The sequence below is a fragment of the Crinia signifera genome, chromosome 5 (assembly GCF_055691185.1).
Source record: "Crinia signifera chromosome 5, ASM5569118v1, whole genome shotgun sequence".
Classification (NCBI taxonomy): Eukaryota; Metazoa; Chordata; class Amphibia; order Anura; family Myobatrachidae; genus Crinia; species Crinia signifera.
The window spans coordinates 39256449-39328537 of NC_139221.1; the positions used below are offsets into that span (position 1 = coordinate 39256449).

The window sequence follows — 72089 nt, forward strand, 5'->3', positions numbered from 1 at the left end:
AGAGAAGTTTGGGCTTTAGGATAGCGGGGGCAATTGTGTTAAATGCAGAGCTGAAGTCAATGACTAGGACCCTCGCATAGGCGCCTGGATGATCCAGGTGTTCCAGGATATAATGCAGCCCTAGGTTAACTGCATCCTCAATGCTTCTTTTTGCTCAGTAGGCAAACTGCAGGGGGTTGAGATGGGTGTTGGTCACCTCCCTCAGATGGTTCAGTACCAGTCTTTTGAATGCCTTCATGACCACTGATGTTAGTGCAACTGGCCTGTAGTCATTAGAATCCTTCACAGCCAATTTCTTGGGAATCGGAATAATAACTGAGCGTTTGAAGCAGGCGGGGACCCTTCTCGTTTCCAGTGAGGCGTTAAAGATCACAGTGAAGATGGGTGCAAGCTGCATTGCACAGGTCTTAAGGGTAGATGGCGACACTCCATAAGGACCTGCAGCCTTCCTAAGTCTGACCCTTTTGAACAAAGCTTCTACCTCCCCCTGGTCCACCTGCAAGACCTCGGAGTGTTGGTCAGCGTGGTGTTTTTTTTTTTTTAGGTGAAATGGCCATAAGATAATAGTCTCTGTTGTCAGGTTGTACTGTGTCTGAATCTGTTAGCAATCACGCTACGATAGCAGAGCTGTAGCTCTTATATCCCACACAAAAAACTGGGATAATATGCAAACTATCCTCAAGATCACCGAGCCCTATAAAACACCTCTTGGCTCCCTGACTGAACTAATCCACTTCAGCCCTTAAACAATGGGTTAAATTTGGACTATAAATACACAGACAAACTGTTATTTGCATTTATCTATTGAAAAAGTCACGTGAGCATGACGAAACACGTCTAGGAGCAGAATAGACATTGAACTTACACCACTGTACTCCAACGGCTCACCCATCTCCCTCTCCATTCTGTGTGACACTTGCCTCATGCTACAGCCAGCCGGACGCCACATCCTGCCCGGCTCTCATCTTCCCGCACAGGGTGCTTGAAAAAGTGGCCAGACACGGACTCTTCATTGGGACGCTGCAAGTCCCTGCCACACAGGCTCCAGCAGTGGTGCTCTGTCCATACGAGCCCGCCTGTGGTGGGATAACGGATAAGGAGCGGTACTGCACGCCTGCGGTGTCACCAGCTCTGGCCACATAGCCATAAGAAAAGCTGCAGGTATTCCATTTGCAAGCACCACCACCCCTCCAACATTTATGTGGGAACACCACTACCAAACTGACGGAGAATACGGAGATAAGTAAGCTCTATACCATGGGTCTTCAAATTGTGGCCCTCCAGATGTTCCAAACATGCATTGCCACTTTTTTTTCCCTATAAGAGCATGCCAAAACTGTCAGGGCATGCTGGGACATGTAGTTCCACAAGATCTGGAGGGCCACAGTTTGAAGACCCATGGTCTCTATACCCTTATTGGGTGTGGATCAGTTGGTCACCAGCAAGTTGTTAGACAGTCATTAGGTAGACATGCATTTAGGTCGACATGAGTGTAGGGTCATTAGGCCGACAGTGAAAAAGTCAACATTTAAAAAAATAAAAAAAATATTTATCGCAGTCAACATAAACACTAAATGACCTAATAACCCTATCGACCTAAAGTCTTGTTGACCTTACGACATGTCGATCGAAAGTCATGTCGACCTATCTGCATGTCGACCTAGTGGTGTTGACCTAATGCTTGCCTACTTGGTGGTGACCCAATGACCGTTTCCCCCCCCTAATTGTCAGGGACATCATATACACAGCGGACAACAGACCATTGCCTTGCTGGGATGCAAAGCATATCAGGTTTTTACACCAATTACTGATAGCATCAGTGTCAATTCTCTAACTTTTTCATTGAAACAAAAGGACTGTCTTAAGGAGCCCACACACGCACCGTTCCCGGCGTGCGTTGTGGGCTTAACTAGCACACATAGCATCGCATCGTATGCCTTGTGCATGCGATGCGATGCTAGAAAAAGCTAGTACAAAAAGTATGTGCAGCACATACTTTTTGTACTGTGCGATGAGGTGCCGCGGGAGCGCGCACCCCATCGCACCGCCAGCATCGGTGCGTGTTTGGGCTCCATTATTAAGATGGACTGACCAAGTTCAACTCTAACTGCAGAATTTTTAGAAAAACCACTGCCTATACCTACCTGTGTGTTTTCATATTACTATGCTTTAGTTTATTATATTGGCTATACTTTATTAAACCTATTTGAACTTTATTTTGTATTGTAATGAACTCTTCATAATCCACAAGCCCAGGGCACACATGCGCATTCTTCTTTCCACAAATTGCTCTCTCTCCAGTCATGGGAAACCCACACAGAGGCTCCCACAGACAGCTGCAGTGATATGATTAACTATATATACAGATTTCCATAAAAAAAAAAATGTATCTCCTACATATCCATAATTTGTAACCCTACTATTGGCAGCACAGCGTATGCACAATTACTGAGCCACACATTCTCAGCAATCACTGACATCAGACGCTGAATTAGGAGTTTTAATTTATACACTTTTTTCTATACTTATTTTTTAATATTTCACTGTATTAAACATTCATTTTAATGCATACAAATAAAAATTATGTTTTAGACATAATTGTGTCCTAGTGCACCTTCCTGAGGACTGGCTTGCTCTCTTGTATAACGGGTGCCGGACGGGATCCTGACAGTCATTTACCCGACGTCGGGATCCCACAGACAGACGGGTTCAGAGCGGCCACCGGCTATTCTCCCTTGTGGGGGTCCAGGACCCCCATAGAGGGAGAATAGAATAGGTGACGAGCGTAGAGAGCCACCGCAGTGAGCCCGCAAGGGGCTTTGTTGCGCTCGCCATGCTGTCTGAGTCCGGCCAGTCAGGATCCCGACGTCGAGCTAATGACTGTCGGAACCCTATACCACACCCTGTATAACTGTTCATTGCATTAGGCAGGGATAGGATGGTAGCCACGTCCAGCAGTGGTAAATAGGGACATGTTGCAGAATCAGTAGAGTCAGTGCGGCAGCTGCGGTCAGCATGGTAATAGTGACATGTGCACTTATTATATAGATGATTAATCAGCAGAGATAGAATGATAACTGTGGTCAGTGGTGGTACAGGGCTAATTACAGCTAATTAAGTTAGTCGTCCAGCATTACCTCGTTCGCCCCTAGGATATGCTGACATACTCTGCATTATTAACAAGGGGGAATATTTATGTATAATTAATCAGTGGGAACATATATATTATATGAGAAACTAGTTACCTGCTGATTAATCTGTGATAACCCCAACACGGATGGTTCAAGAATATAATGGATGACAAAGATCCTGGGCATAAAAATACCCGATTCAAAAACTACCCAAGATAGTGACCAATAGGTAGATTCTGGGCAGCTTATTAAAGAAACATCAAGATACCCTTATGAATGGGATAATACTGTGAAGTATTAAAAACATTTAAAAAAACAGTTTATGAACCAACTACACTTACATTGAATAAAATCCTGAGTGGTATTATTTGGATAATAAACCCAAGACAAACATTAATTATTCATAAACACATATATACTATTCTAAAGCTCAACGGAATCTGCTACGCTATTTAAGAAACTGTAAATAAATAAATAAAATATATATAAGGACTGTGCCAGTGTGCAAATCATTGAAATGTTGACTGGTGACTAAAGGTGCCCCATACACAGCACAATTATCGGGAATCTGAGCCTGAACATACCCTATTCGCGATGACAGCCGTAGTCCCCCTCTGCCTGTATGACAGACCGCAGCATCGGGGGGCTGCATTCCTAGAAACAGGCGGTATTGCCCATGTCCTGGACGAGCCAAGGGTTGCATGTGACCACACAGAATTGCTGGCCTTGCAACCTGTGCTTCTATTGGCCAATTTACTCAGCTAGCTGTCTATCTGCGGGGGAACAACACATCTACATGCAAGATGTGTCTCTTCTACTATTAAATCTACTGCAAGCCCCTCCCAGAGAGCAGATGGAAATCCAATGCTGCTTGCATGCAGTATTGAACTTCAGTCATCTCTGAACCGGGCCCAATGTACAAATAATAGTTTTATTTATATAGCGCTCTTTCTCCAATAGGACCCAAGGTGCTTAACCGACAGAATAAATGTAATACAGTACAGGAACAATGAAGCACATAAAAGCTTTTCATAAAAGATACTTAAGGGTATTTACTTGAGTAAACAGGAAAGTCTTGAGAGTTTTTGAAGGATTCTAGAGTGGGGCAAATGGTTATTTCTTAACATGTATGTGCTATTGGGTATTTGTTATCTCTGATTTGTTTTTAACAAATTGGGGGCAGACAGCTTTCTAATTATCATGTTCATTATGTTTATTAATTTTGCTGTGGAATAAAAATCAGTTGCAATCAATATACACCCATCTCAACATCACAAAATGTCTGTGTAGAATAAAAAGAAATACATGGATAATGTTATTTTTTTATTTATTTTATTTAAGGAAACATAAAGGCAGATACAGGAAAAAGCACAGATCAGAACACAACGTAGTTTCATAACCTGTGAGATTATTACTAATAGTTTAATGTGACAAAAAAAGCTCAAGATTTTCCAATTAGCTATATATATAATAAACTATTTACATAACAAAAAAAATCAATTTCATTTCAAGGGAGCAAAAATGTTTAAAGGATAACTTACATATAAAAAAACCCCAAACATTCAAATATTTAAGGAAGATTTTTTCGTCAATTAGTTCAGGCATGTCCAACCTTCAGCCCTCCAGCTGTTGTGAAACTACACATCCCAGCATGCCTTGCCATAGCATTCCCTAATAGCAAATCTATGGCAAGGCATGCTGGGATGTGTAGCTTCACAACAGCTGGAGGGCCCGCAGGTTGGACATGCCTGTATTCGATCTTTGCTTCAGAAAACGGAATCTATTTGATACTTGAGATACTCCGAGACCAGTTCAAGGATAGGCACGTCAGCTGCTGTAGAACTACACATCTTAGCATGTCCTGCTAAAGCTTTTCTGGCAAGGCATGCTAAAACTTTGGCAAATCATGCCGAGATGTGTGGTTCCACAGCAGCAGGAGTTTGTCTACCCATGGACAACTTTATTAGATCACGCTCTTTTTTCATCAGCTGGAAATCTTACCGATGCTTCCCCTAAGCATAGCACATTTCTATTAGAAAATCTGGAATGAATCCCTGCATGAAAACAAGGCTTATTGTGAAAGGTTCATTGTTCCTGATAACGACATACATGGTGGTCAAATTATATAAGACTAGCCCACGTGACATCTCGCGAATGCATCTGGTCCACTTCCATGGTGTATGGTAAGTAATGTTACAACCTCCCATCCCAGTACCAATAAATCTAATCTTGATCATCTTATTAGTAGACTTCATGGTTGTTTTGGGATCATACCGAGATCAAACCTACTCACCAATATCGCTTTTAGCTCAAAGGAGGAGTTCAATTAAGCCAAAGGTCTTGCTGGAACCTTGCATGATGTGTGGCAGGACACACAGCAGATTAGAGCGTGTGGGTACAAACGGCAATGTTTTCCAACTTTAACTATACGGGCAACCTTCAGACATACCTGCACCAATGTTTATACATTCTACAGATATTTCTCATGCACCCCTGATCTCTCTGGTCTTTAGGTGCAGGGCTTCAGTGACATGAGTACCCGATAAGTAAAGTGGGCATACCTTTTGTCTGTGTGCAATGGCCTCGTCTTTACTTGAGAACATTGTGATGCCTGCGGTGATTAATAAGAGCGGTGCACCTGTCATTAAATGTTGCATCAAGTCCTCCAGTGTAGCTGTCCCAAGTGCAGAGAAGTCCTAAATATTAGGGGCATCCTGAGCTTGAGAACTGTCCAGCAATGTCATTTACTACTATTCAGTTAAACACTGCAAATAAGCACAATATGGTTAGGAGTACTGTCATGTATAAAATGGCATTTTAGGAAGCAAAGATGTCATTTCTATTGTTTCGTATCAAATGGCATAAGCCGGTCAAAGAACTGATTGCTTCATGTGCAGTCGAGAGAGTGGCTCATACCTATCCCAAAAAATGCTTTTACATACACTCACTACCGACACACAGCTTCTTCATAACTTGGCAAAGTTTGAGACTTAAAGAAATCACTACAGAAACATGGAGGTGGATGAGGGGACAACTATGCTGCTGCATTTCCCATCTGAAGAGCAGGTTATGTGAAGGGACCTCCCTTGGGAGCCATACTGTCAATATCAACCCATGGCCACTGCGTGCATACATACAACTGTCCAGACATTGCTACGTAGATACTAACAGCAGGAAAATGCAAAACTACAGGTGTGCAGCAACCTAGGCAATCTTTATAGAACACGTCAGCAGTAGCAAGCAGCGGTGGTGTCAATGACTAGTGTAAGTCCCAAGGGAGTTCTAATCAAGGGAGACATAAGGCAAATCTTATTTAAACCACGTGAGAACAGGACACATTTGGTATTCCAAATCTTCTCATCTTCCATGTTTTTGTGTCACATGTGTAACTGTGCGTTTGACATCAATGAAACAATCCTGCATGGGTGTAAATGCCTTTGAAATATAAAAAAGAGTAAGCACAACCTATAGACTTCTGAAGGACAGTGACCTATTGCATGGCTTCATCATTGATCGTCTTGTTGCCCTGCGTGCTATTTGCCTTTGAAACACAGTCATCATGGGGTGCATCGCCTGCCTGGTTGACACAATTTTCCTCATGTTTAATATCTACAAGGGTATCCGACTCATGAGTGGGTGCATCGTCTGTCTGGGTGAGAGACTTATCCTCAGGTTTCATATCTGCGAGGGTATCAGACGCATCGTTTTGTGCATTGTCTGTCTGGGTGAGAGAATCATCCTCATGTTTAATATCAGCAAGGGTAACAGACCCATCAGCGGGAGCATCGTCTGTCTGGATGACAAATTTATCCTCATGTTTAATAACTGCAAGGGTATCAGAATCAGTGGGTGCATTGTCTGCCTGGATGCCACATTTATCAGACGCATCCTTGGGTGCATCGTCTGCCTCGATGACACATTTATCGTCAGGTTTAAGATCTGCAAGGATATCAGAAGCATCATTGGGTGCATCGTCCGCCTGGATGACACGATTATCGTCAGGTTTAATATCTGCATTGTTATCAGACTCGTCATTGGGTGCATCATCTGTCTGGATGAAATCTGTTTCCTCGTGTTGAATATCTGCATTGGTTTCGGAGTCATCATCAGGATGATCATCTATATCGTCTGCCTGAGTAACACACTCATGGTCTATCTGAGAAAAAACATCAGCTGAGCTGGCATCCTGGTTATCACACACAGCTGTATTGCCTTTATCTTCAGGTGAACCATCATCTTCAGATGTATCATCTTCCTGGGTGACACAGTCGTATGGATCTGTAGGTCCTGGGATTACAGAATAGTCACGCAAAATACTTTTCAACTTTTCCTCAGGGATACGTCTCAGTGGAACTTCTTTGCCTTTGAACTTTTTACGATTTAACTTATCAGCCTTGATTACTTCTTCTTTGGTTGAGAATCTTACCAATACTTCCCCTAATGGAACTCCTTTTTTGTCACATAGCAGATAAATATCTTCTTCCTTCAGGGAAAAGCCTGAAAAAAAATCCTTAATATCACTTTTGGAAACATCGGAAGGAAAGCTTCTCAAGTAGAAATATTGTCCGTTTGAAAAATCATTTGAGAACATTGCTTTCTTTTCTGCAAGCAACTTTTCCATGCGATATTTAGAAATTGAAGAGATGGACAGGTTACGTCCCTTATACATATATTTGTCAAACCGAAGAACTTTTTTTAGTTGTTCATCGCTTGTGAGCATAACAAAACATTCCCTTGTTCTATGGCCTTTTTCGTCACACACAAATGTAATGTTACTCTCATCCACGTAATTATGAAACAACTTCCTTATGTCCGCTTTATCCGCACTGTAGCTTAAGTTTAGCACACGCACATGAAACTCTTCTGAATTAGGACTTTCCCTATCTGATTGACTTCCTGGAGACCTAGAATGCCTAGATGAAGATCGAGAATGCGGTCTATCAGACCTGGAACGCCTCCCGGAAGACCTGGAACGTCTTCGTGGAGACCTGGAGCGCCTGACTGGAGACTTGGACTTTCGCAGAGATCTGGAACGTCTTCGTAGAGACCTAGAGCGCCTTCCTGAAGACTTGGAGCGCCTTCCTGAAGACTTGGAGCGCCTTCGTGGAGACCTAGAACGCCTTCGCGGAGACCTAGAACGCCTTCGCGGAGACCTAGTTCGTCTTAGTGGTGACCTGGACCGCTTTCGCGGAGACCTAGAGCGCCTTCGTGGAGACCTAGAGCGCCTACGCGGAGTCCTTGAGCGCTTACGCGGAGTCCTTGAGCGCCTACGCGGAGTCCGAGAACGAGTTCTTCTTCTTCCGTGTCTTGAATTTGAATCATCCTCATCTATGCCACCATATTTAAGCCAATCTCCTTCACTAGACCATGTCACACGTATTGACTTACTATCCCTATATCTACCGAAACCCTCCGTAGCATCTGCATTAGAGGCAAATTTAACTATTGCATCTCCGCTTCTAACTGATCGTTCATCTTTAAAGTACAATATATCTACAATCTGAAGTCTATAAAAGAACCTTTGTATATCTGTTAATGTTGCTTCAGTAGAACTAACTTTTATACGTAGATATAACTGTGTTCTGAGCGATAATGCATCATCTTTATTCTTTTCCTCATGTGTTCCATTGTTATCAGGTATGGAGGTTTTAGAAACAATTTCAGTGTATGCCAATGCACGTTCCATTTCTTCTCTATTGCTGAGTGAAACATGAATAGTAGAATCCTTTATGGGGCGCCCCGACAGCAGAATTGCTCGCCGTGCATCTTCCCATTTTATGAAGTTAACAAAAGCTTCGCCATGTTTTCCACCAATGACCGTCACCCCTCCAAGGGGTATTTCCAATCCAGAAAAATATTCTCGAATATCGCGTGAGCTTGCAGAACTTGAAAGACCCTCTAACCGGACAGTTAAAGACATTCTCAGAAATCTGTAGGGAAAAAAATAATAATAATATTATTATTTTTGGCTAACTTTCACACAAAATAGTCGTTCAGCATTTCAGTTAATCCTTTGAGTGCCAAGTGAATTTGTCAAAATAGGTGTGAAAATTGCCAAGCAAACATTACCTAATACAATATAATCTTTTTTTACTCAACATTTTTTATTTGAATTTATATAACAACTGTGAGCGACGCTGGCATTTTTAATGGATATTTTGTGCACATCTCACAGAGCTGTTGGCACTCAAAGGGTTAATAAAAACCCCACACATTTAGGGTTCGTATGCACTCAAAGCAACACACGCTACTAGTGTCTTCCTATTTTTGTTTTGGACATGTTCTTAATGAGATATGTAACCCTCATTGACGGCAGCAAACGCCTACAGGAGTCAAAGCAGATTTTTACTATAGCCTGTCAAAGTCAGATTAATATGTTGGGTGCAGAGGTGAATGGGACAGAAATGAGCAACATGAGGGAGGCGAAACAGACTAATGCGAAAGAAAAGGGACTAAGATGAGAAACAGAAATGGGGAGAGTGAGATACAGAGAGAGCTTAGAGACAGAAGGGGGTGGGACAAAGATGAAAGAGGGATAGATGGAGTGGGAGCAGATGGTAAAGAGAGAAAGGCAGGCTGAGGAGGGGGGGGGGGGGGGGGGGGGATATCAGAAGGTGGAGGAACAACTGATATGATAGCTAACCAACCTGGAGAATGATGGGTATAGCAAGATTAATGGTCAGTGCCACTGAAATGTGCTACATTTGTCATACAGAAAAAGCCAGAGTTGTCTCTGGATTCCTGGTAGTGGAAAGCTGATAATGAACCATGCATTTAGCTTCTCAGCCAAGAATAATCACACAGCGTTTTTTCTTTTAGCACAGAAGTGTATCTGGTTTCCACATTCACTAGTGTGTCCCGGGCAATGTAACAATAACAGATTGTGTGCAAACATGAACAGCACTGTCACCATACATAATACAAACAATGGATTTGTACTGGGTACAGAGAAATCCTACAGAAGTTCACAGAAAGGGATTAGAGTCCAAAACTTAATCCAGTCACTAAACCTATTTTGCCTTGAATACTGCAACCTTCTCCAGTTTGGCCTTCCCTGCTCCCATATTACTTGATCATAAACGCTTGACTTTATCTGCTCATCTGTCCACCAAGCCAAATAAGATCTCCCTCTTCCCATACAGAGTGCAAATCAAATTCCTCACACTCACCTATAATGCACCCACCCAATCTTCTCCCTCTACACAATCCACCCTCTTGGCTCTGACAATGACTGCAATCTCTCTTACTAATACCCCTTTCACACCAGAAGCAAATTACCGGGTTAAAGCTTTTCAACCCGGGAATTTGCTGAAAATCCCGGGGTTTTCGGTTTTGTGAAAGGGTTGACCCGGGTCTTTAATTCTGTCACTCTGACCCCACTCTTGCCCAGGGTCGGAGTGCCGGGATTTGAGCCCCTTTTTGACCCTTTCACACCACAGAAAAACTTGGGGTTTTCAGCAAATTCCCGGGTTGAAAAGCTTTAACCCCTTCCTGACAGAGCCAGTTTTTGCGTTCCTGACAGAGCCCTTTTTTTCAAATCTGACATGTCTCACTTAAGTGGGGATAACTTTTTTTTGCTTTTACTTATCCCAGTGATTTTGAGATTGTTTTTTCGTGACACATTGTACTTCAAATTAGTGGTAAATTTGGGTCGATACAGTCTGTGTTTTTTTGTGAAAAATACCAAAATATCGTGAAAAAATGGAAAATTTAGCGATTTGCAAAATGTTAAATTTTCTGCTTGTGAGACAAATAATCTTACCACTCAAAATAGTGAATAACTAACATAGGCCATATGTCTACTTTATGTTGACATCATTATTTCAACTTCCTTTTAATTTTTTGGGACACTAGGAGGCTTACAATATGAATAGCAAATTCTCAAATTTTCAAGAAAATTTCAAACACTGATTTTTTTAGGGACCAGTTCAGTTCTGATGTAACTTTGAGGGACTTGTATGTGAGACACCCCCATAAATGATGCCATTTCAAAAACTGCACCCCTCACAGTATTCAAAACAGCATTTTGGAAGTTTGTTAACCCTTTAGGTGTTTCACAGGAATTAAAACAAAGTGTAGGTGAAATTTCAAAATTTCTTTTTTTTTGCAGATTTGCAATTTTAATACATTTTTATAAGGAACACAGTACATTTTACTAGAGAAATGTGACTAAAAATTGATTCCCCCAATTCTTTTGTTTTCATAAATATCCTATATGTGGCCCTAGTGTGCACGGTGACCAAACCACAGGCTTCATAATAGAAGGAGCACCTACTTGATTTTGGAGCCTCCTTTTTATGAGATTATTTTTTAGGCACCATGTAGGTTTCAAGGCACCATAAGATGCTAAAAGTTAGGAACCCCCCCACAAGTGACCCCATTTTGCAAACTACACCCCTCAGGGAATTCATCTAGGGGTATAGTGTACATTTCAAACCCCCAGGGGTTTCACCAATTGTGGTACAACTGGGCAGTGAAAATGAAAAATTATTTTTTTTACACAAAAATGCAGTTCTGGCTCCAAATTTGTCATTTTCAGAAGGTATGAAGGAGACAAAGCACCCCAAAATCTGTGCCCCAATTTCTCCCGAGTACGGCAATGCCTCACATGTGACCAAAAAATACCAGTTGGGTGCATGGCAGGACTCAGAAGGGAAGGAGTGATTTTTGGATTTTGCAGCTCAGATTCTGGTGGAATTTTGGTGGGTGCTATGTCGCATTAGCAAGACCCCCCAAGCACCAATACAGTGGAACCCCCCCACAAGTCACCCCATTTTGCAAACTACACCCCTCAGGGAATTCATCTAGGGGTATAGTGTACATTTCAAACCCCCAGGGGTTTCACCAATTTTGATACAAGTGGGCAGTGAAAATGAAAAATTACATTTTTTTACACAAAAATGCAGTTCTGGCTCAAAATTTTTCATTTTCAGAAGGTATGAAGGAGAAAAAGCACCCCAAAATCTGTGCCCCAATTTCTCCCGAGTACGGCAATGCCTCACATGTGACCAAAAAATACCAGTTGGGTGCATGGCAGGACTCAGAAGGGAAGGAGTGATTTTTGGATTTTGCAGCACAGATTCTGGTGGAATGAATGGTGGGTGCTATGTTGCACCAATACAGTGGAACCCCCCCACAAGTCACCCCATTTTGCAAAGTACACCCCTCAGGGAATTCATCTAGGGGTATAGTGTACATTTCAAACCCCCAGGGGTTTCACCAATTTTGATACAAGTGGGCAGTGAAAATGAAAAATTACATTTTTTTACACAAAAATGCAGTTCTGGCTCAAAATTTTTCATTTTCAGAAGGTATGAAGGAGAAAAAGCACCCCAAAATATGTGCCCCAATTTCTCCCGAGTACGGAAATGCCTCACATGTGACCAAAAAATACCAGTTGGGTGCATGGCAGGACTCAGAACGGAAGGAGTGATTTTTGGATTTTGCGGCTCAGATTCTGGTGGAATTTTGGTGGGTGCTATGTCGCATTAGCAAGACCCCCCAAGCACCAATACAGTGGAACCCCCCCACAAGTGACCCCATTTTGCAAACTACACCCCTCAGGGAATTCATCTAGGGGTATAGTGTACATTTCAAACCCCCAGGGGTTTCACCAATTTTGATACAAGTGGGCAGTGAACATGAAAAATAACATTTTTTACACAAAAATGCAGTTCTGGCTCAAAATTTTTCATTTTCAGAAGGTATGAAGGAGAAAAAGCACCCCAAAATCTGTGCCCCAATTTCTCCCGAGTACGGCAATGCCTCACATGTGACCAAAAAATACCAGTTGGGTGCATGGCAGGACTCAAAAGGGAAGGAGTGATTTTTGGATTTTGCAGCTCAGATTCTGGTGGAATTTTGGTGGGTGCTATGTCGCATTAGCAAGACCCCCCAAGCACCAATACAGTGGAACCCCCCCACAAGTGACCCCATTTTGCAAACTACACCCCTCAGGGAATTCATCTAGGGGTATAGTGTACATTTCAAACCCCCAGGGGTTTCACCAATTTTGATACAAGTGGGCAGTGAAAAAGAAAAATTACATTTTTTACACAAAAATGCAGTTCTGGCTCAAAATTTTGCATTTTCAGAAGGTATGAAGGAGAAAAAGCACCCCAAAATCTGTGCCCCAATTTCTCCCGAGTACGGCAATGCCTCACATGTGACCAAAAAATACCAGTTGGGTGCATGGCAGGACTCAGAAGGGAAGGAGTGATTTTTGGATTTTGCAGCACATATTCTGGTGGAATGAATGGTGGGTGCTATGTTGCACCAATACAGTGGAACCCCCCCACAAGTCACCCCATTTTGCAAACTACACCCCTCAGGGAATTCATCTAGGGGTATAGTGTACATTTAAAACCCCCAGGGGTTTCACCAATTTTGATACAAGTGGGCAGTGAAAATGAAAAATTACATTTTTTTACACAAAAATGCAGTTCTGGCTCAAAATTTTTCATTTTCAGAAGGAATGAAGGAGACAAAGCACCCCAAAATCTGTGCCCCAATTTCTCCCGAGTACGGCAATGCCTCATGTGTGACCAAAAAGTGGCAGGACTCAGAAGGGAAGGAGTGATATTTGGATTTTGCAGCACAAATTCTGGTGGAATGATGGTGGGTGCTATGTCGCATTAGCAAGACCCCCAAAGCACCAATACAGTGGAACCCCCCCACAAGTGACCCCATTTTGCAAACTACACCCCTCAGGGAATTCATCTAGGGGTATAGTGTACATTTCAAACCCCCAGGGGTTTCACCAATTTTGATACAAGTGGGCAGTGAACATGAAAAATTACATTTTTTTACACAAAAATGCAGTTCTGGCTCAAAATTTTTCATTTTCACAAGGAATGAAGGAGACAAAGCACCCCAAAATATGTGCCCCAATTTCTCCCGAGTACGGCAATGCCTCACATGTGACCAAAAAATACCAGTTGGGTGCATGGCAGGACTCAGAAGGGAAGGAGTGATTTTTGGATTTTGCGGCTCAGATTCTGGTGGAATGAATGGTGGGTGCTATGTGGCATTAGCAAGACCCCCGAAGCACGGTGAAATTATGAACCTAATATTCCATAGATGTGTGGTATATTTTAAAACACTCCTTTATACATAGGCCGGGTTTGTCGGGGCAAGTGTCACACTGGAAAATAGTTTGCTTTCTTATTCCCTTTTTATAGCAAACTTTGCACCTTTTTTGTGTCCTGCCCTTTTTTCCAGTGGAGGGGATTTCATCAGGAAAATGCTGCCCTGGTACAATACGGGGGCCAGTACTAGAAGTACTGGGGCCCTCTGCCTGCTGGTTCCCAAATATTAGGCCCTTTATGACTTCCTCTTGAAAGTGCATAAATGTCCCCCTCTGGCCGGTAGAACGGAATAGCACGTAAGCGTTATACAGTGCCATCTGGATGATATACACGGCCACCTTCTTGTACCAGATTTTTGTTTTCCGCAGGGCACTGTACGGCTTCAGTACCTGATCTGAAAGATCCACTCCGCCCATGTACCTATTGTAATCCAGGATACAATTAGGTTTTGAGGTGTGGGTACTGGTACCTCGTACAGGGATGGAGGTGGTACTGTCTCCATGAATTGTTGTCAGTATAAGGACATCCCTCTTGTCCTTATATTTGACCAACAACATATTTTCGGTGCATATTCCCCTGCTTTCACCCCTTCTCATTACTTGGGCAATGTGCGTTTTTGGGAGGCCTCTTTGGTTCTTGCGCACAGTACCGCAAGCTGCTGTACCTCTTGAACCAAGGGCCTTAAACAGGGGGATGCTGGTGTAAAAGTTATCCACATAGAGGTGATAACCTTTATCCAGGAAGGGGTGCACTAAATCCCAGACAATTTTCCCACTAACACCTACGAGGGAGGGGGGGCATTCTGGCGGTTCAATTCTTGAATCCTTCCCTTCATAAACCCTAAACCTGTGGGTGTACCCTGAGGTGCTTTCACACAGTTTGTACATTTTTATGCCATACCTTGCCCTCTTACTGGGAAGGTACTGGCGGAATTTAACCCTTCCTTTAAAATGTATAAGGGACTCGTCGATACAAATAAATTTTTCAGGGATGTACACCTCTTCAAATTTGGCACTGAAATGATCAATGACCGGCCTGACTTTGAATAGCCGGTCAAAGGTGGGATCATCTCTGGGTGGGCACTGTGCATTATCGGTGTAATGTATAAATTTAAGAATTGTCTCAAATCGAGTCCGGGGCATGGCCATACGGTAAAATGGAGTACTGTACAGAACATCTGTACTCCAATATTGCCTAATTTCTGGCTTTTTTACTATGCCCATATGAAACACCAGACCCCAAAACGTCATCATCTCTACTGCATCTACAGGGGTCCACCTAGCAAATGATGACGTGGGGTTTTGAGCAATAAACTGCTGGGCATATAAATTAGTTTGGTCCACCATTAAATTTATAAAATCATCAGAGAAAAATAATTTGAAAAAGTCAATTTCTCTGAGACCTGTGGAATCAAATTGGATTCCTGGCATGGCCAAAAACTCAGGAACCTGGGGCTCAAAATTGTCTGGTGGTGGGGTCCATACGAGATCAATTATTGGGGGGGGGGTCTCAGCTGCTCTACGGGGGCGTCTTTGAGGGGGTCCCTCATCACCAGAGGAGGAAGAGGAGCTTAAGGCGAAACCTTCAAATTCCCCGCTTGCATCACTGGCTGTGTCAGAGTCAGAAGCAAGCAGGGCATATGCCTCCTCCGCTGAATACATTCTCCTGGATGACTGGGAGGACATTTGGGAGGACATTTGGGATGCCATTTTTATTTTTGTGTTACTGGTAGTGAAATGTTTCAACACGTGTATAGTGTAGGGGGGGGTACAAACTTTATTTCAATCCGGGGGGTATGTAGTGTGTAGTGTGTATGTGGTGCAGAAAAAAAAAAATACTTTATACCAATAAAAAAAAAAAAAATGAAGGGGTTAAAAATAAAAAATTTAAGGGGTTAAAAAAAAAAAAAAGGTCCTGCGCCAAAAATTGAGCACAGATGTTGGTCAGTAACGTCTGTCACTGAACAGCGCTCAAAGGCAACAGGAATTTGATCAAAAAAAAAAAATATAGATCAACCCTGTACCGAAAAAGATGATCAGTGATGTACGTCACTGATCAGCGCACAGCGGCCACAGGACACCCACAAAATCACAGTGTGTGTAAAAAAAAAATTAAAAAAAGACCCCACAGCACACACACAAAAAAAAAAAAGGTGATCAGTGATGCGACACTGATTACCAGTGAGGTGCAGCAGGTGCACAACCTTTGGTGCAACTGACAGGTATATATAAAAAAAAAAAAACCTCTGTACCCCCAAAAAAGTTGCTGATCACCTCAGATATAGTGATCAGCACAAAAGGCGGGGGCAGCAGACAAAAAATTTAGCACTCTCTATCACTCTCTGTCACTATCTCTCTCTATCTCTCTATCTCTCACTATCTATCACTCTATGACACTGCAGCAGCAGCACTGACAGGTATATCTATATATAAAAAAAAACCTGCGCCCCCAAAAAGTTGCTGATCAGTTAATTTATACTGATCAGCACAAAAGGAGGGGGCAGCAGTCAGTTATATCAAAAATATATAGCACAATCTGTCACTATCTCTCTCTATCTCTCTCTCTCTCTCTCTCTCTATCTCTCTATAACTATCACACTGCAGCAGCACAAAATATAGCACTCTGTCACTAGGCCTCTCTATCTATCTCTCTCTCTCTATCTCTCTCTATCTATAACTATATCACACTGCAGCAGCACAAAATATAGCACTCTCTGACACTATCTCTCTCTATCTCTCTATCTATCTCTCTATCTAGCTAGTACACTACAGCAGCACAATTTCACAGGAAGGCACAAGTAGCAACAGGATCCAGGAAGCAGTGTTGAAGCAGCGATCAGCACTCTCTGACACTATCTCTCTCTCTATCTCTCTCTATCTCTCTCTCTCTCTATCTCTCTCTATCTCTATCTCTCTCTCTATCTCTCTATCTATCTAGCTAGTACACTGCAGCAGCACAATTTCACAGGAAGGCACAAGTAGTAACAGGATCCAGGAAGCAGTGATGAAGCAGCGATCAGGTAAGTATGGAGCAAGCTATGGAGCAAGGTTCTGGTCAGTATGGCGGCAGGGAGGTACGGTGACCGCACTGCACGCTATTCCAGACCGGAATGGCGTCTGCAGTGCAGTCACCGTTAGTTTAAATCCCCCTCCTTGGCTGTGATTGGTCCGTCGGTCCGACGAACCAATCACGGCCTTTGGGGGCGGGCGGGGTGCGGTGGGGTGACACCAGTGTCACCCTTACACCCCGCGGTGATTGGTGCTGTACTTTACAGCACCAATCACCTCTGATCCCGTGTCACCGGCGAACGTTATTCGCCGGTGACACAGGAAAACGCTGTAATTGGCTGTTCACACTGAACAGCCAATCACAGCGATCGCCGACGGGGGGGCGGCATCGCAGCCCCCCCTGGGCATGCACGGACATGTCTGCTGTCAGGGACAGCAGACATGTTGAAACTGTCACCGCGTCTATAGACGCGGTGACAGTTAAATGCCATGACGTACATTTACGCCATGTGTCGGGAAGTACTTCCCGACCATGACGTAAATGTACGTCAAATGTCGGGAAGGGGTTAACCTGGTAATTTGCTGCTGATGGTGTGAATTGGGGTCAGGTTGCAATCGGCAAAATAACCCGGCACTCAAAAATGCCAGGAAATTGCCGGGTGGTCGGTGTACCACGAGATTTCTCATGCTGTTTACCACCAGTGGAACTCACTCCTCTTTTCAAAGAAATAATAAAGACCAATGTGTTTATTTTATACTGTCTAATCCACCCCTTTTGTTACCCTTGCTGACCACTTAGTGGCAACCATGTCTGACTGCCCTTCTTTACAGCTCTTAAGTGTAGATCCCTACACCGTCATTTCCACCACTTTAGTACTCTATTCCCAATCACTGGCTCTGAACCGTTTGCTGCGCCCATTAATATTGGTAAATGCCAAGTCATTATTGATAGAGTAACTGTATTCACACAGATGTGTAGTTAGAGACTGCTAAGTTTAACCAATTGGGTTAATGCTAAAGTTCATGTGACTTTTGTCCCCCATTAATAGTCTGTATAAGTCTACTGTATGTCATGCATATCCAAACTATGTCCCTCCAGCTGTTATAAAACGACAAGTCCCATCAGTTTACTATTTGGGAATGCTAAAACTATGGCAAGGCATGCTGGGATGTGTAGTTTCGCAACAGCTGGAGGGCCATAGTTTGGACATGCCTGCTGTATGGAAAGCTTATATACAGATGGGGCCGCTAGCGCGTCCCACTGCCAGGAATGGGGTGCGACAGCGGACGGCGCATGATGGATTGTCACGCCGGAAGCCGATTTGATGAGAGCGGCTCCATCTCTATTCTACTTGTTTAGGGTAAAACATTATGTTGAAAACATCGCTTTGAAATCCGAGTAAATCCAAACCGCACATCTCTAATATAGATACACAGGTGTTCCTTTTCATGCACTTCCTCTACTTACGTATGGTGGTCTATAGGAATTCTCCAGCAGGTAACTTAGATAGTTGCTAACTTCATTGGAAACCCACAGGTATCTAACGCTGCAGTAATTTCTGGGATGTCTCTGTAGCAGCTTTACTCCTGGAGTTTGCAATCTTCTCCAAATTCACATAAACTAGAGATTCTACGCAGTTGGATGGTGCCACTGCTGAAAGAAAGCAACGAAAACTCTTATTCTGCATTCAAGTTCCATAATCGTAACTTATCATCAATTAATATTTAATAGCACACGAATGAGCAGAAGCTTCACAGGTTATGTTTATTATATAGAGCCGTATGTAATTATATAGAGCCGTGCGCAATTAAGTTCAAGTTGGGCCGCCGTGCAAAATGCCAGCCGAACTCTTCTTTTTAAAGGGGCAATCATTTACAAAGCAAAACCGTGCCTTGTAAATGATTGCCTCTTTAAAAGAACGTCCGAGTTTGGCCGTCATCCCACACGTCTGCTGAACTCAGACTTCATTACATCTAACCCCATAACATGTAGTTCACTATCATTTATTTGCAGTTTCTTATATAGCGCAGCATACGCCTCTGCGCTTTACAATTGATACAACGGTGATAAAACATACTGGGTAGTAACAGACCAATATAGAGGTAGAAGGGTCCTGCTTGCAAGATTACAATCTATAGCAGTGGTTCCCAACCCTGGTCCTCAATTACCCCCAACAGTGCATGTTTTGCAGGTCTCCACACAGAACCACAGGTGAGATAATTAGCTCCACCTGTGGATCTTTTCAAATGTGCCTGAATAAGGAGTGCACCTGCCGTGTGACCTGGAAACCGTGCACTTTTGTGGGTACTTGAGGACCAGGGTTGGGAACCACTGATCTATAGGATATATGTACAATGCAACCAAAATCCCAATTTCTCTATGCTCCATCTGCAAAGATTCATCATTCATATATTTGTCTGGCATTAGTTAAACCTACAGGCATATTCAATTAGCAGTTAGTTCACGGCTAAAATACCTGTGGCACTGGGAAATGTTATTCAATAAACAATCTTTCTCCCGCACAAAAAACAACTGATTCCTCGTAACTACCGGTATCAGTGGTTTTCCCCACATGTGATCCCCTGATTTACAAGGGCTGAGAGGCCGAGTCCACCTTTGGTGATACATGCACAGGGCAATCCCCACTAGATGGAATTAATCCAGCCGCAGCAATCAGCCACAGGGACAACCCCTCAGGTAATTGAATCTCCCTGTGACTGTCAACTGAGGAAGTATGGGGAAGGGCGTTATTCTCCACAATATCCTTGACCTAATGCTGGACCCACACCAGACCAACTTTCTTCCAACCATACTAGTTGCTTGGATAGAATAAAAATATGGCAATGTATGGGAGCCGAGGACAATCAGAAATGTGCTCAAAAACCCAAGAAAATGGACAAAAACATTCGGTACTTATGTAGTATCTGGGCGCCCGATTTAGAAATCGGATCGCATCGCATGCAACCAAATCGTATGCGATGGTCAAGATTTTTTCATAGGATTCAATGTTAAAATGGTCTGAGTCCATTTTAACATAGTATTCAATGGGAAAAAGGGGTCCTTTTCCTTTCCCCACTATCCAAGTGGGCATGTAGTTGGATATATACCTGTGGCGAGCGTAACGAGCCACCGAGCCGGAAGCATGGCGAGCGTAGCGAGCCCCGCGAGGGGACACAGAATACTTTTTAAGAAATATGCGTTCGCTCGCCACGCTTCGGGCTCGCTGCGCTCGCCACGCTATATAAAATCAACTCTATGCCCACTTGGATAGTGGGGAAATGAACAGGACCTTCTTAACATTGAATCCTATGCAAAATCGCATCGAATCGCATCTGATTGTATGCCTTAAGGTAAGGCATACAATCACAAAATCGGACGCCCAGATACTACATAAGTACCAAACATTCAGTTAAATTGTTTAAATCAAACAGGTTCAACTACATTACTGTGTCTGAGTGACCTTTTCCAGATTTTGGGAGCAAATTTCTAAAGTAAATATTACATTTGCTCCTATCCAGTACCATATTTTAATTCCATACAAGCAACTAGTTGGCTGGTTGGTGGAAAGTTGCCTCATGTCCTACAGGTATAACACCTGCACAATAATCCCCCACAAACTACACAGCTGGACACTTAAGACGTATAAGAGAACATGTTATTAAAATGATCTTAAAGCTGCTAGAAGAAAATAGTATTCCCCATAAGTAGATTTTCCTATTTAAATTTGCATATTTTTATAAATCAACACCTCTCACCAACTCCAAATGGAAAGCTCCCCTGGTTGGTGGAATAACCTATTTGACAACAGCTAGGAAACCACAGACAGGGGAGGTTGGGAAGAAGCATTTTACTCAAAGGTGAAGCTTGCCTTGAAATTAATGTCAATGTTGCTGAACTATTTCAGTGCTTGATTAGAACATTAATATTTGCCACTAGACAGGTTATTATTATTACATTTTATGGTACTTGTATATTATCACGGCACCCATCGCATCGCATACCACTAAATAGGGTATGCGATGCGATTTCCGTGTGAAAAAGCCTGAATGTACAATTAAATATTGCATTGCATGCCAGCAAATGGCATGCGATGCCATGCAATGTTTAATTGTACAAGCACCCTGATGGGTGCATACAATGTTCAATGCCCCCAGAATGTTAAATGCCCCCCCCCCCCCCATTGTCAACGTGAACCCCACTATCAACGCCAACCCGAAGTGTGGGGAGCGCAGTGAGCCCGCGAGGGGCGGCGGTACACACCCTCTGACCTTTTCATACCCCCACTATCCATGTCGGCGTGGAGTTGATTTTAGATAGTGTGGCGAGCCCGAAGCGTGGCGAGCAGACGCGGAATACATGTAAAGAAATCTGCGTCCGCTCGCCATGCTTCAGGCTCGCCACACTATCTTAACTCCACACCGATGTGGATAGTGGGGGTTTGAAAAGGTCAGAGGACGCGTACCGCTGCGCTCGCCACGCTTCGGGTTGGCGTTGATAGTGGGGGTGGCGTTGACAATGATGGGGGGGGGGGGGGGGGGGGGCATTTAACATTGTAAGCACCCAAGCACACAAATAAACATTACAGTAACTGAGAAACTACAACAGAGCACAGATAACAATTTGCATCACAATTCTTAGTACACAATACAGATGAGATGTAGGAAGCAGAAGAGTTGTCCCACCAGGGAGATAAATAATTACAAGTGAGAAGAGATGCTGGGATAGAAGGTAGCTATATATAGCTGGCAATACACTAATTCATACAGATTCAGACGCATCTGGCTGAAAAATCAAATGAAAAGTGTAAATGTGCATGCATTTTAGCTCCGCAGGCGATCACAAGGGCTGCACTACAGATTTATCGGATCCAGCAGCCTTGGTGGCGATCACATAGGATACAATGTATGCAAAAGGACTACATATAGTGTATCGTATTCGATCCAATTGCCTAAGAAGTTCAAGGGAAATCGAACTAGGGATGGCCATCAAACATTGAGGATTCAAAAAATTATTGATGGTTTATGGCCGATGTCAAATACTTTTGCCATCGATGGGGAGAACCAGATGGTTTCCCTCCATCGATGGCACAGCAAAACCAATGCTTTGCTTGTGTTTTGTTTTTCAAAGTGACGGGACATGGAGCCCCATCCCCATTTTTGATTGGCCCACAGGCCAATCAGTCAAACAAAATGGATGACCATCAATAGGTAAAAATATTGATGGTCATCCATCGCATATTTTAACACTATCGATGGTTAGTTGCGCTATTGCAATCGATGGCCATCCCTAAATCGAACACAACTTCTTCCCTCCGAGATGTCGCACTAGTGTAAGGGGACCTTAAGAGTGAGCTGTAATTGAAGTGCGAAAGGAGAGGGCTGTGAGAACAGGAGGAAAGGAGCTTACAGTATAAAAGGAGGGGAGAGAGACGGGCAACATGAGGTGCAGCCAAGGCCTGAAGGCAGGACCTTGGTACTAGGTTATGCGGAAGGGTATGCTTTGATAATCAGGTAAGTTTTGCTCCCTGCCCATTTCAAATTTTGGTAGGTCGCTGAGAGTCTAATCTAAGTGATGGAGCTCATTCCAGTGAAAGGTAGCCATGGGGACAAAATCTTGTATATGCGCATGGGATGCAGTGACCAGAGTAGAGGAGAAGCGACAGTAATTGGCCGACGGGAGAGAACGTGTAGGGAGCAGTGTAGTTAGACAAGGCCTTGTATGTGAGGGTAAGAAATCTGAAGATTACCCATCATCATGGAAAGATGCAGCTAAAGTGTAGGTGTTGCTCCATTTAAAGAATGTAAATAATTAGTAGGTTGCTATGATGAGTGTACTGATACACTGGCCGTTCCATGCACACTGAACTGCATATCACACGATAAGACATTCCAGCACAGCACAGTGGGGTAGATGTATTAAGCCTGGAGATGACAGAGTGGAGATAAAGTGAAAGGAGATAAAGCACCAGCCAATCAATTCCCAACTGTCATTTTTAAACAGTTTATTGGCTGATGCTTTATCTCATTTCACTTTTTCTCTTCTCCAGTCTTAATACATCTGCCCCAGTGCATGTTTTGGGACGTACTAAAAAGGAATGACAGTGGAATGACAGTCTGGTCTGCTAAAAGGGAATGCCAATTGACTATAATGGGAGCAAATATCATTTATATCAATATTTCTGAAATTATTAGACCTATCAACTATATTTTTAGTACACATCTTGCTAAGACCATAACACATATGTTACATGCAGAATGACGCGGAATGACGGCTGCCTCCTATGGAATGACGGCCTTTTAATTCGCCATCCTTAAGCAAAAATAGCATTAAAACAGCTCCGTTATGCGATATTAAGACCCCGATGTTACGGTGATCCCCATAGCGCACGCAGTCATCCTTTTCCAAATATGCCCGCCTACACCCCTACTCTCGTAAACATGTCACCTGACGTGGAATGACGGCTGCCTCCTATGGAATGACGGCCTTTTAATTCGCCATCCTTAAGCAAAAATAGCATTAAAACAGCTCCGTTATGCGATATTAAGACCCCGATGTTACGGTGATCCCCATAGCGCACGCAGTCATCCTTTTCCAAATATGCCCGCCTACACCCCTACTCTCGTAAACATGTCACCTGACGTGGAATGACGGCTGCCTCCTATGGAATGACGGCCTTTTAATTCGGCATCCTTAAGCAAAAATAGCATTAAAACGGCTCAGTCATGCGATATTAAGACACCGATGTTACGGTGACCCTAGTAGCGCACGCGCTCATCCTTTTCCAAATATGCCCGCCTACACCCCTACTCTCGTAAACATGTCACCTGACGTGGAATGACGGCTGCCTCCTATGGAATGACGGCCTTTTAATTCGCCATCCTTAAGCAAAAATAGCATTAAAACGGCTCCGTCATGCGATATTAAGACACTGATGTTACGGTGACCCTGGTAGCGCACGCGCTCATCCTTTTCCAAATATGCCCGCCTACACCCCTACTCTCGTAAACATGTCACCTGACGCGGAATGACGGCCTTTGACTGTCATTCCACTGTCATTCCTTTTAGTACGTCCCCATGTTTTCCCTCCCAGAGGTGCTAATAACCTATACACAGATGTATAGTATCACATGTGATACTGTACATGCCGCCATATGAATGTGACAGGTAGCAATTTACTTGATTTCAATGTGAAAGTTCTCAACATAATGGGGTGTGAGACTGCCCAAGAGATACCCCCCTAGCAACCAGATGCTGCTTTTTCCCACCTCCCCCCCGTGAGGTAACTTGCAGCACCCCACAACTGCCTCTCCACACAGTATGCAGGCCATAGGAAGCGACAGTAGCTACCCAGTTGCTGTCATATCAGAGTCCCGTCCCCCCCACTGAGACACATAGTAGTCCCCCATCAGCCATGTGGACCCTCCCCCACTTCCCCCTCTAGGCCTATACACCGGGATTGCACATATTACTCTACCCCCCATGCATCAGCAGCTGGCATACTGCGCCGGCAGGGTCACTATCGCTGCCGGGTGGGGGCATAGATGCACACGGGGCCGTTATGTGATTACCGGGACAGAGCGCCGCACCTCGCCGACAGGATCCGATCCAGCACTCGGGTAACTTAATGGCGCTCACAATGGACTGGGAGGCGGGGTCTGAGCGCGCATGCGCAGGTCCGCTCCCCGGAAGCGCACGCTACGCGGGTAATTTTACCACAGGCGTACAACGTTCCACGCGGGAGAGGGACTATATTAGGCACGGGGTACCCGGCTCCTATTATTCAACCTAGATAGTGATCGTATTAGTTTTTGGTCCTGTGAGAGCGCCGTAACCTCCGGGCCGGAAGTGTCGTGAGATATCGCTCGCTTGTCATATTGAGGGCGGAAGTGATGGGACGTAGCGTAACACGTTACGTAACGTCTTCACTACAGGACCAGTGGGGGAGTGTTGCCCATAGCAACCAATCACATTTTAGCTATATTTTAAAGACTGTTCTAAGGTCATACTTGCCTACCTGACCCTCTCCATGAGGGAGAAAATGCCTTGTTCCTGCCTGGACATGTATGATTGCCAGCACCTGTGGTGAGCTAGTTAATTGATAAGAAAGGAGTCGGCAATCATACATTACCGGGGAAGTCCATGAACAGAGCATTTTCTCCCTCATGGAGAGGGTCAGGTAGGCAACTTAAGTATATTCTTGGTGTTTGACAGTGATTGTTGCTATGGAGGACAACACTTCCATTTGTCCTGTTTAGGGATGAGGCATGAGCTATCTCCACAGTTTTTCTTTTCATTTTTTTTGTGTGAAATTGACGTCATACTCTGTGTATGTGGGATGTTGGGCAAACACCATGTATGTACCGATACAAATTCAATCACACAGTGGCTGGAAGTGCTAGACATCATTTGCCATCAAACAGTTACTTAAAACTGCAGCATTCTACCAAGGGACTAAAGTAAAACAATATAGCAAAGAAGCTGATTGTGAAGCACAAACCTGCCTCATTCTACTGGCACATACATTTCAACTATGGTGATTTTTTTAGTTGCGGCACATCATCGCTCACTGGTGTTCATTCAGGTGCAGTTGCACCTGTGCCCATCAAAACAAAGTACCAATTTTCAGTACTGAGCACACGGGCAGGACCCATTTAGTTTTCGGAAGTGTTTCATCACAGGGAGAAGAGGCCAGGATCTCAGTTGTAGGACAGATATTTCCTAGCCTCTGTGATGGGCAGCTTGAGCTGCAACATGAGTGCCTCAAACTGCCTGATGGTGGGTGCTTCCTAGGATGCAGGTTGGATCACTAGTGCAGGAGGTGGTGTTTCCTTGTAATAGATGTTTCCTGCTGCATTATTGATCCAAGGAAGCAGCAGTGATAGCGACTTCAACCTGAATGACCCCATTTATGGTGGCCAATCTGGATTTGGCCCCAAAATGTCCGGGATTTCAATTGGATACTCCAATCCTGGGATTAGACTGCGCACGTGCAGTCTAATACCAGGCAGCATCTGAGCACCTGACCCAGCTTTCGGCCTGCGCAGTGTGACCGTAAGAGGTCACACTGCGTAGGCCACACTGTGGCACATCGCCGCTCTCTACCTCACCTCCCGTCCGCACGCTCTGCTGCCTCGCTCCTGGTGGCACCAGGCCGTCCAACAATGTAAGTAAATGTGCAGAGTGGCTGGTGTTGGGGAAACAGGCATTTTTTTTTTTATTAGGAATGCCTATCCCGGGAATCCTGGGATTGGGCATTTTTCAATCCCGGAACCCGGGATTGAAAAATAAAATGCCCTGAGATCGGCATTCCTATCCCAGAGATAGCACTATAGTAGGCCATTTATGGTTGATGTTTCGCAACCATCTTTGGGACCAGATGGCAACTGCTTAAATGTCTTTGGGCCAATGTTTTCTACAGATATCCCTGCGGTGGCAGTGCTATTTGTCAATACGACAATCACTTGTCCCCTATGCATAGGCACACATCTGTCATCAGTGGATTGAACTGTCACAGCGATGATAGTTGGAGACCATCGATGGCTGACTTCAATTGAGATCCATAGCACACACTAGCGGCAGGAGTAAGGTTACATTAGAATGGACAGCCCAGCTCTTCTGGAGATATAGGGCCTTATTCTAGTTCACTCTTTCTGACAAAATCCTTCTTAGATGGACAAAACCATGTGCACTGCAGGGGGGCAGATGTAAAATGTGCAGAGAGAATTAGATTTGGGTGAGTTATTTTGTTTCTGTGCAGGGTAAATACTGGCTGCTTTATTTTTACCCTGCAATATAGATCTCATTTTGAAGTAAAACCCCACCCAAATCTAATTCTCTCTGCACAGGTAACATCTGCCCCACCTGCAGTGCACATGGTTTTGTCCATGTAAGAAGGAATTTGTCAGAAAGAGTGAACTAGAATAACCCCCATAGATTCTGCCCCCTCACAGAGGTTGTGCCTCAAGTAACAGATTGTAAATATTGGAAGGCATGATGGCGTGAAGTCTTTTTTTGGTACTTATGTAATATCTGGGCTCCCGTTTTTCTTATGAGACCGCGTCCGCTCGCCACACTATATAAAATCAACTCCATGCATAGTTGGATAGTAGGGGTATGAAAAAATGGGGTGCATTTAACATGGGAGCCCAGATAATACATAAGTACCCTTTTTTTATTGCAATAACCTTGAAGTAGATGTTGAAAACTTGTGTAAAATATCCTTAAAAGGCCGTCATAAAAGATATGTATACTGCTGTTACATGTCAGGGGCCATGGTGTGCTGGGTGTGCCACCTTATGTAATAAAATCGCCTGTAGTTATAATTTGTTTTATAATTGCTCAATAAAAGTATCATAAAACACAACAGTCCGGTATAAATGCAATGAAATAACAATATAAAAAAAGATGTATATAACATTTCTAGAAAACAATGAACTGCTTATTTCCCACAGAAAGAAGATAGAGGGGCAGATGTACTAAGCCTTGGAGAGTGATAAAGTGGAGAGAGATAATGTATACTATCAGCGCCTGTCATTTTTAAAACACTTCCTGTAATATAGCAGATGGACGCTGATTGGTTGGTACTTTATGGGGTGTATTCAACGCCTTTGGCGAGCAGTGACAATAGCTCACCGTCACAGCTCGCGGACCGTTTCCACCTCGCTGAGTTTTCCAGTGAGTGCGGCCATCAAAATGGCAAGGGTCGCTGCTATATGCAGCGAGCTCACTGCATTAGCGGCGAACCTCGGCATTCGGGGGAATCCTTACTGGCGAGGATTCCCCCGGAACATATAATAGGGTGAGCGGCCGGTGAGGGGTTACTTGGCGAGGATGGCTTGTTTTCGGCAATCATCACCGAAAACCAGCCACCTTTGCTGCACAAACCCCCTCGCCAGCTGCATTGAATACCACCCATTGTCTCCACTTTATCACTCTCCGAAGCTTAGTACATCTCCCCCAGAGATTTTTTGTTTTATGTTTATAACACTTCAAACAGCAAATAGAAACTTGTAGTAAGTATGCATGTGTAGTTTTTATTAAAGATCAGTACTTTAGGAAAATCAAAAGTATTATTTCATCCTTTGTGTGGAGGGACAAGCGACCTAGGGTAAGGTTGGACATTCTGAGCCGCGATAGAAGAAAGGGTGGGTTGGCCCTGCCAGAATTTAAATTATATTATATCGCGGTCCAGATGGTCCACCTATGTTCATGGGTACGACCGGATGAGGTGACAGAGGAGTTAATAAATATAGTAAGATGTGTGAATCCAGGGATTTCTCCCATACAGAGATTGATGGTGAGGGGGCTGGGTAGGAATCTTCCTCCGATAGTTAGCCAGGCTGTAAAAGTTTGGATATGGTCGTGTAAGTTAACTAAATTTGACAAATTGGACCCTGACACTCCCTTTATGTATCTGCAGACGTTGAGTCATCTAAGAGAACAACAGGGTTTGGGATGGTGGAATAACCAAGGGGTTAGCTCCATTGGACAATGGTACTTTGATGGGGGGCTGAAGTCCTTTACTCAGATGCAGGTGGAATTTGGCCTACCGAAGGAAGCATTCTATAGGTACCTTCAAGTAAGGAGTGCCTTGGTCCAATTTGGAAAAGAAGATGGACGAATGCTAGAAGATTCCCCTTGTAAAAGTTTTATTAAAACAATGGGGGGTAAACGTTTGTCTAAGATGTATCGGTTTCTCCACTCCTATTTACAAATGGAGGAGTTGGAGACTTTAGAGTCAAAATGGAAGGAGGACATTCCTCTTCTGGATGAGGCAAGCTGGGGGTTAGCTCTGAATGGACTTAAAGATGCTACTAACTCCATGAGGGTACAACAGATACAATTTAATATCCTGCATAGGATTTATCTGACACCTATTCGGATGAAAAAATATGCAAATTCTAGATCAGATAAGTGCCCTAAATGTGGTATAGCAGCGGCGTCCTTTAATCATTTGCTATGGGACTGTAAGGTCGTGAATCTTTTCTGGGGTAGCGTTGGTAGCATTCTGGAACAGATTTGGATTCCAAAAGCTGCTCTGAATAAACTCAATATGATTCTGGGGGTATGTAAAGAAGCAGGAATAACGAGAGATATGAAACAGCTGTTTAAAAACCTGACCTCACTTGCCAAAGTTATAATCGCCCGCCAATGGTTGTCCTCCAGAGGCCCGGTAGTGGCCGAATGGATACATTTGGTAAATTCCACCAATAGGCATGAGAAATATGTACATGCATCCAGAGGGGTGTGTCCAAAGTACTATAGGATATGGATTAACTGGAATCGCTCGAAGTACTACAGAGTGTGTAAGGGGTAAAAGAATAATTTTGTTTTAGAAGAAGTGATCTAATATTTAAAAATAACAAACAGGATGTGGGGTATTAAGTACAAGGGTGTAAAGATTGAAGAAATTAATACTGAGTTTATAAAGGAAGGGGGGATATATTATTACGGGAAGAAGGATAAAATTAAATAATTCACTGTAGAGTAACAATGTTTAAATATTTTTTCTTTGTATAGACTATACAAGTCACTTTCACTAGATAAATGGCGGGCAGCTCTTAGGAGCAAATAAACACTACAAGGATTGTATGTATGTGTGTTCGAATATAAATATATGTATATTATAAAGGGTTTCTTTTTATTTATTATATAGAATGTGGTTAGAAGTGGTTGTAACGAGCGTGACCCTAAATACTTAGTAATTCTCTGTCTAAAGGGAAGGGATACTGAAGATATGGGTGGATTTCTCCTAAATATATGATGGCATGTTAAGGTGGGAAATGGAGGTAGTGGGCAGGGATTGGAAGTATTCTCAATATCCAGATAAATATAGATATGAATTTTCTTTCTGAGAAGATTTAACCATAGATATACTGTACAATGGTTTGTATAATGTACTCGCTGCTTTTGTGTGTTTTTTCTTTTGGGTATTGTTGTATGTTGTTATGTGTATATATGTAACTGTCCTTTTTATATTGAAAAAACAAAATAAAGACTCAATTAAAAAAAAAAAAAAAAAGTATGCATGTGTAGAGTTCAGCCCATTTGCTGGGTTAATGTTCTCAGGGGGGATTTAAAATTGTGATAGAGCAGTGGTTCCCAAGTACCCCCAACAGTACACGTTTCCCAGGTCACCCAGCAGGTGCACTCATTATTCAGACACATTTTAAAAGATCCACAGGTGGAGCTAATTGTCACTTGTGATTCTGTGTGGAGACCTGGAAAATGTGCACTGTTGGGGGTACTTGAGGACCAGGGCGGAGAACCACTGCGATAGAGCAACAGGTTAGTATGATTAGTAAGCTAGGTCTTTTTTACATGGAGGTGGATGCATTGTGTAAAAGCAATGTACATCCCTGCTGCTGGTGCTTATCTGTAGTGTGCAGCCATATCTGGAGTGAATACGTTCCAAAAGCATGCATTACACTTGGCTGGTGTGTGGCAGTGCAATTATTGACGCATTTTCCTTTCTTTTACGTCTAAATGGCGGGTTCCTCAGGAATCTCAGCAGTTGCTGTGTGAAAAATATAGCTATGCTACAGGAGGCACCTGAATACAATAGATGTATAATGGCTGCATCTGAATATACAACAGCGGATAACCATCACTACCACGGCCAGTAAATCTGTGTCAGAAGACACGGACATTGGCCTCGGCACTCCCACAAAACAAAGGCAGGACTAGAACTGCGCATACACAGATGACACACGATCAGAGAGGTACGTAAACCATCGTGCTTGTGACATCTCTGAATTAGGCCCTCCATGCAGTAAACATATCCTTGTTGGTTTGACCAAAAAATGTAAATCCGAAAAAAACGAAATAGCGGTTTGATACGAGTTACGGTGTTTAAACACGGTGAGATCTTTTGGCCACCGATGTCGATTCGGCATCAGCTGGCATGTCTATTTCTTCTTTCTATTCTGATGCCACGCATCCGATAGAAATCAGGATCGATTTGCACAAACTTGTTTAACTTTAACTAGATTTCAATCCAGGATTAGACTAGGTTATAGGCCACATTGCTGCACCTCGAAGCTGGAACTCTCTCACCACCCCCTCCTGACTCCACTACAAAAGCTCCGCCCACCACTTCAGCAGCTCCGCCACTCAGCGCCACACCCAGCGGCTGCCTCCACCTGCCTCACAACTGCTGCCTGCCCCGCTCCCCAAGTAAGTTAATGTGGGGGGACAGGGGGCATTTTTCTTTTAGGGATGCCAATCCCAGGATTGAGCATTTTTCAATCCCGATTCCCGGGTTTGAATAAATGCCCCCGGATTGTCATCGCTAATCAGGACCGAATCGCAAGCAAAATGACACCGTGTGAACACCCCTTAATACCAATATAAGTGACCTTAGAAAGTAATGGTTTTGGAAGGTAGTAAATAATTAGATAAAACAAGTGAGGGTTATTGAACTTTTATTACTTTAGAATACAGAGGAACCACAGGATTTGCAAATTATTTTAAAACACAAATTACATTTTTTTTCACACTTTCTGTTTTTTTTTTTTTATTATATTTTAAGTTTTTGAGATACTGTGAATAACATTTAAAATTCAGAAATTGTATTTCTAATTTGTCTTTTGAGCACCTACACCAGTGGTGTCAAACTCATGGCCCTGCAGCTGTTGTGGAGCTACACGTCCCAGCATGCCCTGCCACAGTTTTAGCAATCCATGATATCTGTGGCAGGGCATGCTGGGATGTGTAGTTCCACAACAGCTGGAGGGCAATGAGTTTGACACCACTGACCTACACAAATACTGTCCTGTGTTGGTGTTTATGGTCTCCAGAATAGCCTGTAGCATCTCTTACATATCAGATGACACATTTGTGAGAGGATCTAATGAACATGTTCATATATAATATATTTATACTGGTGTATTATTACTTTTGTGTGCAGTCACTGAAACAGTGGTGCGGGGTGGCGCTTCCTCCCCAATTTGAAGTCACAAGCCTCCTGCTGTCGTAGACCATGTGTAGAAGATCGTGACTTTGTGGCCTCTGCTAAGCGCCATAATGAATTAGTGGAGAAATGAACGTGCAAATACCTTCTGTGTGCAGTGTGTGTGTGTGTGTGTGTGTCTTGGCATTTCACTAGAACAGTGGTAGCCAACAGTTCACATTTTCCAGACAACCTAGCTGCTGCACAGCTGCACTCATTAATCACTGACACATTTTAAAAGATCCACAGATGGAGCTAATTAGCTCACTTGTGATTCTGTGAGGAGACCTGCAAAACATGCACTGTTGGTAGCTCTCGAGGACTAGGGTTGGCTACCCCAGCACTAGAACATTAGTCAGATTACAGTTCACAACTCAGTCAGCTGGTCTACTACAGGATTTCTCAAACTCAGTCCTCAGGACTCCACAAAGTTCACATTTTCCAGGTCACCCGGCAGGTGCACTCATTACTGACTGACATTTTAAAAGATCCACAGGTGGAGCTAATTATTCTAACTTGTGATTCTGTGAGGAGACCTGCAAAACATGCACTGTGTGGGGTCCTGACAGCTGAGTTTGAGAAACTGTGGTCTACTCTACCTATGCACTACACATTCTGAAACCTATTGCACAACCCTCATATAATACATATCCACAGAAACTATATACATTACCAATACACAATCACATGAAGTACATACAGATTTAATAGGTTCTCTTTTTATTAAAAATGAATTACAAAAATGGCTGCTGCAATATAGCAGCTTAGAATGAAATGTCTTCCTCATTTTATGACATTTTCATGTGGAATGAAAGAACATATCAACTATGGCAAATATGTGAAAGCAGGTGTTCTTTTTAATGCACTTTAGACAACGGTCAAACCCTTGGTTACAAGGTATAACCTTCTAACTCAGAAGTAAAAACATGGTTTTATAATACTTTTATTGTATGTAGGATTTAATGACTAACATAATGGTAATGTGAACAACAACACCGGCTGAACGAGTATGAAGGGACCAGTAAATAACTCCCAAAGTTCTGTACTACTGGCATGGAAGAGAATAAAGTGTATAATAATACATGTCAACCTAAACAAATATACAAGTGGTTCCCAAACTTTTTTGAATCCCCAAATCCTAGAGCATCAGAATGATTTTCACAGTACTTCTAGGCCAGGCATGTCCAAACTGTGGTCCTCCAGCTGTTGATGAAACTCCACATCCCAGCATGCCTTGCCATAGTTTTAGCATTCCCTAATAGCCAAACTGTGCCAAGGCATGATGGGACTTGTAGTTTTACAACAGCTGGAGGGCCATGGTTTGGACATACCTGCTGTAGGCCAATTAAGTTTATTTTTGAGAAATTCAGTGAAAAAAAAAATGAAAATAAGTAAACTATGTTTACATGGCATCCTCTGGTTATGTGGTGAGGGGGTAAGGATCGTACGATAGACCGTGTCTAGATCAACACCAAAAAGGTTAACATTCCCAGTTGGAGACCACATGGATGGTAAGGCCAAAAAAACACCGAAATGTCAATCTTTGATGTGATCCTATTGACTGTTAACCAATACAATGTAGACCCCATCATCTAGATCCCATGGCGAGGGACAAGATTCACTTGTTTGTCCACATATTTTATTATTGGAAGCCAGTAGCACTGGTTTTGCCGATTACATTGACCATGAACATGTTGACTAGTTCCTGGACCACCAACCCGAGGAACCCCTGCAAGAGCCCCAAGGCACACGGCTTAGGAACCACGGAATTAAAACAGTCAGTGTACTGCTGAGATACAATATTTGAAGGCACCAGTTTAATTAAAAAAATATATATAAAGATCAGTCCATTTAATAATCATTTTCATATTTTCCAAGTGGCTATACCATCTATTACTCAGACCAGATAGGAGAATGGTATTGTAGGACAAAAAGTAAATATGAGAACTGTACAAATACTGCGTTAACAGTACAATATTTTTGCGCTGAAGTACTCACTTCAATACAACCAAATTTAATCCTATTTAATAAGATTAAGATGTCAAATACTGGTTCACGTCACATTAAGCCTTCCCAGGATGCACAGCTCTGGTGGATCAGTAGCAGATACAGAGCTCCTACCCTCCAGCTTTTGTGAAACTACAAGTCCCATCATGCCTTGCCACAGTTTTGCTATTAGGGAATGCTAAAACGATGGCAAGGAATGCTGGGATGCTTAGTTTCCCAACAGCTGGAAGACCACAGTTTGGCCATGCCTGATCTAAGGCTATAGCGACTTAGTGCCTGTACATATTACATTGGTTAATGCATCAACTGTTTCACTACTCCTCTGAGACTGAAAGCCAGTACTCATTTAGTAACGCAGCCATACAAAATCACTGCTAGACATCCAAATCAAGAGTTATATCAAAATTCATAAAAATGCTTGTTTATGTCGCAGCCGGCTGCATAACACATTACATTGCACTTTATTACATACATCAGCACTTGTTACAAGAACAAAATGTTAGTTATCATCTGTTGACTCATCCTCCTCTTCATCATCCTCCTCCTCCTCTTTTGGTTTGTTGCGGCTACCTGTAGATTGCTAACAGAATATAAAAATAATGAATATCTAAAATAAAAAAAGTGCATTTCCTTCAATTGCGTTTTGCACCTCTTAAGTATTATGACATGGAGTGTAAGACCGAAGCAAGTACAGTGTCACAATGTGTCATTTATACAAGCCACAACCAAGTATTAAACACTCACAAATTCTAAAACGTTAAAAGGTAAAGTAATCCCATTTTATAAGCTTGCTGTACGTTTTGACTTCTGACTCTATACACGTGTAAGGGGTGCATTAACCCTTGGAGTGCCAAGTGGATTTGTCAAAATTAGTGTGAAAATTGCTCAGCAATTTTATTCATCATAACGACCTTATATAGGAAATATAATCTTTTTTTTATACAACAATTTGGTACTTGTGAGTTATCCGGGCGTCCGATTTTTAAATCGGGTCGGATCGGGACATCGCATCGCATCGCATGCGACCATCGGATGCGATGCGATGCGATGCCCCGATTTTTCCATAGGAATCAATGTTAAAATGGACTGAGTCCATTTTAACATGGAATTCAATGGGAAAAAGGGTCCTTTTCATACCCCTACTATCCAAGTGGGCATGGAGTTGGATATAAACCTGTGGCGAGCGTAGCGAGCCACCGAGCCCGAAGCGTGGCGAGCGTAGCGAGCCCCGCGAGGGGACACAGAATACCGTCCGCTCGCCACGCTTCGGGCTCGGTGGCTCGCTACGCTCGCCACAGGTTTATATCCAACTCCATGCCCACTTGGATAGTAGGGGTATGAAAAGGACCCCTTTTTCCATAGGATTCATTTTAACATTGATTCCTATGGAAAAATCGGGTCATCGCATCCGATGGTCGCATGCGATGCAATGCGATGCGATATCGCATCGCATCGCATCTGATTGTATGCCTTAACTTAAGGCATACAATCAAAAAATCGGACGCCCGGATAACTCACAAGTACCATTAATTTTTATTTGAATTTATATAACAAATGTGAGCAAATACAGATTATATTTTGACAAGTTCAATGCTTGACGAAGTAAGTACACTTGAATACAGCAGGGACTTCCCAGCATTGTGTGTTACAGGACTGTAACGCACGATGCAACACAAAATATGAATAAAGTACTTGCGTATTATATAAACATTAGCTTTGATAGGAATTATGCAGTGCTATACCCGATTCACTGAAACCAATGGCCATACTAGATGCAGTCGGTGGAATGCTAGCGAAACGCATATTACCAGTGACCATTTTTACTTCATTCAATGTGCATTTAATTAATGGGAACCAAATCCAATCCAGAATATATGAATATCAGAGGTCATGCTACATCTGGCATACAGTATGTAGGCGGACATTTTAGATTCTGACATATCTGCTTTTAAGAAACAGGGGGGGACATATCTGCTTTTAAGAAACAACTTAGTGCCTCACCAGTGTCATCACAAAAAAACACACCATAAACGTGCGAATGGGTCAAAGTGTAAGGCTGGTCATACACTAGTGCGATTTGGTCACTTTTTTTTATCAAATTCTGACTGATCAGGACGAGAAATCAGATGAAAAGCTGCAAATTGTATGTGATTTGTCTCCAAATCCGATCGGTTGCATGGTCCCATGTGCATCGGATCAGTCGGGGATCGGAAGTGCTGCACGCAACATCTGTCGGATCAGACAGCCTCTGGCAGCGGTGAATGGCATTGCATAGGCTATATCATATGCAAATGGACGGCATACGATATATCATATGTGATCTAGCCTTTAGCGTCTCTCTGTGTAGGGTAGGCTAGTTCCTAACAAATCAGAGAAACTGCCATATCCTTGTAACGCACAGAATACATAGATGGATGACTGGTGGTGGCGATTCCAGGCAGATGCTGATAGGAGGAAACCATGAGGAGTTCGGCAAGTATACTTACCTTCACCCCGCAGCTTAACCCTTTGCAAACAAAGCCGAACCATCCTTCCCACAGCTTACCCACTAAGGGCCTAAACTGAACCCCCCCCCCCCCGCCAAACGCTAACCCGCCTACTTACAATCTGACTCTTTTTTGGGGCACTCATTAAGAAAGTCCTAGGGTATACTCAGAGTAAGGTAACCTATCACTTTTATTGATTCTCATTAAAAAGATATGAGAGAGAGAGAGAGAGAGAGAGAGAGAGAGAGAGAGAGAGAGAGAGAGAGAGAGAGAGAGAGAGAGAGAGACCATACCCAAGCAATCCAATCAAATGATTAAAATTAGAGCAATCAGAATGGTGATCCTATAATTGATACCTTCATTGCTTTAATTTTTTAATAATAATTTAATTGCATGAAGGCAGAGACGTCGTATCCTTCCTACAAAGTTTACTAATGTTTACTTTGTTGCTATCTTTTTTTTTTTAATAATAATATAAGTGCACGAAGGCAGTGAAGTGGGCCCTTATTCAGATCTGATTGCAGTACAAATGTGTTCTCAAAATGGGCAAAATCATGTGCACTGCAGGTGGGGCAGATGTAACATGTACAGAGAGAGTTAAATTTGGGTGGGGCATGTTGAAACGGAAATGTAAATTGCAGTGTAAAAATAATGCAACCCGTATTTACCCTGCACAGAAACAAAATAACTCGCACAAATCTAACTCTATACATGTTACATCAGCTCCACATGCAGTGCACATGGTTTTGCCCATTTTGAGAACAGCGCACCAGTGACAGCTGCACAGACGGCCCAGCACATCTGCCACCTCTCCAGCATCCTGCCCTGACGGGCAGAAAAGGTGGCACTGTCCAAGTGTGCTATACCGGCGGCCACACGCACACCAGCAGGACAAGCGCCAAACCCAGCACCTACCAGCCGCAGTCCTCCTCCAACCCTGACAGCGTGTCTGTGATCGCTGCACACGCTGATCCAGCTATACCTCCAATTGTCCAGGGTTCCTGAACCCCACACTGATGGACAGTGAAGGGCAGCCTGGCTCCAGCGTGCCCTGCTTCAGCCAACCCGGTCCACAACAGCATGACAGCCGCCTCTGGAGGCAGACCCGCCGGCACCTCACATGCAGCCCATGCCCTGACAGCAGCGCACCTAGTAGATGCCGTCAGCATCTGACAGCCGCTTCATCATTCATTGAAGCCCCTTTACCAGGAGCAACTGCGGCTAACCTGGCTACCCCTCACACCGCCACAGAATCCTTATTATCCGTCCTCCCTCCCGCTCGGTTTTCCAGCCATTCCATTCAAGGAGGATATTATACAGGTACCAGGGGAGTTACCCATATTATAGCCCACTGCTGCATTTACACGCACATTGAAAGTTATTAACCTTGTTTGAAGCGCAGACACGATCGCCATAGATTGCCACACCCACACATACAATTTGATCTACTCAGTTACCTGGTATAGACACAATCCCAGCCTACACAATTCCAGTTTGACTTTATCAAGAACTTTGTGGCAATTTGGGCATCTGCAAAATCAGTGTAAATCCTATTGTGGCATGCCAGTTGTGATTTAAAAACAAACCAATTTTTACCTGGGTTTGCAACAAGTTAATCAACGTTTAAATCTATTTTCTATATAATCTACATTGTAGAACTTGACCAATTATTTCTTTATTTCCTTTTTTCACGCTCTCTCTCATCCCTGAATTGAGGGATGGTACCCTGCAATGTCCTATGATATCCGGGCTCCATAACCTCTCCAACGGGGACAGCAGAAGAGCTTTATGCCCCTGTTGTCTATATTAAAAATCGATACACTTCTGTTACAATTGTAGCCAAAAGTTTTGAACAGCATTAAGACACAAAAAAGCTTGGAATCATCATATATGTCTATATGTGTAATGCAGAATTATGCTACTGATACTAATAATGCGGTCAACAAATCTCATCTTTTAAAGAGAAAGTGTGTGGCCTTCACTGTGCTCTGATTATTAATACCCCTTTCACAAACTAATTGCCGGGTACAAGCCGTTTTTAAATGGTAATTAGTGCAATGTGAAAGGGGTTACCGTGTCCTTTAACCGGGTAGCAACACGGCAATACGAACCGGTAAAAAAAAGCAGAGTTCTTAGCGGTGTGAACAGGTTAAACGGGTCGAGCAACCTGTTTTCCGTTCACACAATGGAGGGGGCAGCGCCAGCTCTAAGCACTGCCTCCTCCCCTGCCCCCGATGACACGCCGACTACCCGCCGCGCCCCCAGATGACGGCAGCAAACCGGCAATAATGCCGGTTCGCTGTGATGTGAACATCCCAAAATGAAGGTTCGCACCGGGACTGACCCGTTTCACAGTCCCGGTGCGAACCTTCATTTTGCAATGTGAAAGCAGCATAAGTATCAGTTCTTGATCGAACCTTGCTACTGTTGCCATCAAGGAGGTTCCAAGGATGCTTCAAAAATCTTATTCTTTGAATAGAAACGGTGTTGCATCTGCTGAGCTTTGATAATTTCTACATGTTCATTTAGGAGTCAAGCCTCTGCATATTTGACAGTTTTGCTGTTTCTGTCATGATGTACAGATCTGTGAGTTGATTAACCTGCTGCTTAACACAGATCGTTACAAAGTGGAGGTAATTTGATTGATTGAAGTACATTACTCTATTAGTAAACTTTGTAGGAAGGATACGACGTCTCTGCCTTCATGCAATTAAATTATTATTAAAAAATTAAAGCAATGAAGGTATCAATTATAGGATTATCATTCTACTTGTTCTAATCATTTGATTGGATTGTTTGGGTCTTGGCTCCGTAAGCAATTTAGCAATTAGTGGAGTTCCTTAATTGTTTTTAAATTCTTTTTGAGGTCTGAATCATCGAAGTTGTCTAGCTGGATGCTCCTAAAACCCTCTATTCTGTTATGTCTACTCATGAGTATCTTTATACTGTAAAATAAAAATATGTGTGTGTATGGAATTTTTTTTAATGAGAATCAATAAAAGTGATATTTTACCCTACTCGGAGTACTCACATATGTGCAAGTGAAAGCATACCCTAGGACTTTATTAACGAGTGCCCCCCCCAAAAAAAAGAGTCTTCTTTTCTACTTGTAAATAAATAGTTTGTCTTTCTAATGATAACATGCCAACATCGATTAGAATGTTGGCACCGGAACCTCGGCTGCTGACAGTCAGATTGTAAGTAGGTGGGTTAGCGTTTGGGGGGGGGGGAGGTTTAGGGGGTAATCTGCTTTCTGACTCTGGGAGCACCACCAACCACTGTAATTTTAGGGTGATGAGTTCTGTCACACCCTTCTCTCAAAGATAGGTGAAGTTGGTCTCTAACTAAAATTTTGAACCTCCAAAATATCGTATAATTAAGGACCATTTGGTGTAGAAATCTTGTGCGGATCAAAAAAGTGTTTGCCTAAAGATATACTATTCAATGATTAATATCAAGGAGGGCATTGTTGGTAAAAGGTGATACTGTCAAATGAAATATAATTCTATAAGTTGATAAAATGTAGTTCTTACCGATAAGGAAGCTGACCTTCTGGAACTTGTCCCAGTCCTTGAATTGGCACGAACTATATCAAGACGAGACTGAAAATCAGGCGGATGGAGAGAACTTCGGAAGGTCTAAAAAATTCAATGAAGATTAAGCCAAGAATATAATGTTTGTTAAATAAAACAAAAATATACATAAGTGCATAGAGCAAGAAAGAAAAACAGTACTTTCGTACGTACCAATAAATCACTTTCTTCGTAGGGTACTCTGGGAGTCATTAAGATGGGTTATAGATGGGCAATTAGAGAAACCCAGAACTTTAAATATTTTTAGTGTGTAACTGGCTCCTCCCCCTCTATGCCCCTCCCCCAGACCAGTAAAGAAACTGTGCCCTAGTAGAGACAGCAATACGAATAACGGGAGGATAAACAGAACACGAACAACTACAGAACATGAACAACAGAAGACGCACATGTAGAAGCCATAACTATAGGCAAAGAACTGCAGCCAAATACACCTACCAAATGCTGGAAGAACAGTGCAGGGTGGGCGTCCAGTGTACCCTATGGACTCAGAAAAAGGGGTTTTATTGGTAAGAACCAAAATCCTACTCTCTTTCCCCCCTTAGGGTATCCTAGGAGTTTTTACAATGGGGATGTCCCAGAGCCTCCCTAATGGGCGGGATAGCCCTGAAAATAATGCAAAACGGCGCAGCCAAACGGACTTTCAGCCGCAGTGTCGGCACGACACAATTGCAAAGTAGACGCCCAGGAAGGAGCCACCGAACAGGTGGATGAGCAGAAACCGATTAGGTACCGGACGAGAGGCCGCAGCGTAAGCCTGACTTATAGCAAAACGCAACCAGCAAGCTATGGACTGCATTGAAGCTGGCCAACCCTGCTTATTTGCGATATACAGGAGAATCTGTTTTACAATAAAATTAGCTGTTCTGTCCACATAAATGCAAAGAGCCCATACCACATCCAAAGACCTTGTAGCGGTCGAATCTTGAGGCAACACTGGTACCACAATCGGTTGATTAACGTGAAACGCAGTAACCACCTCAGGTAGAAAAGTCTCCGCCCTGTCCTCATGAAAATTTAGATGAAGGAGAACACCACGACAGAGCTCCCAACTCAGACACTTACCTAGCAGAGGCGATGATAAGCAACAAAGCTATCTTCCAAGACAGGTACTTTAAGTCTACAGAGGCTCAAAACAAAGCAGAATCCCAAAACTACAAAACTAAAGTAAGATCCCATGGAGAAGAAGGTGGAACAAAATGGTGATTGAAGCCTAATGACGCCCTGAAAAAACAGCTGCACGTCTGTCAGAGAAGCCAGATGCCTCTGGAGGAATATTATTAGGGTCAAAACTTGCATCTTGTGTGAACAGACATAAGCTTGTCTGGAACCCAGCATGCAGGAAATGAAGAAGACGGCTCAAGCGGATAGTAACCGCTGGTAGCTGCCTCTTCTCGCACTAGAGTATATACACCTTCCAAATTCTGTAATAAAGTGCAGAAGTTACTGGCTTGTGCGCTCGAACCATGGTTGGAATAACCACAGATGGAATGCCCCGCCATCTTAGTACTTCACGTTCAACAGCCATGCTGTCAAACAAAGCAGCTATAAGTCTTGATAGACAAAAATGACCCAGTTGAAGGAGATCCTCGTTAAAAGGCAGTGTCCAAGGCTCTTCCGCAAGCAGAAGATCAGGATACCAAGACCTACGAGAACAGTCGGGGGCACTCAGAATGACTGCCACCTGCTCGTTTCACCCGTTTGAGAAATCTTGGAAGAGGGAGGAAGGGTGGAAATGCGCAAGCCATCTGGAATGGCCATGGAGCAGTCAAGGCATCTACTGCCAGAGCCCCGAGATCCCAGGTTTGGGAGTAGTACAGGGGAAAGCGTGCATTGAGATGGGACGCCATGAGGTGTATCGAAGGAAAACCCCAGCGAGCTGCTGGAACACCTCCTGGTGAATGGTCCATTCCCCTGGATGGAAATCGTGTCTGCTGAGATAGTCTGCCTCCCATAAGCTGTACCTCTTGCATTGAAACTCTGCTCCTTGTACCACCCTACTGGTTTATATGTCTGTGATGCTTGTATCCTGAGAAGAGGAGAAGCCAAACACAATGCTCTGTAAATCACTATCAATTCCAGAAGATTGATGGGCAGTAAGGTTTTCTGACAAGACCAACAACCCTGAAAACAGTGTTCCAGAGACACAGCTTCCCAACCTCGAAGGATGGCATCAGTCGTCAAGAGGACCCAAGTTCTTAGGCTGAACTTGCGACCCCTTAACAGATTCTCCTCCTTTAACCACCACAAGAGTGAGAGTCTTGTTTTTGGTGATAATCTGACTAGCTTTTGTAGATAAAGGTGGGATCACGGCCATTGGGACAGGCGATTCAATTGGAATGTCCGAGAATGGAATCTGCTGGTTCGGATCCAGTGGATATTTGTCGAAATTTATGATCCACCTGTTCCTAACTAGCACTTGGATCAATAGAAAACTGATGCAAGCCCTCCATGGTAGGAGCCTTGATGAGAAGGTCGTAGAGATAGGGTATTAGGTTTACCCCTCGCATCCGCAGATGAGCCATCATCACCGCTATTACCTTGGTGAATACCTGAGGAGCTGTAAAGAGTCACCCAGAACTGGTAATGCGAAGACAGTACCGCAAATACTTCTGATGGGGCTGCCAGATTGGAATATAAAGATAAGTGTCCCTGATATCCAAAGACATCAGAAGCTCTCAGTCATCCAGGCCTACAATGACTGAGCACAAAGATACAATTTCTGAGAATCTTCAAGTCTAAGATGGATTCAGAGACTTCAAGTTCAGAATGGGTCTGACCGAGCCATATGGCTTGGGGACCACAAATAGAGTGGAGTAGAACCCCTGGTTCCACTGATGAAGAGAAACTGGAGCCAGAACTCCTGAATGCAACAAGTTGAGTATTGCACCCAACACCACCTGGCGTTTGTCTTCCGAAAGAGGAAAAGCAAAGCGGTGGAAGAACCTCGAATTCCAATCTATACCCTTCTGAGATTATATATCTGACCCAAGCGTCCGTGCTGGTTCATTTCCAAAGGGCCGAAAATCCTTGTGGAGATATGCAGCAGATTCACATATGTTTTCTGCTACAGTGATTAACCCAGTACGGTCTAATCCAGGCATGTCCAACCTGCGGCCCTCCAGCTGTTGTGAAACTACACATCCCAGAATGCCTTGCCATAGTTTTAGCATTCTCTGATAGCAAAACGGTGGCAAGTCATGATGGGGCTTGTAGTTTCACAACAGCTGGAGGGCCGCAGGTTGGATATGCCTGGCCTAAACTGTCCTGTAAACCTGCAGATAATTGATCTGCCCAAGTTTCCACTGCCTTGTTCACCCAGGGTCCAACTAGAGTAGGCCATAAGGCTAACCCTGAAATAGAATAAAACGGTACTTGTGTAGTTTCACGGCGTCCGATATATCGGTTGCGATATCGGCCGATATATTGATGCAATCCGAAGCGATTTTTGACCTGTTCATTACCCCACTATCCACTACGCATGGAGATGATTTTATATAGTGTGGCGAGCGAAGCGAGCTTCGCAAGGGGACGCGGATTACTGCGCTCGCCACACTATATAAAATCAACTCCATGCGTAGTGGATAGTGGGGATATGAACAGGTCAAAAATCACTTTGGATCGCATCCGATATATCGGCCGATATCGCATCCGATATATCGGGCGCCGTGAAACTACACTAATACCAATAAAACTTCTTAAGAATGTTTTCCTACTTCCTACCCGTCTGATCTTTTAAGGTTGTAGACCCAGGTACTGGGAGTGCAGTCTTTTGTCAATTTAGAGACCGAATAATAAACCGTAGGTGGAGACTTTCACTTAACCCTATTCTCCGGAGGAAACGGATAGGAGAAAAAAAAATGTTTTGGGATAATAATTTTTTGTCTGGGTGAGCCCACGCAGCAGCCCAGAGAAGTTGGAAATGTGACAGCAACCTTATACGGCCTACACATGCCGATATTAAGGCATTTTCTAAGCGATTTTGCTTAGTTTGGCAAAGAAAATGCCCTCACATCGGTGTGTGTGTGGGGACTATAATATAGAGAAATGCGTGTCCACGCGTCTTTGTCGCTGGCCGAGATTGATGGACAGTGTCCATCAATCTCGGCAGGGTTCTCTCACCGGAGAACACTAGCGCTGTCTGCTCGCTTAGCACACAGAGCTGACAGCTCGCTCTGTGTGTGGGCTGTCAGCTCTGTGTGCTGAGCAGAACGGCCCGACATAGCACAGCTAGGTCGTCCTACACACATCGGCATGTGTGTAGAGCCCATTAGGCTTCCTTGCAAAGAAGGAAAGCTGAGCTGGGGTGGGATCAGAATCAGGAACCCCTGATTCACTGCCAGTATCAGTGCACAGGGTCCTCAGGGTCTTCTGCATGAATCTCTTCCTCAGAAACCTGCTCGAACTCCTCCACTTCTAGCAAAGTAGTCTCCTCAGACTGCAATACAGGAGGGAGTGGAGAAAAGATTAACACAGCTCCTGGTCCAAAAAATGGCCGCCCCCCTCGTGTACTGGAGCATCTCAGCTAAGCTCAGTCCTCTCTCCCATGATGGTAAATGCAGGAGCGTGCACCCCGGATCGCTTTATTCAGCACAGTGAGCGGTGGATTAAAAACTGTAGTGCACATATTAAGAACGCGGGCCGCCTCTATTGGCGATCCTGTACAGTGAAGTAGAGCTATGACCGGAGGAGAGGAGGGCTGAAAAAAAGAGAGTGCACCAGAGATGTCTTTTCTCCCCCTGCCATATACCATGGAGCCCTGCTAAAACACCAGGGGGTACTTACCAGTGGCATCTTCAGCCAGCTCCTGGTGGTGGCGGCTCTCTGCTGGATGTAAGGACACCAGGGACAGATATCCCTGCAGCCAGGACCTGGGCTTCAAGCCTGCAGGGCGGGACCGGTCCCCCCCGGCAGCTCCCCATGTTGCAGGCTGATAGTGTCAAACACTCAGCCTGTTGCAGCTAGTAAAAAGCTAATTAATAATCAAATAACAACTCTGGAGCTCTCCTGGTCACATAGGGAGAGGAGTCTGTTACACACTAACAAAATTGAAAGTGCCCGGCACCTTCAATAGCACATTTATACCCCATTGTAAGGACTCCCAGCATACCCTATGGAGGAGAGAAACGTTTAAGGAAGCACAAATATGTTTCTATCAGCCATGTCTCTATCTATAGGTGTCTACTGCCCATCAGTCTCCGAAACACTGCCATCTGCTGGCAGAGCGTGAAACTACATAGAAACTACTAGCCATACAATGGTGGTTATGCAGCTAAGCCGACCAAGTTGCAAACATTTAAAACAAAACCTTAGAAAAAAAAAAAAAGAAGTCATGTTTATATGATTACTGGGTGGTCTGTCCATTCCAGGCCAATTCAGATAGCCCCTACAATACACCATCGGGAGGGCAACCAGGGATGTGGGTGAAGGGGATGTCCAATGCTACTTCTTAGTATCAATGTTAAGTTTGAACAGCATATACTGCATATTGGTGCGCTCGGGGGCACTTATCCACAGGATGTATTAGCACATATACAAATGTATCGGACAATAGCCACGCAGTTAAAAACAATAACTGGTGTGCCAGTGTCCGTTCACCAAACACGTTGGGTCCCTGTGTGGGATTTTCTCAACATTAAATGGAGGTTTATGAAGGAACCTTATGCACGAGCTGCATTCCAGCTCAGCCTCTGGGACACATTTAACTGTTCAGTTCTTGGGTGATTCACATCAATTTAGGATCAATTGGTCACTAAGGAGGATTTAGAGAATCTACTGGGGTGAAAGACACAGGTCACATGACACATAACAAGAACTGTATCTTCTCATTGCTAGAGGACAAAGGGATCTCCATAACAGAAAAGATCAGGAGTGACCAGAAGGTGAACATTCTACTTAAATTAATTACCAACCTTGGGAGTAGAGGATACCACAAGCTTTGTCTTCTCTCCCTCTTTGTGGGTGATAATAATAATAGAAAAGGCAGATTTTCTATTACACTTCATTATTAAAGATCTCAAAGTACAGAGGGGCAGACGTCACATTAATACGCTTATTGCTTCAAAAAACTGTTCAATAAGTCTTGTTTCAATTTATGGATTGCAGGTTCTATTTGTACTGTCCATACACACAATATATCAAAGCACAGAGATGACTGTTGGTGGGGTTATCAACGATCAGAATATCGATACCCATATCCCAAATGAGGGAATCCCTGGTCATCTCAAGAGCACTCTGTAATTGTGCAATATAGGTTTTATAGTCTACGTATGAGTGACAACAATGATAATGAGATAATTACTATTCCAATCATTAATAAGCACAAGTATGATTGTGCCCTGGAACACAGAGGGGGCTTACCTCCAGATCTTCCTCCTCATCAATGTCTTCTATATGATGAAACGCAGCAGTCAGCACTTCCAGGGCCTTCCCATGGAACAACATTTCAATTGTAACAAACTCACTAAATATTTTCTGGAAAAAACCCAAAAACAAGAATAATACTATGAATGGACATTGATATAGTAAACAAAATGTATAAATACAACTAAAAGTATAGTTCCATCTAAGCCAAGCACACATTGGCTGATGAATCGGCTATCTCCCGATATGTCTGATACGGAGTTGGCTGCGCAGCACAGCCAATGGCAGATACATCTTGTTTCTGTGGGGTCTTAGCATAACAGCTGAGCAGGCATTTTCTGGATATTCTGACTGACATGATGGTGCGATTGGTAAGTGTGTGCACTTATAGCGAACTGCCACTCTTTTGGCACAATGGTGGTTCCATCGTGATGTTCAGATGTGTACGCCTTAGGCATTGAACAGATCAATTTAAAAAATAGACAAGTTGACTCAGTATTCTGATGATCTAATAATGCTCACCAGAAGTGTATTGTGGAGGGAAACCGTATCCGTTATGTGTGGAAGTAGAGTGAGAGGGATAGAACATACACATGGTATGACTATGGCAGGCTAGTAGAATTGATATACTGGATTGGGCTGCTTTAAAAAGGTGTGTCAGTCTAAGAAGGCTTTATTTAAGCACATATATTCTTCTCCAGTAGAAGACAGGCTCTCTTACACAGTATATCCAGGATTACCTGCAAAGTGAAAACTCTACAGCAATGCAGTATAACAGTCTGTATTCATCATCTGATTTTTTTGGAGTTATCTAGAAACATTTTTTTTTTAATTCTGATACAAGACACTGGGGTATAGATAAGGTGTGTGGGGCCTTGCCCCCTCCCTTATCGGAAACCTTATCGGGAGGTCTGTGGCCATCAAGGAAAAGAAGCTCTGTTCCAAACAAACGCACATTTTACCAGGCTCAACACCAAACCTCTATGGATTTTTTTTTTTGCTATTCCCAAGGACCCCCTTCAAAAATAAGCCACATTTATTGTAAGTATATTGTAATTTTTCAGGTAAGACCATTATATACAGATAGTGTTTAACTTACTTTAATATCTTTTATTTTCTGTTTTTCAAAGTTATCTATGTCTTCCTCAAGGTGGCGACTTATTCGAGCTGCATCCATCGTCGCTCTCTGTAGTTCTGTTTCAGCCTTAAACACAGGTAGAAGAGAAGCAGCTATTGAACCCTATACTGTAAGTCAAGTGGCCTGAAATAAACACACATTACAAAGAAGAAACATAGAATTTGAAGAAGGGATGTCAATCCCGGGGCATTTTTTCAATGTGAAAAATGCTCATTCCAGGGAGTCCCTGCATGCGCAGTACAATCCTGACATCATAGGATTGGAAACTCCTATCTTAAGGCCCCCATACATTAGGCCGACTTGTCCTTAGGACAAGTCGGACCCAATTCTCCTGTGAGCCGCCCGGGAGCTCCCCGGGAGGCTCACATACAATTTGGCACTTGATGAGCCAAATTTGACATGTGATAAATTGCTTGCGATTTATCACGTCGGGGAGTAGGGGGCGAGCGATGAGGTGCAGGGTGGTGGCGGTCATCATCATCAGGGTGGAGCAGTGTGACGGGCGGCGAGTGCTGACCTGGCCGGCGGTGCGATGATCACAGTCTCTCATTCAGCAGCGATGCGGGACGGGACGCGCAGTGGCGGGTATTAGATTTTTAAAAAACCTGTCAAATGACTGGCCGTTCTCTGATTGGCTGCTGAATGAGAGACTGTGATCATCACACTGCCGGCCAGGTCAGCACTCGCCGGCAGCCGCCAGCCAAGTGCTCAGGGACCCGCTGACCATCACACTGCTCCCCCGGTCAGTCTGCATGCATATGCCTGTCAGGTGGGCAGGCATATGCATACAGGGAGGTCGGACGTGATCATACATGCTGACCATCCGACCTCCCTGATCCGGTCCGACGCGCACGGGACCGCCCATCAGATCGGATCAGATATCACACACCTGTGATTTTGGGCTGATTTCACCCGGTTATCGGCCCAAAGTGCCGAAATCGGATGAAATCGTCCCAAAGTCGCATAGTGTATGGGGGCCTTTAGTATTGAAATCCTGGGATTGGCGACCCTAATTTGAAGGCAGAAAAGAACCACTTGGCCCATCTAGTCTGCCACGAATATATACATATATATTCAATGTTCTGTAATGGCTGAAAGTGGTTGCAAGGTCAGCAGTGATTTCAGTCATTTCTATTTGCACTAAATTAGGAAAAAATATTTATGCATACTAATATGTGTGTCATATTCTTGACGAACATTAAAGTCCCATACACACTGGGCGACTGAGCTGAAAGCCGTTGAAAACAGCAAGTTTGAGCGGTTTTCTGCTCAAAGCCGCCCAGTGTGTATGACCCGTTGTTGAGCGGTGAGCGCTCCTGCATCATCGCCGGGAAAGCCGCTCAACTGTGCGGCTTTGAGGACGGCTTTGCATAGCGCTGCGCTATGCAAAGCCGTCGTCCCCCCACTGACGGCGCCGGGCAGGGGGAAAGCTACTCAGTTTCAATGCACTGAGCGGCTTACCCCCCAGCGATGACAGTGATCAACGCTGTCCATACACCCTGGGCATAATCGCCCAGTGTGAATGGACCTTAATGGTTTAGTTAAGAATTCCTTGCTACTGTAAGAATATATACAATTTAATGACGTTGGCAGATACACTATAAGCGTTTTATAAAGAAAATATGCCGAATATCCCCCTATAATTACCTATTTGATCTTAACTCTTTGAGTGACAAATTTGTCAAAAATAGTTGTGAAAATTGGCAAGCAAACCTTTTTTTATTAAACCCTGTGAGTACCAACGCTGCTGTGAGGGATCCTCAAAATATCCGTTAAAAATGCCGGCGCCGCTCACATGTTATTTGGGTGCAATATTTAATTAAACTTCAATCAATTGACTTGGCTGGATTTGTATTTATTTATACTGAAAGAACAGTCGCTGTGAGCGGCGCTGGCATTTTTAGCAGATAGTAGTAGTAGTAGTAGTTAGTTTATTTAAAAGGCGCCACAAAGTGTCCGCAGCGCCGTACATAGCAATAGATATTGTGCCAAATGTATTAAGCCTGGTTAAGAGATAAACTGGAGATAAAGTGGAAGGAGATAACGCACCAGCCAATCAGCTGTGTTTGAAATACGACAGCTGGGAGTTGATTGGCTGCTGCGCTATCTCTTTCCACTTTATCTCTTCGCCAGGCTTAATACATCTGCCCCAATATGAGGATCGCTCACAGCAATGTTGGCACTCAATGGGTTAAAACTGTTGAAGTGACACCGCCTAAATGAGATGTAAGGAGCTGTGGCCTTGCTTGGGTAACACGTCAAAATCACTAGGTTACTAGTTACAGTAGTGTGAAAATTAATTGAAATTCATAAATTGTGTAAGAATGAAAAAAAAAGTAGTCGATCCACTGGATTTGAGTTCACGGGAACGGCGTTCATACCTGTGACTTTATATTGATTAAGGAAGATAAAAAATAGATAAAATGCATTATACACAACAAAATGAAAATCTTGAGTGCATTAATTAGCATTATAGAACTTACTATAAACATAATAAATTCCTAGGTTAGACTTTGCTTTCCAGGGACTCAGAGAAATAGGAGCACTTTAAGCTGCAGTTATATTTAAATGAATGGGATTTTGTAGGCCGCCAGCCAGCAGATTTCTTGCACGAAGTAATAGGGGCAAGAAGAAGAATGCTAACTCAATCTCTACAATATTGAAGTTTAAGGGGAAGTATTGAAACGCGGTCGCTATTTCGGATTGTTGAATTGTAGGCCGTTTTTTTGGACAATCTGCAGCCATTTTCGGCAATCCTAGGCGTTTACGACACTCGGAAAAGTGAATTCCGACTGTCAAGTTGCAGTCGAGAGAAACTAAAACGGCCTGGGATTCGACAGTCGGAATCCCAGATTGAATACTCCCTTCAATCTGTCAGAGCAAGGATCCGGATTTTCTGGATATTTAATTCCACCCCCCCATTAACTTTTCATGGGTGCAATGGGAAACCTGAGTACAAATCCCACTCATCCTTTGCTGTAAATGGGTAAAAAGAAAGCTTTGATTTCATAAGTTTGTGGGGTCTGAACAAGTTATCTTACAACAGTGGTTCCCAAACTTTGTGCTGTGGAAACCTGGTGCTGCGGAGCACTTGCAGGGTGCCCTGGATGGTGGTCCAGGACCAATATCAAATTATTTATTATTATATTTATTGGTCAATGTAATAAAGCAAAACCAGTGATTTTGGATTGCAATCATAAAATATGTGGAAAAAAACAGAAGCAAATCCTGTCCTTCACCTCACAACTGAACCGAAGGATGACAAACACAAATTATTTAATTCCATACTTTTTCTAAACTTTTCAAAAATAAACTTTTTTCTTAGGGGCGCCACAAAAAGCTTTTACACTCTAGATCATTAAAAATAATTGATGCTGCCACAAGTTACTTATGTTGCATTAATATATATTAACTCACACCCAAACGCCAGTGGAACAGTTGGTATTTGGGAAAATACAAGCGGTATACAAATAAATATCTTCATAAAAACACCAAAAAACCTGTGGAAACCACAGTTATTTTAAAAACACATTACTTTAAAAAAAAAAAAAAATAATAAAAAAAAGTTTGTCAAATTGTAAAGATTCTATGGGGACAATATGGTTTTAAACATTTAAATAGAAATTATTTGTTTTAACAAACTAATGCCCTAATTCAGGTTGACTCGGTAAGCAGTGAACATCGCTGCTTACCGAGCGCCAGAGACAATTGCCCGAATACCAACCACCGAATCACCTCAGTACCATGTGAGATGATGTATTAGAGAACACATTCACTCGCATGCCTACGCTATCAGGAGAAATATTTAATGGCTGCTGGGGGTGTACCTGCGCACTGAGTGTTCCCTGATCGGACTAGCTTCAAAGCACTTTAATATAGTCTGACTCAAACTATACTAATATTGGTAGTCATAGGAAAATATTGGGGGTTAGTGCTGATCTTTGCCCTGGTGTGTGTAAAATTAAACATAAATTGTGTCTGACACACTGATGCAATATAGCAATGCTTTAACTGAGAAGTACCGAAAATAAATAAAATACAAGCAAGGTTGTAACACAATGATTGTAGCCTGCAACAGTGGTCTAAATTATATAAATACTTCTAGACAACTTTCTCCCCAAAAAGCTTGCGCACCGGGCTTGCTGCCGGTCTTGCCAAGGTGATTGGGGGTAAGCAGGGTGATTCCTTTGTTCAAAGTAAATTGTCCCAAAAGTTTGGTTGATGGTATTGCAAATGCAGAAAGTCTCTGTCTGAGTGCAGCATCCCGCTGCTCAGGCAAATGTCAAGATTCGGGTACCCCTTTAAACTTGCCACGGTGTGGGTGCGGGTTTTCGGAAGCGTTTACTGGTGGTGCAGCCTAGGGTGTGCCAGTGTGCAGACAGCCTGTCAAACGTGTTACCGCCGCACACGTGTGGTGCCCACAGCATGTAACGGTCCTGGGGGCTCTGGCGTGTGCACTGGAGCGGGTGACAGGATCACCTCGCCTTAACCGATAGTGTCGGTGTGTGCGTGGCGTCCCGCCGCCTGACTGGGAGCCCTCCTGCCTCTCGTGTAGAACCTGCCTCCTACTTACCCTTCCTCTCACAGATGGTCCTGCCGTGCCGCGTCCTCAGTTTCAGCGCTTGCTGTAGAATCTTCCGGGGTTGTGTCACAGAGTTGCCGGGCGGTGTTTGTGGGGGGTCCTGATTGTGGATAGTGTCCGTAATTCCTCAACGCGTTGAAAAAAGGAATCGCCATGCTTGCCCCCAATCACCTTGGCAAGACTGGCAGCAAGCCCGGTGCGCAAGCTTTTTGGGGAAAAAGTTGTCTAGAAGTATTTATATCATTTAGACCACTGTTCCAGACTACAATCATTGTGTTACAACCTTGCTTGTATTTTATTCATTTTCGATACTTCTCAGTAAAAGCATTGTTATATTGCATCAGTGTCAGACACAATTTATGTTTAATTTTACACACACCAGGGCAAAGCTCAGCACTAACCCCCAATATTTTCCTAGGAGAAATAATTAGATGGTCGCAGACCATCTAAGGATTTCTCCTGACTTTGCAACTGACTTATTTACGAGCGTTCGGACAAAGACTGCCCCTGGCAGGCATAGTCCCACTCGCATACCCATGGGAACCCCCCATGTGCGAGCCCTGTTTTCGCCCGTCCGGCCCGACTACCCCATTGCGAACGGCCCAGCAAATGTGCAACTCGCTGCTGCCGTTTGCTGTTGGGGTTTGCACATGCGCAAACCCGACCCTCGAGGCTAGGTCCAATTTCGGATCGCTACAAGCAATCCTGAATCGGCCCCCCAAGTGTGTGGGGTTCCTAGTGCACTACATATCTGAAACTCACTTTTTTCTTATATACAGATGGAGTACCTCTCATGCAGCTCCAGCGCTCGCCAGAATGCCCCCGCTGGCGATGAGGCGCTCCATCTGACTGTCACTCACTCATTGGTGGGGAGCGGAATCCCTGCCCATCTCTGCTTCACGGAGACCGTCAGGGTTGGGGGGGTGCAGGGAGGCGGTGGGGACTGACGGGGTGCTTTGTCAGAAGGGGGCGCACGAGCATCACGTGCGCAAACCTTCCAGTGGCTGGCGGGGGCTGGTGATTCTATTGCCAGGCCCCGGCTGAATGACGGGGGTAATCTGTATAATGTAATAAATGTAGTCCCAATGTGCATTTACTCTTATGATTCCCCTGCACCACAAACCAGGCTAAGCTGAGATGTACAGTACTTAAGCTGAAGGTTGCGGTTATGTGACACTATATAATGCCAAAAAAAATAAAAAATAAATAGTTTCCTAATAAAATCAAAAAAGACAAAAATTTGAACCCTCTGAAACCGACATTAATGAAAAGGATACAATAATTTGCCGATCCGATGGATTTCTCTGGCGAGTTTTCTCTAGTTGAGCCATCTGCTTTGCTTCTTTGTTCCTTGCATTTAACGTCCCTTTTAGCTCCTCCTACAAGAAACAGGAGTTGTAACATGTTATTTTTGCTACCATCAAGGATCCATCCTCTTTATGGTCATTGTGGGATTCTCATTTTTGGAGTTTCCAGTCACTGAGAAATCTCACATTATAAAACATGGGAATAGGTTTTTAAGATTACCTGTCTGATATTGAATTATTGACGTTGTTTATGAGAGGAGTTTGCATAGATTTTATTATTAATAATAATAATTATAAAAATTGATATATTTTAAAACAGATTATTTCACAAAGCAGTGCCCCAGCAAAGAAAGTCTTCTTTCCCTACTCTATTCCCGATCCCTCCCGACAGCCGTGATCCTGGCCCGTTTGCCCGACAGCAAATTGGCAGGCGGTATTCAATGTCCTGCCTGCCTATCAGCGAATAGGGGCCGTGTCCTCGAAAACGGCTGTGGATTGTCGATCTGCAGCCGGGATCACAACAATCCATGTCCGTTATCAACAGAACGGGCCTGACAGCTTTTAAAGTCGGGCGCGTTCTGCTATGATCCCTCTTCAATGCTGTCGCTAAAGACAGCATTGAATAGGGCTCCGCCGTTATTTCCCCCTTCGGGAATAGCGGCGGATGATTGCATCCCCCCTCTGAGGTGCATACAATATGTGCCAATATTTCCCGACAGTGAAATCTTTCTCAGCTGCTCAATGCTGCTGGTAACAACAGTATTACAGCCAGGGTGGTCAGGGTTTTCCAACAGTTGAAATCCCATATTGAATACCCTCCTAATAAGCTGCACAGTGTAGAATGGGGAGAGCACATAACCGGGAGGAAAAACATACTATTGTGTTGAAACATAACAACACAACATACTGAAAAATAAATAAATCACTAGTGAAAATACTAGGAATTTATACTTAAAAGAAGGCTTATGGTGTGTACACACGGTGAGATTCCTTTGCTATTATACTTAAGATTCCACTGCTATACAATCTTTGCTATCTCTGTACTATCTGCATACAATTCATGCTATCTTCATTAGATTTGCACTATATAGTCATTGCTGCCCTGTCTATCTGGGTTTCGATTTGTTCTGTCACGGGAGCGCGCATCGGGATCGCAAGGTAAAAAAACCTGGTGCGATCTGCATGCGATTTTGACTATATAGTCAAAATCTCGTGCTGGATGGTACCGTGTGTACACATTAGAAGTTTGACTTTACATGTGTGAAAGAAAAGAACACAACCAAGTGCACACCTACCCGTTTAAGCTTTACAATTGCCCCATAGTTTTTCAAAGGTGCAATAACTCTGGCTTCAAGTCTTTCAACCTGGTAATAAACCAAAGAGATTCAGGAAAATGCAATGACAATGCTAGTACATGTAATGAAAACTATCAATTCATGTTTATCCAATTATATGTTTCCCCTCAGAAATAAGGCGGTCTATGCATGTTCCTCTCCCACAAAACCGAATTTGAAATTTATGCCCATAATATTCGGGGTATGGATCATACAACAGTCATCAGGTCAGCACCAAAATTCTGACATGGAAAATGTCAACAACATTTTTTTTTTGTGTTAATTGTTGGCCCATCATCTAGATCCCATCTGTTTCTGAAAAGGAGAGACAAAACCAATGCATATTCTGCGGCATGACAGTACTCCAGTGTGATCTACAGCATCTATTGGGAAAATCTCCAGCATGTTGGGGGTCATTCAGGAACAGTTGCAACAGTCGGGTGCAAAGTACAGTTTTTGATACTTTGTGCATGACTAATTTTGCACATATGCGAACAGGCCCTGTGGCATAGGACACAGGATGGCATCAGGTTGACAGTCCTGGATGGGGAGGCGATGGGCCCCATTTGGAAGAACCGGAGGAGTGTCGCTGCCATTCAGGGAGAGGGAAGAGGTCAGAGAACTGCATTTTAGGACAGAGATTTCATGGCCTCTGTGATGAACGGCTTGAGCAGCACCATTGGAGCCTCCAGCTGCCCAATGGCGAGGAACGATCTGGGACACAGGGGGTTATTCTGGTTCACTCGCCATGGCAAATTCCTTCTCAAATGGACAAAACCATGTGCACTGCAGGGGGGGGGGGGGCAGATAGTTAGATTTGGGTGAGTTATTTTGTTTCTGTGCAGGGAAAATACTGGCTGCTTTATTTTTACACTGCAATATAGATCTCACCTTGAAGTAAAACCCCACCCACATCTAATTCTCTCTGCACAAGTAACATCTGCCCCACCTGCAGTGCACATGGTTTTGTCCATTTGAGAAGGAATTTGCCATTGCGAGTGAGCCATAAGCGAGTGAACCCACAGTTCGTATTACCACAACCGCAGCAGGAGGCCCCTGCTTGTAACAGACGCCAAGAAAGCAGCAGCGATAGTAACTGCAACCACACCTGAACCCCCCCATCACTGTGCTTGCAAAAACAGTGTAGATGGGAATGGAGCGAATAACAGTCAGTAAATACGTGAAAGTTATTATTTGTGGGTACTTGTGCAACACACGAATGGGAAGCAAATGTGCTAATACCATCTGAGTGGTGTGGTAAGAGTCCGTCATTTTCTGACAGTAAAGCTGGCCATACATCAGAAAAATCGATCTTAAGATCGATTGCGCTCATGATTGTGTACAATTTCCCTTGAAATCCCCGGCAGGCCTTGGTGGTTTTTGGACACACAATCAGTCATACAATCCATCTGATGCATGATTGTGTACACAAGATGTGCACACAATCTGCATACAATCCATCATACAATCCATCTGCTGATTGATTGTATGATTGTGTACACAAGATGTGCACACAATCTGCATACAATCCATCTTACAAATCAATTGAGATTGTATGATTGGGTACAATATCTTTCTGATGTATGGCCACCTTAAGACAAACATTTACAGAACGGCAACACAGAAGTAAAATATTTGACCCAACTTCACATTTTAAAGGAAGATAAAATGTGATTAAAAACCAAACAGAAATTAACTATGATCAACATTCACAGATTGATCTATAAAAGTTTCCACATATTCACAAACCTTTAGATACCGTACGCAGCATTTACAACCACTGGTTAGGAGTATCCTACAGTATGGAAATAACCCCTATATTGACAGTGACAGTATGTGAAGCTTCCATACCTCTGCCTGACGGTAGTCCTGGACCTTGGCAAGCTCATCCGCAAAACACTTCAAGCCATGCTTCAAATTTGGCGTCTCAGTGTCCGCATAAGCCTTGACCTCTGTCACTAGGAGATCCGCTTTGTCCCGTAGTCTGGCGGTTTTCCGTACATACCCAGCGTAGATTTGGCACAGCTCTCCGAAGTGTTTCTCCACATTACCCACAGCTTCTTGAAGCTGTCTTGTCTGATTGTCCCTAGAATGGAGTAAATTAGCACGTTATCTATAAACCTGAGAACTATTTCTTGTAGTATTCAAGAAAGAGACCCCTCTGGAATGTCATTTAAACAAAGTGACAAAAAAAAAAAATACTCATTCTGACAAATAAATAATGTGACTAATTGAATGCCCACCCTAAGTGCTGACATGTAAATCCCAACTAACAGTCGGAAACATAACAATTACCCATCTACATAACACGCCTGGCAAGTATTTCATCGTGTAGAGAAGCGAATATGTCTGAAAAAACATGCCCTAAGGTGCTTTTAAAAACAAGTGAACTAGAAGCCAATTTAGCCACCTGCCAAGTGTCTGAACACAGCGAGATACACTGCAAAGATCAGTGATCCCCATTTTTTCCATTCACCAGGCAAAGACAAATATATGCAGTGGGCAGGATAACAAAACAATTTAATGCCGCTGAAAAGAGTCTATACTGTATGTATGAACACACCAGGCAAAGAGGAATATGAATGCTCCTACAAGAGACTTGCTGTAACACATATCGATTAGCTATAAGGTAGTATGCAGGAGACCACCATACTGCACAGAGCTCTCTTTGCTACCCAGAGTGCCTCTTGCTAGAAACTGATAACTCGCTGGCAATTTACCTTTATTCAGCTTTCATTTAGTGTTGTTTGGGGAGCTTAATTATAAAGTGTTGGAAATCAATTGTTAAAGTGGTCTTATCTTAGTAGTTCATATATCCTGCTTTAGATTTGGTATGGCAGCAGCTCTCAAACTGTGGGTCCTGACCCCAAACCTTCTCAGCATGGCATTGCGACTCCATGTTGCTGACCGTCAGGCTGATGACTTTTCTAATCTCAGTCAGTGATTTCAGGAGTCTGACAAATTTGTTGAATCGTCTGTTATTTTAGACTCCTCCCATCACTTTCTGCCTCCACAATGCTGCCACGTAGTAGTAGTTAGTTTATTTATAAGGCTCCACAAAGTGTCCACAGCGCCATACATAGCAAACAAACAAATTACAAGGTAACGTACAGGGTGCGTTGATAAAATACAGCATAAATAGGGTATAGCCAGTAGAACTAAACTCAGCATCAGTTCTGAAGAAGGTGTCGAAATTGTCGAGGAGACTGAAGATGAAGTAGAGGAAGGGAAGAACAGGGCAGGAGCGGTAGGGTAGGGTGAGTACGTGAGGAAGGAGGGCCCTACTCATAAGAGTTAACAGGCTGCACACTCTACCACTACCTGGCCAGCAGCAAAAGGGCAAAGCAGTGCTGTGACTGGCGGGTGGGAAGAGGGCGGGGCCTAAAATATGCAAAATCACTAGATTTTAGGTAAAATATGCAATAACCAGTGAGAATGGGCAAAATATGCAAATGCATATAATCCTGTCTCTACTTATCAACTATGCTAAGAAACTAGTGTTCCCTATGTTTTGCAAAAAATAATAAAATGCACCCTACCCTAAAGGCCCATACACACTGGGCGACTCTGGGCTGCTTTCAGCTACAAAGCAGCACAGTGCGTACGATAAGCGGCGATGCTCGCTCCCACATTATCGATGGCCTTGCCGCTCATTATTACTGGCAGATGACTGGGGTGGACAGCTTTCCATTACATCTGCCCACCACCAGGAAAATCGCTAGAACGGGCAATGAAGGTCGCTGATTAAAACAGAGTCACTGAATGAGTAAGTTGCTGGTCGCAGGGGCATGCTCCTCCGACCAGTACTGGGCTGGACGCCATGTACACAAGGCGATATAGGCTTAAATTGCCCCATGGGTCTGGGGCTTTACAGTAGCAGCTTGGCCCATTATTATTATTTACAGTTTCTTAAATAGCGCAGCAGATTCCGTTGCGCTTTACAACGGACAACACTAACAAACGGTAAAACAGCCAGACATAGAGGTTGGAGGTACCTGCTGCAAGTTTACAATCTATAGGTTATATCTAGAGTCACACAGAGGATTATTTCCGGCCCCTGGGGCACTTCATATGGCCTGTGTACATTACATAAAAGGGAAGATTGCAGACACCCCTATTAGCAGGGTCCCTGTGCTGCTGCATACACACCTGGGCTGGGAGAACATGGCGGCACAGAGAGGGAGACCTCCGGGATGGGAAGGATCTAATGCGCCCAGATGAGACCCGTCCCTCCTCCAGTGCTCGGGAGCTGGGCCAGGGAACCACCGCTGGACTGCAGCCTCCTCCGCACTGCCAGCATAGCCGTCCCCGGGAACCCTGCTCACCTAGCGACGCTGCTGATCTCCAGCTCCTGCGTCTGCCAGTAGGGGCGGCTCATACTGATGATGATTACAGGACCAACGCGTCCTCCCGGCTACACACACCCAGCTCTCCTCCTCCAGCCGCGGCGTCACCTAGGAGACCGCGTTACCATGGCGCCTGTCACGTGCTCTCAGTGGCGGGAAGGCAGCTGTGTAATGTATGGTATCACGGAGTCTTCTTCACGTAGGAGATGGGCAAAACGGGTCACTAACGAGAGCTGGGATCCAGTTGTTCAGCCCGTGGAAAGATCCGGATCTTTTACACTGGACACCGATTCACTTTGAAAGAAGGGGTGATTTGATAATAAAGAAGAAGCATAATTTGTTTTACAATAATTTTTTGCCATTTTTTTTTTTTACTTTTTTTTTTTTTTTAAACAGTGAGCTTAACAAATAAGAACATACAGTACATAACCGAGTAAAACTGATCGATGGCTGGGTGCAGAATTGCCATCGAAGGCAACCATCGATGGCGTCTGCACCGATGGCCATCCCTAGCAGCAGCAGCCTTGTTAAGGAGCCCATACACGCTCCGTTGTGTATGGCTCCGTTCTGTACTATGCGATTCGCGCTCCTGCGCATCACATAGTACGGTACAAAAAGTATGTGGTGCACATACTTTTTGTACTAGGTACACATCGTATCGGATCGCAGTGCATGCACACTAGTGCATGCACACTGCATGCACTAGGGATGCGATCCGATACGATGTGTACTTTAAAAGTACAGAACGGAGCTTTAAAACAGAGCGTGTATGGGCTCCTTTACTCTTTCTTTTACTTGCAGTTGCAGCACTGAACCAGTCTCCAGAGTTAGTACATCTCAACTGCCTCAGGTCGCAGTGCTGAGATCAGGAAAATGCATTGTAATGAAAAAAACGAAACTGAAAGTAAAAGAACGACGGATCACCTTTTTGGGATCGGCGGCTCCCTCAGTGTTTTATGGGATCCGTTCAAAAGACCTGCTTCGTTTGCGAACGACCCATCTCTACTTCACAGCCTCCCCACTTTTCACACCCGCAAACCCCCCATGGCACATACGGCGGCACGACAGGTGGCAAAAGGTGCTGGTTGTGAAATCAGGGGCATAGGGGAGGGTAACGGCTGCCGGCACTGAGAGGTATATTGGGGAGAGGGGGCGGAGTTGAAGGCTGCCGGTGACAGCTGACAGGTGGGTAAACGGCGTGGGGGTTTCTCTGGTGAAAGCTACTGGTCCTGACTCCCGGTTCTGGGTGTGAAGGCTGTAGGGTAGTAGGAGGGGGATTGGGTGCACGGTGCTTACTGCCCCCTCCCCACCACCAGTTCACACCCTTTGGCACACATTTCCCCGGTTTACACACCAGTCACCCACCTTGTGGTTTGCACATGACATACGGCACAAGCAGCCTTCACGCCCAAGACCGGCATACTATGGCCCTCCAGCTGTTGTGAAACTACAAGTCCCATCATGCTTTGCTAGAGGGCCATAGTTTGGACATGCCTGTCTAATGCTGTGTACACACGGTGAGAGTCCCTTGCTATTCCACTTAAGATTCGAGTGCTATGCAATCTTTGCTAACACTGTACTATCTACATACAATTCGTATAATCTGCATTAGATTTGCACTATATACTCATTGCTGCCCTGTCTATCTGGGTTTCGATTTGTGCTACCACGGGAGCGCTGAGCGCGCATCGGGATCGCAAGGTAAAAAACCTGTGCGATCTGCATGTGATTTGCATATGATCTGCATGCGATTTTGACTATATAGTCAAAATCGAATGTAAAATCTCACCATGTGTACACAGCATTAAACCCACCCTGTTTACCCACCTGTCACCAGCAGCCTTCACTCCGCTCACCACCTCAATATACCTCCCAGGGCCAGCAGCCTGTATCCCCCCCTGATTTCACACCCAGCACCAGCAGCTTCCACTCTAAACCCCCAATGTGCACATTACTAAAGTGAGAACATTTTGCACCACAGTGAAGAGCTCGCACACTCCCTGCTAGGGATGGCCATTGGTGCCTTTGCCATCGATGGCAAAAGTGCACATGGCCATCGATAGTGTAAAACTATGCAGTGGGTGACCATCTATATTTTTACATATCGATGGTCATCTATTATGTGTGAGTGATTGGCCTGTGGGCGGGGCTTCGTGGGTGTTGGGGGACGGAGCTATGCTCAGTGTCCCGTCACTTTGAAAAAAGCAAAACATCAGTTTTGCTGCGCCATCAATCAAACCATCTGGTTCTCTCCCATCGATGGCAAAAGTATTCGAAATCGGCCATAAACCATCAATGACTTTGAATCATCGATGGTCGATGGCCATCCCTACTGCCTGCACAGCCTAGCTGCGAAGCCAGGCGCAGGGCGGCAATGTTTAGGGTTTCAGTTGCTGCATGTATTCAGAAGGAATTGTGTGTTACACAATTAACAGCAGCTGGTACGGCGTAGTTACTCCCCACAAAATATATAAAGAAAATAAAAAAATGTGCCAGCGCTGGCTGAATGATAACAAGACGGTTCTCTTTTAAAATGTATTTTTTTTTTAATGAAAATAACATTTTAATATATAACACAATAAAAATTTATTGATGTTAATTCAAACACAATAAATTAAAATAAATAATAAATATAAAACTAGAGCTGCATAAGTTGTATAATCACATATGGTCACACCATTTAAGAGGATGGGAGGATGTTAGTGTCCCACGTATAAACACGTGCCTCTAGTGTCATTGTTTCTGTGTACTTGAAAGGTCCCCAATGTTTGTAGTATCCTTGAGATTTGTAATCCACTTGGTGTGCTGGTTAATTAGGAACAGAGCAGTAGTCCCAGATGCAATTCTTGACCCCCCCGACCCCCACGCTCCCGCGATTTGCGGACCACCACCCCCTCCCGCGATTCACGGCACCCCCCCTCCTGCGATTTGCGACCCCCCCTCCCGCAATTCTAGCCCCCCTGCGATTTGCGGACCCCGCCCCCTCCCGCGATTCACGGAACCCCCCGTAGAGGCCCCCTCCCGGGACAATACGCACCCCCTTCCAAATCATATGCTCTCTATTTAACACATTTCACCTATAACTCAAGTTGCAATACAGGGCATCTTTCATACAATTCTAACCATAGTTCACACAATACAAACGTTCACAAATTAAGGGGCGCAGCCCCTTACGCCGGTGTGAAGAGCGCCCGTAGGGCGCGATGAATCACATAGTTTCATAATATGCTGCCATTGATAGGCACTTGCAATATCATCATCAATGTTAACCGTCAAAGGTGACCACACCGATGGCCATCCCTAGTCCATGGTCATGACTCTAAAGGTGCCCATACATGCGATACCTCGCTCATATGTAAAGAAAAAAAATTGATTTTACACTTTTCCACATGATTTATTGGCCCAATTGGTCGAAATCCTGTGAAAAGGGCTCAAATCACAGTGTGTTTAGGAGAAGTGGAAAAAAATAAGCTCCACCTCAATATTTATAAATCCAGTCAGTTTATTATAATCCACACCCTGTTATAATTTCAGCAGTCGCATACCTCCCAACTTTTATCCGACTCCAGTCGGGACCTGCCGTCACAAAAAGGGGATGGGACTACTAGGTGGGCGTGGCATTGGCTAGATGGGGTGGGGCCTAGCATCACTACCCCCATTTTCGATATTTTTGGGGGCATGCCCAGGGCTCCTTTTGCAGCTGGCCAGCTCCCAGCTTCTTGAAGAGATGCAGTGTGCAATCGCACATCTCTTTAGCTATCACCAGCCGTGATCTCTTGCTCCTCCCAACTGCCCCCCCCCCCCCACGCTCGCAGGACCCTGCCACCTGCGGGAGGGACAGCGGGGCAGTCTCCAAATAGCGGGACTTGTTGGGAGGTATGCAATCGGGACTGTTCCGGGTTGTTTTTTTTTTTAAAGTTTGCCAGACACCACTGTCTGCCCAATAAGGAAAGGTTTCCATTAGTGTATTTTAGTCTGAATTCTACCTTTATCATATTTACTCTAGTGATTGGGCAGTTGTGAGATCCATAATGATAATCCAAATATTACAAGGGTTATATGGTCTTGGGTTTCAAATTTGACACTTGAAACCAACAGAGGTTGGTCACATTAGGGATGGCCATCGGTGCAATTGCCATCGATTGGGATTCTGCAACCAGCCATTGATAGTCGTAAACTATCATGGATAACTATCGATAGTTTTAGCTATCGATGTCCATCCATTATCTTTGACTGAATGGCCTGTGGGACAATCAGAACTTGGGGGCGGGACTTCCGGGTGTTGTGTCGGGGGCAGAGCTAGGCTACTAGAAAAAAAAAGGAAACATCGGTTCTTCTTTACCATCGATGTAGGTAAACCATCTGGTTTTCCCACATCGATGGCAAAGTATTCAACACTGGCCATAGACCATCGATGATTTCAAATCGTCGATGGCCATCCCTAGGTCACATGCATATCATCCACTTGTATTTTGCCTGGCCCAACACTGTTTTGGGCATGAAATAGGCTGGCAAATTTGTCACATGCACCCAGAGGTGCTTCAAAATTTGCATAGGGTGGGTTTTATTTTTGTCTGGGCAGTCTTCTGCAACTCTGCAGGTTAACAAACATGAATTCTGCCCAATGTTCACACAGCCATATACATGTACAGCCATGACCCTTATACAGAGGTCAGGTGATATATTGGGGTACTGGGGGAAATGCTAGCGACACATATTCCACTCATCACTGGCACATGGACACCCACTGTGTGTATGGTGACATTTCAATCTTGCGTGCAGCAAACACTTATGTGCTGGAACAAAACGTAATTCATTTCCATGTGACAAAGGTAACACTAGGTGTCCTTTATGTACCAGTCATACATCTGACATCACTGGTTAGGTACATGTAGAAAGCAATGCAAGCTTAGTATGGTATAATGGTTTGCCCACTCAATGCAAATCATATTACACAAAATGACTCCCCAGTAGAGTTTATTCATGTGAGATATGCATTCATTTCTGGTAATAGAATTGGATTATAATTGATCCCAATAGGTCTAAATAAATAAAATTGTGTTTACATTTTCAGATCACTGGCCTTGCACAGTAGCTAATACACATTACTTATTCTTATCACTAGCTGCAGCTAAGTGGTTTGGAGCCTTGGACGTCTAGTGAATAGCCTCCGCGATTAAAATTATTCTCAAAAATGGAATTATAGAATCATTTCAAATTCATGTTGCAGTGATTGGGCGCTAATCTTAGGTTGAACCAGTGGCGGTCACAGCGTGTTTTCTACATACAGTTCTCAGATGAAGGTTTTCTAAAGCAATACTTATGGCACTTTGGAATATATACTGTAAAGCAATATGGAAATGGAATGGAACAACAGAAGTAAAGAAATTAGGGGGGATTCAATAAGCCACTATCATTTCCCAAGGCTCCTTATCTTGGTTAAATGCATACCTCCCAACCGTCCTGATTTTCACGGTACAGTCCCATTTTTTTGGGACTATCCTACCCATGGCCAGCAGTGTCCCATGTTGGGGTTCCCCCTGATAGTGAGGGACTCCCATATGCACTGTGGGTGGAGCACATAGGCTCCGGACTCAGCTGCCTGTCCGGAAGAGCTTCCCAGCCCGCTGCAATAGGGTTCAGTGTTGTTCGTGGGAGATAGCTGAAATGGCAGCACTGTTCAGCTAGGCGCGGCGAACAGCTGCACCGCCGCCACTGCATAGCTGGGCAGTGCTGGTCTGTCAGGTTCTGCCCCTCCCCTGCTTCCTCCTCCAAACTCCGGAGGAGGTGAGACGTCCCATCTATAACCCTGAGATGGCCAGGAGAAAAGTGAAAGTATATATATAGGGTTACTGGCACTGGTGCCCTCACAATAAACAGCATACACTCTCCAAAGGTGCGTCACTCAGCGGCGGAGAATAACTAGAAGAGACATGGGGCAAGATGCAATAGAGGAGGAACTTTAGACTTGCACATTTTTTGCAAAAAACGGACCAATTCGCTCGTTTCCCAAAAATCAAATTGTGGTAAAAATCGCACTTTTTGCTGTGAAAGTCGATTTTTTTCCCTCATACTTCAATTCACATTCAGTTGTTTTCCCATGACAAAATATACAACTTGCAAATGTAATAGGGTACGATTTTTGGTAAACGTTACAAAAAAAATCCCAACTCAAATAGACTGGCAAATTTGCCAGAACCATCCACAGATCATTGAGAGTCAAATTAATAAAATGGTGTGGGGTCCCCCCTCCTGAGTATAACCAGCTCCAGGCTCATTGAGCTGGACCTGGTTCCTAAAATACAGGGTACAAAAAGCATAGGGGTCCTCCATATTTCTTAAACCAGCCCCAGACTCTTGGACCAGTCCTGGTTTCAAAAATACGGGGAACAAAAAAACTGGGGGTCCTCAGTATTTTGGAAACAGCACCAGGCTCCAACAGCCCCCATTGTCATGCTACAGCCGGGGGACACTTTTTATGTAAGGTCCCCCAGCTATACCATGCGTATATAGTGACTGGCCAGCCCTGGACGGGGTACTGGGGGAGTGAGGATCCCCCAGCTTTCACCCATCCAGGGCTGAAGCCCGGGGCTGTCCGCAGTGTCCCAATGACTAAAAATCATTGCTTTTTACAATCGAACTACAAGTCCCAGCAGGCCTCCCCTGCATGCTGGGACTTGACTTACCACAAGTCCCAGCATGCGAGCATTAATGGGCCCCCTTAGATTTGTAGTTCACCTGTAAAATGTATGTTCAAATACAAACACACATACCCAGAATGGTGCAGCTTCAATACACACATTAGTTTTACACCAATAAACATTTCCATCCCTGGCTCCAGCGCTGATCCTCTGCTGCAGCTCACCCTGCACTGACTGCAGGGTGAGGTGGCTTCCCTCGCACTACTAACAGCAGGGAATGCCGCTGTCATAGTGCTGTAGAAGCCCTCAGCCCTGATTGGCTGTAGGCTTTCAGCCAGTCAAGGGAAGCCAATCACCCTTATTCGGGGCTGTTTTCAGAATTACGGGGGACCCCTACACTTTTTGTCCGCCCGTATTTTTGGAACCAGGCCTGGCTCAATGAGCCCGGGTCTGATTATGCTCAGGAAAGGGACCACACAACTTTTTTTTCTACTAAATAAGGCGCATTTTTCATGTCTAAAAATCGCAATTACTAAAACTCGCACATTTCGTTGATCACACATCATTATTTATTATTTATTAACAGTTTCTTCTATAGCGCACACATATTCTGCAGCGCTTTACAGAGAATACTTGAACATTCGCATCAGTCCCTGCCCCAGTGGAGCTTACAATCTATATTCCCTACCACATGTACACGCACACACAGACATTGTAGGGTTAATTTTGTTGGGAGCCAAATAGCCTATCAGTATATTTTTGGAATGTGGGAGGAAACCGGAGCACCCGGAGGAAACCCATGCAAGTACAGGGAGAATATACAAACTCCGCACAGTTAGAGCCATGGTGTGAATCGAACCCATGACCTCAGTGCTGTGTCTTTTTATCACAAAAACTGCTCCAAAAGCCCTACAATGCACTCAGGTGATTTTAAAATGTGCCAAAACACCCATTTTACATTATTTTAATACAAATAAAGGTGAAATGAATTGATCACCTATAAAGGTGATCAATTCATGAGTTAGCCATTAGGGGGCAGCAGAGGATAATGTTTCACAAATGCCTGCCCAGGGCTAACCTGCTGACTGACAGATTATCATCCCGCTCCACTAGAAGCATCAGTGGCAGGATGCAGTTCTGTATCATTCATAATAGCTTGTTTTGTTACCATGCCACTTTCCTGCATATTGTTATTTTAGTTTATTCCCTTTCTGAGGATCTTGCCTTATTAGCTAATACACTTTATATGTGAAAACAGAACACTTCTAATTTATAATAGATGGCATGTGAATCCTAATGTGACAGTTTCTTTATTTTAATTACAGTTTTAATTGGTTTCAAATTACCGTTCATTTTTTTCCATTTATCTGAATATAAAGCTGGTTTTGTTGAGCATTTATTTGTATACAATGTTTTAATGCAAAGTAGGAAAAAATGTGTAATAGAAAGTCAATTTATAATGAAACCTCATTTACAATGCAAATGATAAGTCAGATGCTATCAAGGCCAGGCCTGACATGTACAGTAGATGCACTGGATGTGTGCTCTGGAGCGTGTGACATTTCCATATGCACAGAAAAACATATAAGCATGTTAAAGGGGAATCACATACTGCCTATGCTCAGTGGCCCTTATTCTGGTTCACTCGCAAAGGCAAATTACTTCTCAGATGGACAAAACCGTGTGTACTGCAGGTGCAACATGTGCAGAGAGCGTTAGATTTGGGTGGGTTATTTTGTTTTTGTGCATGAAAAAATACTGACTGCTTTATTTTTACACTGCAATATAGCATACTTACCTACTTTTGAAAACTAGTTTCAGGGAGATTATAGTTGGTAGCAGAATTTGGCACAGCGCCCCAATGAGGGGTCGTGTCATGCTCCACTCAAAGGGCGTGTCTAGTTCCATATATGGAGAGATTGTGAAAATAGATTGTGAATGTGGCACCTAGAAGCGCGGGTGTGTAGGGCTACATCTGACAGGAATCTTTTAAAATGACTTATATCCAAATGTAGATGAGCCCCAAAGCAGTTAGTAAGAGCTACTATACTTGGTAGAGTGCTGGGAAATGGCGCTGATGATTCCATGTAAATGTATCTAGCTCTCATTCCTTTTCCCCCCCGAAAATGTAACAGTGTAATGTGGGCTAGGTGAAATGAGGGAGATTGCTAGACTAATGAGGGAGATAGGGAGATTGCTGCTTTTCAGGGAGTCTCCTGCAGAAATTCTGGTTCACTCACAAAGGCATATTCCTTCTCAAATGCACAAAACCATGTGCACTGCAGGGGGGCAGATGTAACATGTGCAGAGCGAGTTAGATTTGGGTGAGTTATTTTGTTTCTGTGTAGGGAAAATACTGACTGCTTTATTTTTACACTGCAATATAGATCTCACTTTGAAGTAAAACCCCACCCAAATCTAATTATATCTGCACATGTTACATCTGCCCCACCTGCAGTGCACATGGTTTTGTCCATCTGAGAAGGAATTTACCTAAGCGAATGAACCAGAATAAGGGCCAGTGAGTATTCCTTGTTTCCTAATTGAATGCTAGGAAGAGTCGCAGGAGAGAAAGGGAGATTGGGAATTATTTAAACCTAATCGCTGCTCTGCTAAATTGCAGATCCCAGCGATAAAGTATACGTTGTCCCGCCAGTGTTAAATCCCGCCCCGCGCAAGCCTGCACATAGCTTAGCAAGGCTTGGGAAAATTAGCTGGATATCTATTAGCCGCAAATCCATACTCAAGACGCTCCGGGGTGTGCAGTCTGTGCATAGCCCAGGACTTACTCGGCAGCTGCAATATTAGCAGCCAGATTGGGGCTGGAGCTGACACCACATGCCTTCCCCTCAGTGGCATAACTATAGTCCCGCAGCCCCCGCGGTGGCGGGGAGGCGCTAGGCAGGTGTGGGCGCCTGGGGGGTCTGCGGGACTATAGTTACCACCTGGTCCCGGCTCCCGACTCCTGCCCTCCCCCTCCTTACCCCATTGCCGCCGGCGCCGCTGCAGTGCTGTGTCGGGTGACGGGCGGTCCCCGGCTCCGGCTGCAGTGCTAATATAATAAGAGACACTCGGAAAATGGCTGCCAATTTCCGAGTGTCTGTTATTATATTAGCACTGCAGCCGGAGCCTGGGACCGCCCGTCACCCGACACAGATCTGCGTGTCGGGTTAGAGGCAGAAGCGCCGGCGGCAATGGGGACGGGTAAGGATGGGGTTAATATTTTGGGTGGGGGGCGCCCAAAATGTCCGGCGGGGGGCGCAAAAAAAGTAGTTACGCCTCTGCTTCCCCTCAATGCCTGGGCACACCTGCATTTTCCCTGACACTCCCAGAAAACATCTGATTACCACCCCCAAATGCCGGCTTCCTGTCAATCACCTTTCGAGCGGCCAGCAATTCAATAATCTGCAGGGTTTTATTGCTGCACAGCCTTGCACATTGGCGCTACAATCCGTAGACATGCGCAGTTTATCAATAGTCTCCCGGCTTGTAAATTTGCAGCCAGGTGATCAGTTCTGAATAACCCCCAGAGAGCAGTCATTTCCAATGTGTGTCACCAGACAACCAGTAACGTAATCATGTCCAAGCAAGAGAAGTACACTACTAGCAATAATATGTACGCTTTAAAAAATATATAATTATGCATAATTGATTATTAATTTATAAATGAGACTACTAGGGTTGGAGAGGAAGAAGAGAATGTAAAGGATAGGCTAGGAGGGAATGTAGGCATTCCACAATAACAGTACTTTCAGCTGGGTATGGATCGTTAGGTCGACCCAAGAAAGGTCGACACTCCTTAGGTTGACAGGCAGAATGTTGTCAGGGACTGAAGGGCTACAGGGTCCTTAGGTCGACCGGCGGAAGGTCAACAATGTAGAAGGTCGACACCTGCAGTTTGGTTTATAACCTTCACTTGCTGAGACGTTTCTGCGGATTGTGATCGAATCCCCTCAGAATTTGTGTTTTTAATAAGGACACCTATGGAAATTGATGCAGGTGTACATCTTCTTATCAGGATCTTCAAAGGATCCATCTTTTGAGTTATTACACTTCATCCGTGAAAGGTTGACATCGGGTAGTAACACCTATATTTGTGTTCCATATGCCTTTGGAATGTTACCCCTGAGGAAGATGTTTACGACGAAACGCGTTGGGTGTTTTCCTTGCATTTGTTGAACCGAACTCTTGAATCTTTACAGATGAAAAAAGTGTTTTTGTATTGTATTTTTATGAAAAAGTGTATTAAAACTGTTGAACAGTGATTTATACATTGTAAATTCGGTTCTTTATATCGGACTTGTTGGGGTGGGAGTCATTCTAGGGGCGCACTCTGTTTCTTACTATCTATCTATATATATATATATATATATATATTTATTGTAGGGGCTCTGCACACACTAAATTAACTGATAATAAATAGTGGAGATTTGGTTCATGAATTGATCAATGCATTTAAGCCTGCAGCCCCCTTCACAGGACCCCACTTTTCTGCAGGTCCTAACACTATCGCTGAAAATGGCTACAATACACATAGCTATCACATCAATGTTTGATTCCAGGCATGCTATCTGGTCTAAGGCTCACAGCACACTATGCTTTTATATGTGAGCAGTTACCAACACACCTGTCACTAATCATCTAGGGAAAGGGTTAACATAAGCTATGGAGTCTTAGCTAAAACAGGGTGCATGAGAGAATGTGACCACAATAAGACTAATTAAAAAAATTAATCTAATAAACAATATATACACTAAACATCGGCACTCACCTTTCCTAGTTATGGGGTGCCCTATGGCTTGTGAACACATTGTTTAAACAGACATTGTAGGGGCTCTGCACACACTAAATTAACTGATAATAAATAGTGGAGATTTGGTTCATGAATTGATCAATGCATTTAAGCCTGCAGCCCCCTTCACGGGACCACACTTTTCTGCAGGTCCTAACACTATCGCTGAAAATGGCTCTAATACACATAGCTATCACATCAATGTTTGATTCCAGGCATGCTATCTGGTCTAAGGCTTACAGCACACTTTGCTTTTATAGGTGAGCAGCTACCAACACACCTGTCACTAATCATCTAGGGCAATGGTAGCCAACCCTAGCCCTCGAGAGCTACCAACAGTTCACATTTTCCAGACAACCTAGCTGCTGCACAGCTGCACTCATTAATCACTGACACATTTTAAAAGATCCACAGATGGAGCTAATTAGCTCACTTGTGATTCTGTGAGGAGAACTGCAAAACATGCACTGTTGGTAGCTCTCGAGGACTAGGGTTGGCTACCCCAGATCTAGGGATATACACTAAACATCGATGTAGGGTCAAGAGGAAAGGTAGTAGAGTGGGAGGAAGATAAAAGTGCAGATACTTCAACTTTATTCATGGGATCAAATGAAGTAAATGTGTCAGAGGGCTCAGGTATGGAATTGAGCAGATCACCAACTGAGTTGGAGGATACCAATTCATCTCTAATCTTGTCAATCTTTTCCCTGAAATAGGAAGCAAGATCTTGTGCATGGATAGTGGGTGGTGGCTTGGGTGAGGGAGGGTTAAGAAGGGATTTAAATGTATTAAAAATACGTTTCGGTTTCAAAGCTTGAGCAGAAATGAGAGTTTGGAAATATGTTTGTTTGGCAGTTTCCAGGGCATAGCAAGCTGTTGTTGCAGTGAGGAGGAGAGTTTTTGAAAATTAATATCATTAATATTTCTGCGGGCTTGAGGTGGATTAAAGGATTTCAGTGTTTTTGCGTTTGGAGTACTAGAGGACAGCATGCAGGTGATAAGGTTGTGATCTGAGAGAGGGACATTAATATTGGCGAATTCAGACACTGAGCACAGCTTAGTGAATACAAGATCAAGGCAGTGCCCATCCCGATGAGTAGACGAGTCAGTCCATTGGGCGAAGACGAGAGAGGAGGTTAGAGAGAGAAGTTTGGAGGCATGAGCAGCAGATTTTGGGCTATTACAGGTCGAGTATCCCGTATCCGAATATCCGTTATCCGAATTATTCCGAAATACGGACATTCCAGAAAGTGAAAAAAAATTTTTTTTTTGCTAAAAACTCACTGGGGACATATGTAACAGCATCACTGGGGACATGATATGTAA

General features: G+C 43.9%; 2 protein-coding genes across 5 annotated transcripts; both read right to left on the bottom strand.

Moving 5' to 3' along the window:
- Positions 1-4431: 4431 nt before the first annotated feature.
- LOC146080135 (RNA-binding protein 12B-like) lies at positions 4432-25043 on the bottom strand. 4 transcript variants are annotated; one of them, XM_083187064.1, is made up of 3 exons: positions 24814-25043; positions 18695-18877; positions 4432-9061 (listed from the first exon to the last, which is right to left on the bottom strand). In XM_083187064.1, exon 3 carries the CDS (start codon positions 9049-9051, stop codon positions 6622-6624), a length of 2430 nt encoding a protein of 809 aa, XP_083043190.1. In that variant the 5' UTR covers positions 9052-9061; positions 18695-18877; positions 24814-25043; the 3' UTR covers positions 4432-6621. The 4 variants fall into 4 exon arrangements, with proteins under 4 accessions (XP_083043190.1, XP_083043189.1, XP_083043187.1 ...); XM_083187063.1 differs by having other exon boundaries at positions 18695-18880; XM_083187061.1 differs by having other exon boundaries at positions 24796-25043.
- A 6590-nt stretch (positions 25044-31633) lies between these two features.
- On the bottom strand, positions 31634-59465 carry CIBAR1 (CBY1 interacting BAR domain containing 1). Its single transcript, XM_083187065.1, has 9 exons — positions 59310-59465; positions 56836-57070; positions 54946-55014; positions 53621-53722; positions 50143-50148; positions 47723-47827; positions 46621-46734; positions 40204-40308; positions 31634-34764 (listed from the first exon to the last, which is right to left on the bottom strand). Exons 1-9 carry the CDS (start codon positions 59360-59362, stop codon positions 34684-34686), a joined length of 870 nt encoding a protein of 289 aa, XP_083043191.1. The 5' UTR covers positions 59363-59465; the 3' UTR covers positions 31634-34683.
- Positions 59466-72089: the final 12624 nt, after the last annotated feature.

Coding starts and splice junctions, on each gene's coding strand:
- LOC146080135 (XM_083187064.1), bottom strand. CDS start 9,051: ATGTCTTTAACTGTCCGGTTAGAGGGTCTTTCAAGTTCTGCAAGCTCA.
- CIBAR1 (XM_083187065.1), bottom strand. CDS start 59,362: ATGAGCCGCCCCTACTGGCAGACGCAGGAGCTGGAGATCAGCAGCGTC. Junction 57,071..59,309: donor GAGATCAGCAGCGTCGCTAG/GTGAGCAGGGTT, acceptor ACTCCATTCTAG/GGACAATCAGACAAGACAGC. Junction 34,765..40,203: donor GAAGGTCAGCTTCCTTATCG/GTAAGAACTACA, acceptor ATATTCTGTTAG/CAATCTACAGGTAGCCGCAA.